Raw genomic sequence first — 72,089 nt, 5'->3', positions numbered from 1 at the left:
AGAACAGAGATGCCTCTTTTTATTCCTAAGAAAAAACACCATTTGAGAAATGTTTTGTCGATTTCCTGGTGCTGTAAAATTAACTGACAAAAAAGTATTACAATAAAAAATGTTTATCTAATTTTAAGAGATTGGGCTATTTTTGTTATTTCCATAATTATTCCCCATCTATTTTTTAAATGATGCATAATTTCTTGTGTTGTTAAGTGAAGGAAATATTTATAAGTTTAAATGTGGGAAAATGTACCATTTAAAAGTATTGATTAATTATCAGTAATGGTTTTTTAAAATGTTAAGCTGACAATGCAACTCTGTGTTGACCTCCAGTTTGTGATTGCTCCTAGGTGTTTGGATGATAATTTGTATCTAAGCCAGAGAGTATATTAGAAGTTAGACTACTTATTTAAGCTATGGTTTTAAATTCACTTTTCTCACTTTTCTGCTTCTGTGAGGGTAAGTCTAAATCTTGGGGTTAACCACACCACAGCATTAGCTTACTTAGGGCTATGTATCCGTGGATTCTTATGTGAAAGATTTATTCTTAAAAATGTAACTAGCGTGTCATTTATAAACACTTTATTATCAGTGATGGAACATTAGTTGAATGACTGAAAGAATAATTAATTAATTTGTAATTCTCAACTAGAGCTTTCTATTTTATTTTATTTTTTTTACCAGCAGGTTATTTTTGACCATTTTCTAATCCAAGATCAAAGTATCTTTTTAAAATACACATAGATACTTTACAATTCAATGAAGTGAAAGAGTGTAAATCAGTTTATGTCTTCTGGCATGAGTCAAACATTATTCACATTAATGTGTGTATTATATGTAATGTATATGTATTAATTGCATGTATTATATGTGTAATAAATAATAATTTCCCTTCCAAGCAGTGTAAAATCAAATAGGAGCATTAGCCTCCAATAAATACTTTGAATTCTCTGAGTTAATCCAGTTCATTAGCAGAAAATACTTTGAAAGAATTACATTAAAAATATAATTTTTATGGCATATAACTTGCATATTTTGCTACCCTTCAGTGTAGCAAATCTCAGGAGGGCAATTATACTCCCTCCTTCCAGGGGACATTTGGCAATGTCTGAAGACATTTTTAGTTGTCACAAGTGGAATCTAATGTGTGGAGGCCAGAGATATTGCTAAACATCTTACAGTGAATAGCATGGCCCTCTCCCACCAACAAAAAAATAGTGTCACGGTTAAGAAACCCTGCTTCAAAGAAACTCAAAATAATCAGGGCACTGACAAACAAAACCTGCTAAAATTCTGTTTATTCTGGAGTTGAAGCACTTTTAAAGGTGTTGGTGCCCTTTTTATTTCACCTTAAGTCTAGGCCACACCAATAAAATCTATTCCTAAAGACTTACTGTAATTTTGTTTCTTTTAAACATTTATAATAAATGATACTTATGGTGACTGAATACTTATAAATTTAGAAATACTTCTGGAGAAAGTGGGGTTTGGTTTCTACCATGTTGGAATCTGTGTTCTTTTAGTAATTGGTGGGACAGACAGCAATGATTAAAGCTTTTGCTCAGTCCCTCTGCATTTTACAAGTGAATAAAATATGAAGACCAAAGAGTTTAAATGATTACTTTCAATACAGCTAGACAGTGGCAGAGGTGTGTTTAAAACACAGATTTAATCCTCTATTTATCACATACTTTGCTCTCCCTACCCAAGGAAGGTGGGCTAAATCCTGTTGAGTTTGAGGATGAGGACCTGAATCATGTGAGTATTTATTGGTGGCTGCCATGTGTACAGTTCTATGCTATTTCCTGGTGCTGTGACTCTCAAAGTTTGATGCATTCTAGTTCATGGATCTCAGAGAGATTGAAACAGTTCTGGGTCTTGTCAAATAGTGTACCCTTGCAAACCCTAAAAAGGCCTTGAATCTCAAATGTGATTCTGGGATTTCAATTATCTTCCTTGTGGGACAGGAATGTTGGAGTCTGGGTTTATTGAAGACTTTTCTCTGAGTCATCACACTGTATACTAGCAGGAAAATGGAACTGAATCCTGCCTCTTGGGGAGTAGAGATTGGACTTGAGGTGCTATAAGGCTTGGTTTAAGTAACAACAACAAAAAAAAGCCCTCCAAACTCTTTTGTCAGGTCTTTCAAAAGAATAACAGTGATGCGCACTAGCATTTCTATAATTAACAAGCTGTCAACATTTCTATTACGACCACAGAAGTCTATTACAGACCACAGAATTGTGATAAATGTTTCTTTAGGTCTGAAATGTTAGCCTTCATCTTCTTTTCAGCCTAAGGCAATTTTTGAAACCAATTTTGTTTCAATCATTTTGGATCAGTTGTGTGGTAATTTTGGAAGTGCAGATGCTCTAGGCCCACCTATTGAAATAAAGATTTTTAAATGGAAACACAGAGAGGAGTCTGCTTAAGCCCCAGTGGGGACCAGCTGCAAAGCTCTGGCAGGGAATTATATAGGCAGATAGTGAGAGTAGATTTGGAAAAAATTAAGAGACAGAAAAATGTGTGCATATGTCCTTTAACAGTAGATTTAGTTCCTTCAAACTATGGAATTTTAGTCTTCTCTTTTTTTTGTTTTGTATTTTATCTGTTTTTACTTTCCCTATTATTCCTAGGTTTTCGTGAAATTAATGTAAGAGAATCTGTCTTTACAGCAATTAAAATTTGAGGCTGAACTGATTTTTTTGAATTTTAATATTTAATTTTAATCTTTGTTTAGTTAAATTTTCTTTCTACCCCCTCATCTCCTTTCTGCTTGACCATCTTTTTATCCTTGTCTGTCCTTTTATGGACTCAGAAGTTTCATATTTCCCAATATTATCATTCTCTGCATTTAATAATTCATGTTTACTTTCTCTTTTTCTGTTTGTTCTGACTCCATAACTCCTTCATTCTGCTCCCCAAGTCTCCATTGCCAAATACCTTTTCACTAAACTAAGCCTTGTTAAATTGTGAGGTTGACAAAGACAGTGTTCATTTCTAAAAGTTGATAGGGGATAGGAGTGGTTTTATAAGACAAAAAGGGCATCAGTTCAGTTCAGTTGCTCAGTCGTGTCTGACTCTTTGTGACCCCATGAATTGCAGCACGCCAGGCCTCCCTGTCCATCACCAACTCCCGGAGTTCACTCAAACTCACATCCATCGAGTTGGTGATGCCATTCAGCCATCTCATCCTCTGTCATCCCCTCTTCCTCCTGCCCCCAATCCCTCCCAGCATCAGTCTTTTCCAATGAGTCAACTCTTCGCATGAGGTGGCCAAAGTACTGGAGTTTCAGCTTTAGCACCATTCCTTCCAAAGAGTACCCAGGACTGATCTCCTTTAGAATGGACTGGTTGGGTCTCCTTGTAGTCCAAGGGACTCTCAAGAGTCTTCTCCAACACCACAGTTCAAAAGCATCAATTCTTCTGTGCTCAGCTTTCTTCACAGTCCAACTCTCACATCCATACGTGACTACTGGAAAAACCATAGCCTTGATTAGACGGACCTTTGTTGGCAAAGTAATGTCTCTGCTTTTCAATATGCTATCTAGTTTGGTCATAAATTTCCCTCCAAGGAGTAAGCGTCTTTTAATTTCATGGCTGCAATCACCATCTGCAGTGATTTTGGAGCCCCCCAAAATAAAGTCTGACACTGTTTCCACTGTTTCCCCATCTATTTCCCATGAAGTGATGGGACCAGATGCCATGATCTTCGTTTTCTGAATGTTGAAAAAAAGGGGCATAGTGTTACTATAATGATGTTTTAGGGAAGTGATGCTTCTTAAGCTAAACTTTATGAAAGATAAAATAGTAGAAACAACAAGGACTCTTGAAATTTTAAATCATTGTACTAACCACATGGTTTTAGGTCCCAGTTTCCTTATTGGATGAACTGCATAATACTTATCATATAGAATAGTTGTAGGGATTAAATGAGATTATGAATAGCCATTCCTTGCATAGTGCTTGGCTCATAGTAAATTTCTACGTGTTTCCCACTTGTGGAAAAACATCCATTTAATCTATTAGTTTGACCCTCTATATTGGTGATGTCTCACTTTCCATCTTGTCTTTGGTCTCTGCTTTGGTCATCCTTTGGTGTTCTGTTTAGGTCTCTTGAAACTTTCCAAACAATAGATTCCTTTGAAATATACCTTCCTGTAGATTACTCACTGTTTCTTGCAGTAAATTAGTCTAAAGACGTCAATAGATAGCTTACATGAAATTACCCTGATATTAACCTTAATAGTTTCCTGTGGATGCCATAAAAGTTACCACAAACTGAGTGGCTTAAAACAACAGAACTTTATTCTCTTGCAGTTCTGGAGGCCACAAGTCTAAATCAAGTACGGTGCTTATTTCAGAGATTCTAGGGGAGAATCCATGTCTTGCCTCTTTCAGTTTCTGGTGGCTTCTGGCATTCCTTGGCTTGTGGCTGCATCTCTTTGATCTCTGCCTCCTTCTGCACTTCCTCTTCTCTTCTCATCCCTTCCCTTACCTCTCCTCTTGCCCTTGCTCTCTCTGTAAAAATCCCCTCTGCTTATATTTTATATGTGCATGTGGCTGCATTTAGGGCCTACCTTATAATCCAGGATTATAAGCTCCTCTGAAGATTCTCAACTTAATCACATATTTTGCCATAAAAGGTGATATTCACATATTCTAGGCATTAGGAGATAAATATATCTTTGAGGGTTTTTTTTTTCAGCCCACCACATCCCCTTATATGACAAATATGCTAATCTCAAATGTTTCTTGAAACTAAATTAAGAGACGAGAACAAGTTTTAAGTAGTGAATCTGCAAGTAGAAAAATAACCCTTTTTGCTTTAAAAAAATTTTTTTTAGACTTTCACCTCAACATTATACAGTGTCAAGACTGACAAAATCCTAAGCAGCGAATTTTTATTAATTTCATTTTCATATTGAACTTTGCTTTTAAACCTTCCCTTAAGCCATTAATTGAAATGAACAACAAAAATAGTAGATTTATCTCATGGGATAAGATAAAAGAGAAGATTCCAACCCTCTCTGCATGTGTTTAGTATAGTGTGAAAACATGTTATGGTACTACACTGAAGTATTATTCATATTTATAAGAATAAATTTGCAGTTTATTTTTCTTCATTTCAGTGAGTTGAAATAATAATTTAGAAGTTCTACAGTATTTTCTGGTTCATCAATTGTTATCTTTCCTTTTTCTTGCTCTCTTAATTGTTACGTATGACTCTATTATTGCCTATAAACAGGACACTTAATATCTTCCGCATCAAGATGCTCTGTTCTTCCTACCATGGCATTACTTTCCCGATTGTTCTCACCATCCAGATAGGATTAGATTTTGAGAGTATTTTAACTTCCTCACTTTCTTCTTTCTCTGTTACCCCAACCTGGAAGTTTTTTTGAAATGGTGTAGTACTTAAGAGTTTTCCTTGTAGTGTGTCTGTTATATTTTAAGAATACTTATTTAGCAATTATTACACACACATACAGACACATGTATTCCTCTCCATTCTATCCCTCTGTTATGGTTCATTTGTTGATATTTAGTTGTTTTTCTCATGTATTTTCCTCATCTGATGTGCTAATTTTTTCCCCTACTAGAAGTACCCTTTGTGTTTTTTTTCTCTTCATAAATCAATATATGCTCATTGCAATAAATATCCATATACTTATACAGTAAAAAGTGAAAGATTTTTGTAATATCTTTATTCCATAGATAAATCACTATTAGTGCTCAGTGCATATCCTTATAGACTTTTTTTCCTATATACAGAGATACAGATTTTTTTTCTTTTGATAGAAATGCTGTCATATTATTCATACTGTTTTATAGCCTTCTTTTCATGATAACATTTTATGAACATTTTTCCTGATAGTAAATATATGTTATCATTTTGAATGGCTGTATTGTATTCCACAGCATACATACCGTAACTTATTTAACCAGTCCCTATTGATATTTGTTTAAATTGATTCCAGTCTTTCACCATTATAAACAGTGAAGCAATGACCATCTTTATGTATTGTCCATTTTTTTCCTTCAAATTCTTAGAAGTAAGATGAATGAATTGAAGATTTTATATATTTAAAAATTGTTGTTTCCAAATTGTCATCCAAAAGGATTTTTATCTTTTTTTTTTCTATCCATATGATGTGAGTGCCATTTTCCCCTACACTCTGGCCATTAATCTTTTAAATCTTTGGCAGATTGATAGGTGAAAAATGGTTTCTCACTTTTTCAAAATAGCTGTTTCTTTTATTATTAATACGATTATGCAGTTTTATATATTTATTGGTCATTTATATTTCTTCTTTTGAGAATTTCCCAATTATATCCTTGATTTGGGATGTTTGTTCTTTTTACTCATTTGTATATTTCTTCCAACATTAAGGATACATTTTTTCCTGTCATAAATTACATATAAATATTTCTTCCTGCTTTTTCACTTATTTTTTAACTTTATGGTGTTGTTTGCCCTATAGTTTTTATAATTTTCACATAGTCAGATCTATCAAATCTGGTTCTGTCTCGGGTGTTATACTTAGTACAGTCTCCCTTCCGAGTTATAGAAATAACCTGTATTTTCCTCTCCTATTCTTTCTAGATTAAAAAATTTAAAAAATTTAATCCATCTGGATTTGTTTTGTGGTCTCATGTCAATTTGGACTCTTACAGGGTTTTCCCTCCCCCTTTCAAATCATTTTCTAATTCTTCCTTCTTCCTCCTTCCCTCCCTTCCTTCTTCCCTCCTTTCCTCCCTTTTTTCCATCCATCCATTCTCCCTTCCTTCCCTAGACCAAAAAAAATATAAATGCAACCCCTTTTATACCTGCCCCCATTATCTTTTTAGCCTTTTCTTTCTTCAATAAGAGTATAAATTTTTCTCTGTGACTTTTCTTCCTCCTTCTCTTGCTTCTCAGCTAATTCACCTCAGGCCTCAGAATGTCCTGGTAACCTCCTTCCATTCCAGACCTGAGTTTGTCTTTTGATAGCTGGGGTTCTCTTCTTTCTCTGGCAGTCTAGCTTGGCCTGGGTGTATCTAGACTATGCTTGTTTTCAGAATATTACAGGTGGGGTTGCCTAAGGTACCAAGATTTGCAAGACTGGAAGAAGTTAGGAATGAATATATCACCATACAGGAAAGGAAGGCTCTTGACTTGGGCCTTTAAGAATGAGTAGAGATTTGAGTTGGAGATAATGAAGTGATCTGGAGACTGTCTAGAGATTAAAACCAGGGCTCTAAGAGAGTTCTTGGATTGAAAAGTGCCTCTGTTGTATATTTCCCAGAGTTTAGTTTTACCACCTCTGAATCCTGCTGTTATTCATCAATTGATAATTCTTTTCCCACAGACTTGAAATGCCACTTTTATCATGTATTAAATTTCTATATATACAGAAGTATTCTTTTAGGCTTTCTGTTCTCTTTCATTGATATGTCTATTTATTCCTGTGGTTCCACTACTATAGTTCAGATACATTTTAATATTTGATAAGGTAAGTTATTCTTCAGTATTTTTAAAGAAAAATTCTTAGGCCATTTCTGAATGTAAGATCAGTTTTGTCAAGTCTTTATCACAACCTCAGCTTCCAGTGGCGTTTTCATGGAATTGTGTTGTTTTGCTAACTGGCCCCATATTTGGAGGCAGGGAGAGACTGAAGAAAGAGGTAGACCACTGCAAACTGGTAGGTGGCAGGTTTAATAAGCAAGGGAACTTACTTATGTAAGACTTGGCTTGGTTAACCACAGGACGGGTAGATCTCTGCATCTGCCTGCCAAATCTTAAAGTTTATATAGAGGTCTTAACTGGGTTCAGTCATGTATTCGGTCCAGATGGTCTCAACACCACCTTACTCTCTTAAGGCTACATCCATGGAAACAGCTCCCACTGTGGAAATGGTGGGCAGAGCATTCATGCCAAAGACAGAAAAGAGTTGAGGAGCCTCTGATTGGGTTTAGCTCCTGGGTCAGCTGGTAGTCATGTCCTCTCAGTGACCTCCTCCAACACTCCACCCCTTGTGACTGGCTCTTATGATCTTACACAGCCACTCTTTTCCAAAGAAAGAGTTCCCTGAGTGGTCAGCAAGGGATTTCACTAGCATAGAGGTGGCTTGTTTGGTAACTATCTGGCCATCCAGGTGAGACATACCATTGCAAATTATAGTAGATGATGCTTTTCCCAGGCAAGATAGGGGCTTCAGTGTTTTCAGCAGCACAGTAGATTGATCCATGGTGAAAGTCAGGCAATGTCTGTTTCCTGCAACTTCCATATCTTTATAATATTGAGTATCTCTGCAGGAGTGCCTGGGACAACAGACCCTATTGGTTGATCATTCAAAAGTGTTAAAGTCAAGGTGGTTTTACCTGATACTGTTTTAATTTGCTTCTTTGATATCCATCTTTCCTTTCTATGAACCCAGCTGTTTGCTGATCATAGGGGAGATTAATCTTCCATTCGATGTCATGTTCTTTTACCCAGTCTTGTATATCATAACCTTTGAAATGTGACCTCCAATTACTGTGTATTTAATGAAGGTATCTGTACATGGCACTCAGCTTCTCTAATCCCCTAATGGTAGCAGCCTGATTTGAGCCATAGCAGGGGAAACTTTCAGTTAGGCCAGATGCAGTGTTCACACAAACCAAGTCATATTTAGAACCCTCACTTGGAGGGAGGGGGCAAATATAATCAATTGCCAATTCCTCACTGGTTGAGAACTTCAGTACATGGCCCTAGAGTCCTTTGGTAATTTCCTTGGGTGGTGTTTAGAACACAAAAGACATGTTACTGCATTAACCAAGTCACTGTATTTCAAGGGCTATCCAGCACACCTTGACAGTATGCCATGCCACCCATATGCTATGGAGGGTGGTCGCTTTTTCTGTGCAACCAATCTGCCATATATATTGAAGGGTCAGTTGCTAGGGCTTGTACTTGAGCTAGGGCATCATCTTCCTGGTTGCCTGGATGTGTCAGTGTCTTGTGAACCAGCATGTGGAAGACAGAAATGATTGCCTGGAGCTTTTCCAGGTTAACCCAAAAGTCTTTCCACGTATCCTGACCCTACAAGGACTTTTACACAATCATCTACTCCTTAGCTTTCCATTGTCCAAGTCATAGGGATTAATGCTTTTATAACAGCCCAACTGTCAGTGCAAAGGATTAGTGATCAGAGTTTATGAGTGATCACCAGCCAAACTGCTCTGAGTTTGTCTCACTGGCTGCTATGGTTTGTTTTTGTTTTCAGCCATCTGTATTTCAGATATCATCAGGAATTTCCTCTACTCCCTCTCTACAGACTGCAGGGGCTGCCACAGGAATAGGAATGGAGGCATTCAGAGCATCTTCATATTCTACAGGACTTAGTAGCACCTGTATTTCTAGAGATAGTGGGCTGGCAGACAGGGTGCTCTTCTGCTACATATAGACATGCCGCTTAGTCAAAGTGGGAGTCTGAGCCATAACAGAAGGTGGTTGATGGAACATACTCTCCTTCTACCCTTTGATAGGGAGGGAAGTTCTTATCATGATATGCTGTTCTTTCATGGAAGACTCTACCCTGAGGATAACTGTATACACTATCAGGAGCTGTTGCTGTATGTGTGTGTTGGGGGTGGGGTGGGTATATTGGGTTTCTGCCCACTTTCAGAGCTGGGGCCAAAATCCTAGGGATACTTTCTCATTCTGTTGTGTCTGCTGCAGCACCCAGCCCAAAGCTTCCAGGGCCGCAGATACATCTAACTCAAATGGCAACTCTGCATCGGAGATGCCCAGAGCTTTAATCTGCTTCACTAGTATTTTTGTCTTTTCAAAGGTAGATTGTTGCTCTCATTCCCAATCCCATATGTGCCCTTTCTTACCAGACAGTACAAAGGATGGAGGCACTTTGCCAGGTAAGGAATAAAACCCAGACCTCCAAATTTCTATAAAAGCTTGCACCTTTCATGTTCTTAGGGATTGGATAGGCTTTCACTTTATCAATCACAGCTACTAGGATAATGCACATCTTACCCAACCAAATTACTCCCCCAAATGTTATGGCAGTGCCTGGGCCTTGAATTTTCTATGGGTTCACCACCCATCCTGTACCTCACAGATGTTCTAGTTCTAGCAAAGTCTACAAAGTCTCCTGCAGCAGTGGCAACTCTTCACACATTAACATAATATCACCAATGTAATGGGCCCATTTTACTGTAGTGGAGAAGGAGACATATCTTGGGCTGGCATCCTGCAACATATTGTGGGGCTGAGTAGGTAGCCTTAAGGAAGCATTTAGAAGGTCTATTTTTATCCCTTCCTCTGAACACAAATTGATCTTAATTATCAGAAACCTGTACTTGTCAGTCTTTTCCTTAAAACTTTGAAGATGAAGCACTTTTGCAGGGATGAATAACATATTAAAAATATATAAAAAATACAAAAAGTTTAGCATCACTTCTTATTTGGCAGTGTTTCCCATGTAATTTGATATATCCAATAAGCCCAATTAATTTAATTCTCTTTAAGATGAGATAACATATCTTTGAGATGTTCCAGGGCCCTCTAGAAAATTCCAGTTAGTTCAAGGTCAGCAGGACTTTGTTTAGAATTTGATTTGGGTAAGTTTGTCCAGAGTATTAAAAGCTTTAAAACACTTGATTGAGTAGGACCATAAGTCACCATGAAACAGTACTTACTTATCTAGTTAACCAAATGATAATTAAAGACCTCAAAGGCAAATACATAAAGTTACATAGCTGTAAAAAAAATACAAAATAGCTCTTTTAATAGAGAAGACTAAGTTTTCCTAAGTAATTAAAGCCTGATAAAAACAATATGAAGCACAGGAAATTGTTCTGATAAAACACAGAATCTCTTTTTCCAGGCAGATTATTTAAAAGGTAAAGAAATCTTTTCATAGTCCCACTAAGAACAGACCAATAGTCCAAAACAACTTTGTCCTTTTAGCAAATGAAAAAAATTGTTTCATTTTTACATAAGTACACTATTGATAGTAAAGCTTATTTTTCTTGAGACCAATTAAATACAGCTCTTTTACAGATTTATTTTGGCAAAACACTCTAGAGGTAGAAAAATGTCACACATACATGACATATATACATAGACATACATCAACATACAGACAGACACAGAGACCCCATAACTTTCATTCCAAAACTTTAGCCAAGAATCAGGAACTACAATATAAAACTCACTAATTTATAAGCAGTCAAATCCAAATGTATTTCTGGTAGATAGAACAAGTTAAGTGTTAAAGCTTTTTATTAATATTTGTGGAGAAGACTATTATAATTTGTATTCTTATGGAAGCTGTGGGCTAGATTTTGAGCAAGGGAGCATCCATGGTCATCTGTATTTTAAATAGTCACTTGCCCTCATTTTTTTCTGTTCAGTTCAGTTCAGTTCAGTCGCTCAGTCATGTCCGACTCTTTGCAACCCCATGAATTGCAGCACGCCAGGCCTCCCTGTCCATCACCAACTCCCAGAGTTCACTCAGACTCATGTCCATCGAGTCAGTGATGCCATCCAGCCATCTCATCCTCTATCGTCCCCTTCTCCTCCTGGCCCCAATCCCTCCCAGCATCAGGGTCTTTTCCAATAAGTCAACTCTTCGCATGAGGTGGCCAAAGTATTAGAATTTCAGCCTCAGTCCTTTCAATGAACACCCAGGACTGATCTCCTTTAGGATGGACTGGTTGGATCTCCTTGCAGTCCAAGGGACTCTCAAGAGTCTTCTCCAACACCACAGTTCAAAAGCATCAATTCTTCGGCGCTCAGCTTTCTTCACAGTCCATACATGACTACTGGAAAAACCATAGCCTTGACTAGACGGACCTTTGTTGGCAAAGTAATGTCTCTGCTTTTTAATGTACTATCTAGGTTGGACATAACTTTCCTTTCAAGGAGTAAGCATCTTTTAATTTCATGGCTGCAAACACCATCTGCAGTGATTTTGGTCTCAGGCAATTATGGGCACTATTTTATTAATATTATTGTTTTCTCCTAAGGTGTTTACATTTTAGATAAAATTTACAACTTCAAGGGATAGAAAACGAATGCACATTTTCCCCTAAGAGTTTTGGGGTATATTTTTTCTGTTTTCAAAGTCTAGGGTAATTACTGTTAAAAATATTCCATTGTATTAAAGTTTGGATGCCATGGGTCTATTCTGCCCATTTCATTGTCAATTACTACAACATCCTCCTCTTTACTCTCCTCACTTTCCCAGAGATTCTACCTCATAGTGTCCTAATCAGGCTTTATCACAAGTGCATGGACCTTCATCCATGGCAGTTTGTAATCTCCTTGCTTTCCAAAATAGCGTTCTAAGGTCTCCAACTTACTATTCTGCTCTTCCAAAATTGTCTGCCACCCCTGAAACTAGCAGAGTAGTAGACAGTTATTCTAACTTCAGCTCTTCATCGAGCTTTCTAACTCAAGTTAAATCTCTAGTTGGGTATTGGTGGTCAGCTGAACTGCCCACCATAGAGGCCAGCCCTCTATGGCAACCATTTGTTTCTCTTAAGTTCTTATGTGTACTTTCTCAAACAAGCTCATTAAAGCAGCCATGTTCTGGGGGTGTTCTCATACTCATGGGGTGGTCCACATGCATCTGACATATGGGCCACCTCTTCTCACATGGAGGTCTTGGCCAACTCAGGATTTCTCTCCCAGATGATTCTTTCTCAAGGCCTGTTTATTCCATCTCCTGGCTGGCTCACCAGTTGTTGGTTTGCAAACTGCTTCTCTGAACACAGAGAGCAAAGACAGAACAAAGAAAGAGGTAGACTTCTCCAGATTGGGAGCTGGTAGGTTTAATAAGCAAGGGAACTTGGTTATAAGTCTTGTCTGGGGTGACTGCAAGTTGAGTAGGTCTCTGAACCAACTGACCAAATCTTAAGAGTTTATAATAGAGGCCTTAACTGGGTTTAGTTACATATATAGTCCAGATGATCTCAACAACACCTAACTCTCTTAAGGCTACATTCTTGAAAATGACTCCCACTCTGGGAATGGGAAGCAGAGCTTCCATTCCAAGGACATAGGAGGAGTGAGGAGCTTCATTTGCCTGGGTCTAGCTCATGGGTCAACTGGCAGTCATGTCCTCTTGATGACCTTCTCCAACAAGTTGCCTTACATGAATAGATTAATTTGGGATAAATTGCATCTTTACAGTGTTCAGTGTTCCCATTCAAGTACATAGACTGGCTCTCATTTATTCAATTGTTCTCTTGTGTCCTTCAATAAAATTTTATACTTTCCTCATGTTGGAAAAACAGACATGAGAATTGAAAGAGCATTGTGGCTTGAAGTTATTATTATAAAGGTCTTAAGTCCTATACAACTGTATATAGATTTTAAAGGCATCATTGTGCTACAGCATAGTACAATAATTAACATTTACTATTGTTTAAAATGAATGAAAAAGTTTTTCCGTTGAGTCCCTCTGCATTGGTAGATATAGATAATTGGAAGGGGAAGAGGAGCAGAAAATGAGGTTAGAGCTTGAGGAATTGTCTAGGACAGGGTCATGATAATTGGCCTTTCCTATCTTCCCCCTACTCCTGTGAATGCACCCAGACTTAAGTCTAAGAAAAAGTCTTTAATGAAATTGAGTAATTAGCCTGGGAAGGTATAGATCTTTCAAAGTGGAGAATTTATGCTTACTCAGGTCTTAGAAATTATGCTAGTACATTAAAAAAATTAGTAAGGAGCCTGAGGGATTTAGTGATATGGTAAAGAAGACATATGATTCTTCTGTGTACAGGGGATAAAAAGTACACTTAGAAACTGGGGAAAACAAAATCTATATAAGAAATCGTGAATCAAATGTGAAACAAACTAAATATGGTATGATTATAATCAATTGTTGAAGACTAAACAAAAAATTTAATTGATTTCAATGCTTGCAAATTTGATGCAAGTAAATTTTCAAATAACATGTGTAGTGACACAAAATTTCATCATCTCCACTTCTCTGCTTTCTTTAAAAAAACTGAATAGGTGCAGGTGATATAAACCCAACTTAGGCTGTCTTGAATTAAAAGAGAATTTCTTGACTTACGAACTGATTAGCTCACTCTTCTCTATCTTGTTTCTGTATTCACCTGTGTTGCCTTCATTTAGGGCAGGTTTTTCCATATGGTAAGAAAGAAAGTTATCAGCTGCTCCACCCTTAGAAGGCTTCTGGAGTTCACCAGCTGAGAGAGACAATTTCCTTCTGTTATTCTACACGTACCAGTTAAGGAATGACTGGCCTCAGAGATGGAGTGCTGCGATGGGCCAGGCAATTCCTGGCCTTGTCACATGTCCATTCCTGAGATCAGAGCCCTGTGGAAGCAAGATACATAATGTTACTGATTCCTGTTATAAATGAGGAGTTCTGTTGTCTGAGGATGGAGTCTTGGATATCCTGAGAAGCAAATCTTTCTTGCGAGCTTCTGCCCTGCTGGATACCAGGGGCAGTCAGGGGGACAACTTTAAACTTCTGACAAATATCTTAGTTACTGCCAGTTTAAAAGTTTCTCTTAGATAATTCAGTCTGTTTCAGACATATGCTAAATCTTTTAGAGTTCCTCTGTCTTCCTCTCTAAAATGACATTTTAATATATGGGTAATGGAGTATATATGACTTCATTTTGGGATAGATAGGGCTTCAGATACATGTGGTTTCCTTTGGATCCTTTCTAGTCTCTGCTTTGGAATGGATGGTTTTACAGTATGGATTGGCCCCCATATGGCTGTTGTGCAGCCACCTGTTGCCAGAATTTGGGCTTCTAGACATTTACCTTCGTAAGTGAAAGATCATACACTTTGCCCTGTGCCCATACATCTATAAGTAGTCTCTTCACTAAAGTCTTATCACATGAATCATCTGGGGTGATTTTGTTCTAACTGTATTCTGACTGGTACAGAGTTGCTGACTGAGTTTGAATTAGTTCATTGAAACCACTAATTTAATATCCTTAAATTATTATCCAATCACATATGTGTATCTCTATGATAGTAGTCATAGCCATCATTATCTGTTTCCATTGTCAAGTGGTGAGGTTTCTGAGAGCCAAGATCTTCTTCATCTTTATAAAGCCAGTGTTTAGCATGCTGTGCAACTAAGTAGTACCCAAAATGCCATATAGTTCAGAGAAAATGCCATAGACTTCAGAGAAGAGGAATATCTATAATAGTCAGGGAAGGCTTTCTTGGGACTTGAACTCTGAAGAATGGGTAGATCTTGATTGGATCATAGAGAAGAAACTTTCCAGTTGGGAGGAACATTGACTACAAACACATGGAGACTTAAATAGACATAGTGTCTTTATGTGGGCTTCCCTCATAGCTCAGCTGGTAAAGAATCTGCCTGCAATGCAGGAGACCTGGGTTCAATCCCTGGGTTGGGAAGATCCCCTGGAGAAGCCAAAGGCTGCCCACTCCAGTATTCTTGCCTGGAGAACTCCAAGGCCTGTATAGTCCATGGAGTCGCAAATAGTCGGACACAACTGAGCGACTTTCACTTCACTTCACTTCTTCATGAATCAGTGAGGGAACTACTTAAAATAGCAATTTTGTTGAGAAATAAAGTTGAGGTCAAATTATAGAAGATTTTCAAATAGTGCAAAGGCATTCCAATTTGAAGCAGAGTAATATATAGTCACTCTTTTCTTTTAAATTACATGAGAATCATGATGAAATAGATGTAAGAAAATCAATATTATTATAGGATGGAATAGGAAGAGTATGCAGTAAATCAAAGTGGAAAGGTGGTCCCCAGCCTGTTACAGTAATCCAGATGTGAAATGATGTAACCATTTTTTGAGCATTTAACATTCATTCATTTATTCATTAAGTATCTGTTGAGTTTCCATCAGGTATCATGCACTACGCCAAGTGCTGGGGATAAAATAGTGAGCAAAAAAGAAATACAATTAAAGAATTATGTGACATAAACGATAGAATATTAAAGAGTAAATTAAAATCCCACTTAATAAGATTTTAGAAGTAAGTAGACATATTTGAGGGAAATAGGCTTGCACCAAAAATAAAATCAAAGGTACATGAACAGTAAAACAAGGAATGAGTCAGATTAATATGTATTTATTTTTGGCTGCACTGGGTCTTTGTTGTGGCACAAGGGCTTTCTTTAGTTGCAGCAAGTGGGGGCTACTCTCTAGTTGGGTGCACAGGCTTCTCCTTGTAGTGACTTTTGTTGTGAAACACAGGCTGTAGGGAACGCAGGTTTCAGTAGTTGTGGCACCTAGTACGTAGTTGCGGCACATGGACTTAGTTGCCCTACAGAACGTGGGATTTAGTTTCCAGATCAGGAATTGTACCTGTGTCCCCCCGCATTGGACGGCAGATTCTTAACCCCTGGACCACCAGGGAAGTCCCTAGTCAGATTAACATTAAATGGCATCTACAAGAACAAAAAAGGCTGATTTTTTTTTTTTTTTTTTTTTGCCTAATATGGTTTGCACATATTTGGAAACCCACTAACATTAGAATAACTATCAATAAAGGTCAGCAGAGTTGTCAAACAAATACCTGCATCTTATTGACTTGATAAATCAAGGAGTTGATGAAAGTATAGATCTAACTTGGTCAGGAAAGTCAACTAATTTCAACACAGGGAATCAACCGAGAAAACAAAGAAGATATTTTTATGTATCAGAGACATTTTTATGTTACAAAGGAGATGTTTTAATATTAAAATATAAATTTAATCATACATATTTGAAAATCCTGGCACACTTTAATCCTGTTGTTTTCTCCACTGACCTGACTGCCATTCATGTAAATGAATTTGTGTTAGCAGATTCACATTGTTTCACTCCCTTTTTTATGACTATTTTCCCTATAAGAACTGTTCTTAGAATGAAGTGGCTTTATTCCCTTGGAATTGCTTGTGAATTGAATTGGGATTATAGCCATTATAACAAAACACTGCTGTAACCTATTCATTGTGGCTGCCAAGGTGTTTGTGTTGAGGGGAGGGGAAAGAGGGGGCCTATTTTCATGGAGTCTACAGTATGGTGGGTGAGATAGATAATAATTTAGAATTATAAGCATGTTAAAGGCTATTAAGGATAAATATATGAACTTTGACAGTCGATAATTGGTGTTGCTGAGGCTGTGATGCTTTAGCTAAAATTTGAAAAATGAGTAGGAGGCTAGGAGCCAGCTAGTGCATTGTCTTTGTAATGGAAAGGAGCATGTTAAGAACTGAAAAAAGGGTGTGAAGGCTGGATTTCAGGAGGAAGATAAAGTTGGTATTATATGAAGAAGCAGAGATAGGGACAGGATCATAAAGGGCCTTGTAAGCCATGAGAAGAATCATGCCCTTTATTATTGGATAGAAAGCCATTGATGTGTTTTAAGGTGTGTGTATGAGAGACAGAGACAGAGTCAGAAAGAATATAAAATTTGCAATCAAGAATTACTCTGTTGAAGGATGTATGATTAATGGACAAGAAAGCTAGAGTAGATATGCAGCAAAACCAGTTTGGAAGCTATTACAATAATCTAAATGAGAGAATGATGGTGACTTAGCCTAACATGGTAACAGTTGAGATGGAGACAAATGGATGGATTTGAAAGATATTTAAAAGGATTTGTGGTGGATTACCACTGCAGACGGTGATTGCAGCCATGAAATTAAAAGATGCTTACTCCTTGGAAGGAAAGTTATGACCAACCTAGACAGCATATTCAAAAGCAGAGACATTACTTTGCCAACAAAGGTTCGTCTAGTCAAGGCTATGGTATTTCCAGTGGTCGTGTATGGATGTGAGAGTTGGACTGTGAAGAAAGCTGAGTGCCGAAGAATTGATGCTTTTGAACTGTGGTGTTGGAGAAGACTCTTGAGAGTCTCTTGGACTGCAAGGAGATCCAACCAGACCATTTTAAAGGAGACCAGTCCTGGATGTTCATTGGAAGGACTGATGTTGAAGCTGAAACTCCAATACTTTGGCCACCTCATGCGAAAGTTGACTCATTGGAAAAGACCCTGATGCTAGGAGGGATTGGGGGCAGGAGGAGAAGAGGATGACAAAGGACGAGATGGCTGGATGGCATCACCGACTTGATGCACATGAGTTTGCGTGAACTCCGGGAGTTGGTGATGGACAGGGAGGCCTGGCGTGCCGCAATTCATGGGGTCGCAAAGAGTCGGACATGACTGAGCGACTGAACTGAACTGAACTGAGATATGGGAAATGATAGGAGAGGAAGATTATCTAGGATAATGTCTAGGTTTCTGGTATGTACTGCTGGATACTGGCCCCATTCATGAAAAGAGAGATAATTTTAAAGGTTCAGGATTAGTTGGGGGAAACATGAGTTGTGTTTTGACTTATGTAGGCAGTTAGATTGATGGATCTGGAACTCAGAGGTTAAGTATTATGGAAAGTTTCTATTATTTTTGATTCCCCAGCATTTAAATCCATTTCTTATGCTTGGAGAAGTTCTTACCTTAACAGTCTGAAAGGACAAAAAGTGAACATGAACCTAGGTTTTTTTATCAAATGTACTCATCCAAAATTCTGGATTGGGAAAAAGTGACACAAAGAATTATGCCCTAGGAAGAATCCCCTCCTGGAAATGGTGGCAGTTGAAATAAGATCAAATTTATAGGATGGCTGTGGTACTAAACCACCTTGTGCTGGTAGTAATGATGTCAGTTGCAGATCTTGATATTTGTGGTTGTGGTTTCTGGACCACTCATTCTGAAGTATGAATTTGGGCACTGTTCCTTGCTATGCTGTTTCCTTGCTAGAGCTTGGTTCTTTAGCTATTATGGGGTTCTTTAGCTATTTTGTGTTACACAATATCCTTTTTAACAAATTTGATTTTTACTTAAATCAGCCAGAATCAACTTCTGTGTTTTTGTTTTTTTTTGGCCACTAAATACTTGAATTAATACTAGAAGTCTATGCCAGAGATACTTGTTTGTGAGTCATATATATAGTGGTAAGCTATAGATGGCTTCTCTGGTGGCTCTGATGGTAAAGAATCTGCCTGTATTCAGGAGGTGTGGGTTCAATTCCTGGGTCAGGAAGATCCTCTGGAGAAGGAAATGGCAACCCACTCCAATATTCTTGCCTGGGAAGTCCCATGGACAGAGGGGCCTAGCGGGCTATATAGTACATGGGGTCACAGAAAAGTTGGACACAACTTAGTGACTAAACAACAAACTATAGACAGAGATGAGAGTACTTAAACATAAGAGAACAGGATGAGAGAAAAGGGCTAGGATTGAGCCTCAAGAATTTAGTGACTGAGTAGAAGAAGATGAATCTGAAAGAGGAGATAGAGAAATTATTAGACGTAGGAGAAAAAAGAAAGTAAATACTGTATTCTAGAAGCCAAGATGTAGAATTATTAATTCTTACTTTACATTTGAGGAAGCTGAAGCTTTGGTTAGAAACTTGCCCAAAGGTTTGACTTCACAAATGACAGAACCAGAAGTTGAATCTCTGTCTAACTACAAAGACTATTTACAGAGTTGACTGGATGTGTACAAGAAGTGGGCTAGTGATAAAGAACCTTTCTGCCAATGCAGGAGATGTAAGAGATGCAGGTTGGATCCCTGGGTTGGGAAGATCCCCCTGGAGAAGGGCATGACAACCCACTCTCAGATTCTTGCCTGGAGAATTCCATGGACAGAGGAGCCTGGTGGGCTATAGTCCATGGGATCGCAAAGAGTCAGACATGCCTGAATTGACTTCGCAGGCATGCACACATGCATAGATAATAGGATACAGCTGGAAATACAGATTTGGGTGTTTTAAGCACATTTTGAATGAATAATCCAACAAACATATAGAAGAGGGGTAGAGTTAAAGAAAAAGCAAAGATAAGAGTCTGTAGTTGGGAAGTGATGGTGAGAGGGAAAGAAGTAGAAGCCAAAATCAGAGGGGCAGCTAAGAGAAATGTGGAAGTAGTTCTTTTAAGAAAGTATAGTGTCTTAGAAGTCAGGGTTAGGGTTACAGAAAATGTTAATGGGACCAAGTACAGGAAAGAGGAAAAAAGAAGGGAAGGGTAAGACTGAGAACATACCATTATATTTGGACTAAATTTTTTTTATTATCTGAAAAAGCAGTTAAATGTGTTAGGGTATAGTGGTTGGGTTGAAAATCAATGAGGAAAGGAGTGGAAAGGAATTGTAAGCAAGAGACATGTTTTTAATTGATAAATTTAGCAAAGTAAGAGTAGTACAGTGTAATTTTAAGAGGCAGCAGTTTTAAATTAAGAATTTCTTTAGATTCTGATTTGCATATGTGGCGCAAGAGGGGAAGGTGCTAATAATAGGGAGAATTTTAATGATTTGTCAGGGAAAATGTTTACGTGCATCAACATTCTATAAATTTTCAAACAGAACATTATATTTCATTGAGATTTAGAGGGGAGAATAAAATTTATTATTTAAAACTCTTCAGTAGATGGAATATCTTCATCTTTAATGCTTTTCCAGAAGGAATTTCTGGAATGGAATAAGGGGTAGTGGAGTTGGTAGAACTCAGGTGTATTTTTATGAGAGTATATTTTATAAGGATATACATAGATGTGAGTGTAAGTAAATTGATTTCCAGATCTCAATAAGGTGGTTTTTCTAGGTCTCCACAATTTTACATAAGAAAATCTACTATTAAATTGAAGTGGATCAGCTTTTTTTATCTGTCAAGTTTTCTTAGCAGTCATAGCAATGCAGTGCCAGCAAGACTAATGATAATTTAGCCTTTATGTCCATTGTCTCATACCTTCCTAAAAAGGGATAACTAATAAATATAAACAAGTATAAGAACAAAGCTTCTAAATCTCTTATGTCATCAAATTTACATTAAATTAGCCTTGATGACTCACTATCATTGATACTAATAAGCACAGCATTATATCACATTATAATAAAACTGGTTATTGCATATATGATCTGAAGTACTTAAGAAAAATCTCTGAAAGTATCTTTTTCATTTTAATAATCTGTGAAACAATTTAGGTGTAGGGAATTGAGAAAATTATTTACATCATTTTCACCGGGAATAATCCCATTGGCTAAGGAGCCTGGCAGGCTACAGTCTATGGGATCGCAAAGGAGTACTTCGTGGCTAAACAACAATACAAATAATGAAGGCAGTTTGGGGGGACTATTTGTCTAAATCATTGTGAACAAGTTATAAACCATAAATAAGTTATAAGTTATAAAGTGAATTCTTTATTTCACCTTAGATATGCAAGGTCTAAGAGTATAAATTACAAAGACAGCATTTTGGAAAGAAAATATTAATGTACATTTTATTTGAAACTAAACAAATACCACTCTCAAAATGTTTGTTAAATGAAAGTGTATTTGAATTCTTAGACTTGCTTTTCAGCGAGTTTTGAATCCTGAATGCGAAATTGAATTTTGACGATTGATTCGAGTGGTTTTTGTTGTCATGTTAAGGTTAATGTCAATTTTATTGCTCTTCTCCGAAATGCATTTTAAACTGTTATTTCACAAAAGGAATGGCTAGTCTTAGGGAAAGAAAACAACAGCTCCCGACGGGTTTCCTAGCCTGGGTCTAGGGCTTCTGATCCCAGCAGGTCTCGGGCGGCGGGATGCTTGATTCTCGCTTCGCGGGGGAGGGAGGCGTGAACGCAGCCGCGCCGGTCTCGCGGGGAGTCGGACCTTGCTTTTCAGCGCGATCTGGAGCTCCGGCGGTGGGCTTCGCGCGGCTGGGTGGGGCCGAGCGAGGTAGAGGCGGGGCTCGGACCGGTCTGTGTGGCGATCTGCTGTCGCGTCCTCGGCTCTCGCCACCCAGAGAAGAGTGTGGGATCCGGGAAGGAAGGGTGGGCGTTCGGGTCCCAGAGGGGGTCACTGTGAGGTGCATGGGGAAGAACTATGGATGGCGGTTATTCCGAGGGCAGGCGGCCATGAAGGGTTTGTGAGGCCGGAGGGCCCTGTCCCCGGAGTGTGACTGGAGGTTGCGTTCTGGGGGCTTTCCCGGCCCGTGGCCTCGCTTTCTGCCGCACTGCAGCTCGAGGCTTCGGGGGTCGCCGGGAGGCTGGAGTGTCGGGGACAGTCTCGGGTGAAAAGAAGCGAGTAGTCTCTGAAGGGAGTCGGCGAGCAAACTCCCCGCTTAAGAACGCGCGGGAAGAGTAGTAGCTCTTCGACTCTGTGGTGAAGAGTGGTCCAAACCCCGCCTCAGGCGTTTGTTTGTTTGTTTGTTTTAACGCGACTTGGTAGTCCAGTAAATACCTCCACTTTTAGATTCTTGGTGGTAAATTCGCAAGTGTCAAATTGCACGGTTCCTGTAGGTTTTACCTAGCTGTTGGTGAAGGAATTTCAGAATTTTGCTACGCGTAGTACTCACGCCGAGAAAGGACATTCAGAGATGACCGTTTATTGTAAAGAGCATGTCCTTTGGAGAAATCTGGGTGTCTGTGGACTCCAGATTATTCAGTGACTTATGGCACTACCATGTATAAACAATTGTGAACTTTTAGTAATGCAACGACATTCAATTTACTATGTATAATTGTATATATTTATTTTAATATATATAACGACATTCATTTTTTTAAATGCCTGCCCAGTACCGAGATGAAGGTGTCTCTTCCATCCATATTTTTCTGTAATAATACTCTGTCAAAAGGTTTTTAGAAAATCCTTCCTTATTATTATTATTTTTCTTTTTAGCAAAGTGTCCAAGATGAATGACAGCCTATTTGTCAGTCTGGACAGACTTTTGCTAGAATTTGGTAGGTATAAAATGAAAATAAAGAAGTAGGTAACAATTTGTATTATTATTATTTGACATTTGAACAATGAAATGAAGTTACAAAAAAATTATTTATTTTAGTTTTCCAGTATGAACAAGATATAAGTACTAAAGAAGATATAGTTCAGCGAATTAACAGTAAGTAGTTTTGCATGACAAAGATGTTTTAATTTTTTATAGAATATAAGATGTTATGCAGTTGCTTGGTTTAGGGTAATTTATAGTTGGCATTAGAGCTCCCCCTTCTATCTAGTGAATAATAATAAGCTATTTACCCTAGCTAGTTTTTCAATAGTACATGTCGGTATTCTGTATTCAGCATTTAATTATTTTGTGTTTAGGAATTTTAAGTAGAAATCACTCATAATTACATAAAATTGAAAATATTTTTTCTTCAATACAGGTTATTTCAAACATTTGAGTAAAAAATTTTAAATATTTTTAGAAATCATCAAAAGTCAGTGGCCAGGATTAATGGATGCCACATTTTCAGGATTGCTAATTATTAAAATTAATATTATGAGTAGAATGATAAAGCAAATTATATAAATGTAGTGTTTTAAGATCCTACATAAAAACTATCAAAAGAAGCTACAATCATTATTTCTAATAGTTCTGAAAGGTTTAATAAATTTGTTTATCTTTTCTGTAACAAAAGAGAATAGGGAATTAAGAATTTGTTTTAATTTTTTAAAGAAATTACATTTTATTTTTATCTTGTGTTTACTCACTAGTGACAAAGAAATAAGTGAATTGAAGATATATTAAATAATGACTTGGAATTGATTAATAGAAATTTCACATTTGTCAAAAACAACTCTTAAGTTAGTATCATGTGAATAAATGTTTACATGAACTCATAACATCATAAGATACCATTGATCTTAGACATTTCTTAATCTAGCCCTCTTACATTAGAGATGGAACGGGGGACATTTCTCTTCAATCTCAAACACGACTTCTTAGCTTCTGGGTCTAGGACCAAGCCTGACTGGTCCTGTGCTCTTTAGGGCCCTTCCCATCTCAAGCTTCACTTCCTGTCCATTCTTTGGTTCTCCTTTTTTAGGTCAGTTGCCATATCTTTTTTCCTACTGTATTTGTTTATTTTTAATTTATAATTTCTCCTTAAGAAAATAAATATTTCTGTTTTCTAGAATGCTTTGAAGATATTAAAGAATACAAAGCTACTGTTTGTAAGATACATGAAACTATAAATACGACAGATGAGGAAATTGGTCATTACTGTAAACATAGTAAAGAGATCAAAGACAACTGTAGTAAGTGAGTATTTTAAAGAAACTTTCAATAATTGTCATTAGATTCTCTTATTCAGGAGTATTGAGTTCATAGTTGAAGACACTGTTGCTTGAAAGAGGTATTTTATATTGGACTTCCCTGGTAGCTCAGACGGTAAAGCGTCTGTCTACAATGTGGGAAACCTGGGTTCGATTTCTGGGTCCGGAAGATTCCCTGGAGAAGGAAATGGCAACTCACTCCAGTACTCTTGCCTAGAAAATCCCATGGACGGAGGAGCCTGGTGTCCATGGGGTCGCAAAGAGTCGGACACGACTGAGCGACTTCACTTCACCAATATTAGGAAAATGATGAATCAGGTCTTCAAATTTCCTTGTTACAAGACACTGTAAAAGGGATAACAGAAGGTTCAAAAGAAAGAAGTAAGTGTTGTAAGTGAGGTGAAAGTCACTCAGTCATGTCTGACTGTTTGTGACTTCATGGACTATGCAGTCCATGGAATTCTCCAGACCAGAATACTGGAGTGAGTAGCCATTCCCTTCTCCAGGGGATCTTCCCAGCCCAGAGATTGAACTCAGGTTTCCTGCATTGCAGGCAGATTCTTTACCAGCTGAGCCACAAAGGAAGCCCAAGAATACTGGAGTGGGTAGCCTATCTCTTTTCCAGAGGATCTTTCTCACCTAGCAATTGAAGTGGGGTCTCTTGCAATGCAGGTGGATTCTTTACCAACTGAGCTATCAGGAAAGCCCTAAGATCTCTCTAGTTCAAATCCAGTTAGTATAAATATAATATTTTGAATAATCTAGACTCAGTATAGAAAATTCCTATTAGATAAATGGATCTAAAATAATTTTCATCTTTGAATTTTCAAGATCTTTTTGTCTAAGGGAACTAGCCCAAAATTAGTAGCTTTTCAAAATAAAACTATTTAGTATCTTAATTCTTTCAGTATAGTCTCACATCCTATTCTAATATTTATATCTATTAATATTATTTAAGACAAACATTTTGAAGCAAAGACTTGTTGTTTTTTTTTTTTACTAAGACTTGTTAATGGAACCTAATTGTATGATCAGGTACTTACAAAAATAAAGTGTGTTAGCTTTCTGTATTTAATTTTATGTGGGCCACTGTCTTTGTATTAAGTACTAAAGAATCATACCTGTTTTAAAATGTTTTGTTATTTTAAAATTTCATAAGCTTTTTGGTTTCCCTTATTACTTTTTCATAGTCGTTTTAAATAAAAGTGACACATGCCTAGTATAAAAATTCAAAGAGTATGCAAATATATGGAGTAAAAAGTCTCTCCCTGTCTGTAGTCCCCACCCCCACCCTGTCCTCTTTCTTATAGGTAATCACTCTTAACAGGGAGCACCCTTTCAGACCTTTTAAAATATACATTCAACACCATTACTACGTATGCTTATTTATATATCTACCTGTATTTCTGACTTTGCTTGTCTCAAAAATGCAATCATACTGTTCTGATTTTTCAACTTGTTTTTAAAATTTAACAATATGTAATGTAAATGGTACTATACATGTGATGATTGTGTATAGATTTCATTCTTTTTTTAACAGCTCCGTAGTATTTTATAGTATTGATGCATCCTAAGTTACTTAATCATTCTCCTATTAATACACATTTTGGTTATTTACAGTTATTTCCTATTATAAGCAATATATACAGGTCTCCTTCCATATTTCTAGAACTGCTGCTATAGAATGAACTCCTGGAAATGGCATTGCTAGATCAGAGAGTATGCATGTTTAAATATTTGATAAATAATTCTAAACTTCTCTCCAAAAAAATTATACTAACTTATACTTTCACCAACAATATATGAGAGTTTCTAGTCCTCACAACCTTGCTAACACTGAAATTATCAATGTTTAAATTTTTTTTTTGGCAGTATCATTAACAAAACACTATGTACTGTTCAACTTTTTCTTTGAGGTATACTGCAGTAGGTTTTACCAGTTCAGTTCAGTTCAGTCGCTCAGTCGTGTCTGACTCTTTGCAACCCCATGAATTGCAGCACGCCAGGCCTCCCTGTCCATCACCAACTCCCGGAGTTCACTCAAACTCACTTCCATTGAGTCGGTGATGCCACCCAGCCATCTCAGCCTCCGTCGTCCCCTTCTCCTCCTGCCCCCAATCCCTCCCATCTGGGTATTGTTTTTGCTTTGGCTCCATCCCTTCATTCTTTCTGGAGTTACTTCTCCACTTATCTCCAGTAGCATACTGGGCACCTACTGACCTGGGGAGTTCCTCTTTCAGTATCCTATCGTTTTGCCTTTTCATACTGTTCATGGGGTTCTCAAGGCAAGAATACTGAAGTGGTTTGCCATGCCCTTCTCCAGTGGACCACATTCTGTCAGACCTCTCCACCATGACCTGCCCGTGGTTTCCCTCAATTAGCTGCAGTGGGTTCTGGAAAATTACTGGTAGTTTCTCCTTAGAACCTACTGTGTTCAAGATGTACTTTATACAAGATTATTCTCTGCTGGGTTCTGAGGACAGTTAGTAGGATCTGTTGATTTTAATGCACAAATACCTCTAGTTCATGATTTCAGCTTGTGGCTAAGTGATTTAAATGTGAAATATGAATTCATGAAAGTATGAGAAGACAATATAGGTGACTATAATCTTTGAGAGAAGATCTTTCTATGTCATCAAAGGTAGAAATCACACTGGGAAAAAATGGTAAATATACATAGAAATTAAAAAGAAAAACACTTCAAATTGATACAAAAAGCAAAAAGATAAAGTAGAAAAACATCAAAGAAGGGTTAATTTTAAAAATATAAAGTGCTTGTAGAAATTAGTAATAAAGAGCCAAAGCCCCATTAGAAAAAATGGGCAAAGACAGTAAATAAGTAAATACCAAAGTGAAGAAATGTATGTCTAATGAACATGTGAACAAATGCTCAATCTTACTAACGATCAAAGACATCCAAATTAAAGCAACAATATTATATATTATTGTACATTATTTTGCCTTTAAGTTTTACAGAAATTTAAAGAAGGTTAATACCTGGTATTGGCCAGGAAATAAGAAAATCACCTTGCTCGCACAATGTAGGAATATGTTGTTGTTGTTGTTCAGTCAGTCAGTCGTGTCTGACTCTTTGCAATCCCATGGACTGTAGCATTCCAGGCTTCCCTGTCCTTCACCATCTCCTGGAGCTTGTTCAAACTTATGTCCATTGAGTTAGTGATGCCGTCAACCATCTTGTCCTTTGTTATCCCCTTCTCCTCCTGCCTTCAGTCTTTCCCAGCTTCCCAAGAGTCAACTCTTCACATCAGGTGGCCAAAGTGTTGGAGCTTCAGCCTCAGTTCTTCCAGTGAATATTCTGGATTGATTTGTTTTTAGGATTGACTGGTTGATCTCCTTTCTGTCCAAGGGACTTTCAAGAGTCTTCTCCAACACCACAGTTGAGGCATCAATTCTTCAATGCTCAGCCTTCTTTATGGTCCAACTCTCATATCCATACATGACCACTGGAAAAATCATAGCCTTGACTAGACGGACCTTTGTTGGCAAAGTAATGTCTCTGCTTTTGAATATGCTGTCTAGGTTAGTCATAGTTTTTTTTCCAAGGAGCAAGTGTCTTTTAATTTCATGGCTGCAGTCACCATCTACAGTGATTTTGGAGCCCCCCAAAATAAAGTCTGTCACTGTTTTCATTGTTTCCCCATCTATTTGCCATGAAGTAATAGGACCAGATGCCGTGATCTTCATTTTTTGGATGTTGAGTTTTAAGCCAGCTTTTTCACTCTCCTCTTTCACTTTCAAGAGGCTCTTTAGTTCTTTGGTTTCTGTCATAAGGGTGGTGTTATCACATATCTGAGGTTATTGATATTTCTCCCTGCAATCTTGATTCCAACTTGTGTTTCATCCAGCTCGGCATTCCCAGTGAAGTAATCTGCATATAAGTTAAATAAACATGGTGATAATATACAGCCTTGATGTACTACATACCCAATTTTAAACCAGTCCATTGTTCCATGTCCAGTTCTAACTGATGCTTCTTGACTTGCATACAGGTTTTGCAGGAGGCAGGTAAGGTGATCAGATATTCCCATCTCTTTAAGAATTTTCCACAGCTTGTTGTGATCTACACAGCAAAGGATTTTAGCACAGTCAATGAAGCAGATGTTTTTCTGGAACTCTCTTGCTTTTTAGATAATCCAACGGATGTTGGCAGTTTGATCTCTGGTTCCTCTGCCTTTTCTGAATCAGAAAGTTCCCAGTTCACATACTATTGAAGCCTTGCTTGGAGAATTTTGAGCATTACTTTGCTAGTGTGTGAGATGAGTGCAATTATGCAGTAGTTTGAACATTTTTGTCATTGCCTTTCTTTGGGATTGGAATGAAAACTGATCTTTTCCAGTCCTGTGGCCACTGCTGAGTTTTCCAAGTTTGCTGGCATATTAAGTGCAACATTCACAGCATCATCTTTGAGGAATTCAACTGGAATTTCCAACACCTCCATTAGCTTTGTTTGTAGTGATGCTTCCTAAGGCCCACTTGACTTCACATTCCAGGATGTCTGGCTCTAGGTGAGTGATCACGCCATCGTGGTTATCTGGGTCATTAAGATCTTTTTTGAATAGTTCTTCTGTGTATTCTTGCCAAGTCTTCTTAATGTCTTCTGCTTCTGTTAGGTCCATACCATCTCTCTCCTTTATTGTGCCCCTCTTTGCATGAAGTATTCCCTTGGTATCTCTAATTTTCTTGAAGAGATCGCTAGTCTTTCCCATTCTATTGTTTTCCTCTTTCTTTGCATTGATCACTTAGGAAAGCTTTCTTAACTCTCCTTGCTTTTCCTCGAAACTCTGCATTCAGATGGATATATCTTTGCCTTTCTCCTTTGTCTTTCACTTCTCTTCTTTTCTCAGCTATTTGTAGGGCCTCCTCAGACAACCATTTTGCCTTTTTGCATTTCTTTTTCTTGGGGATGGTCTTGATCACCACCTCCTGTACAATGTTCTGAACCTCCATCCATAGTTCTTCAGACATTCTCTCTATCAAATCTAATCCCTTGAATCTATTTTTCACTTCCACTGTATAAGTGTAAGGGATTTGATTTAGGCCATACCTGAATTATGGCTAGTGGTTTTTCCCACTTTCTTCAATTTAAGTCTGAATTTGGCAATAAGAAGTTCATGATCTGAGCCATAGTCAACTCCTGGTCTTGTTTTTGCTAACTGTATAGAGCTTCTCCATCTTTGGCTGCAAAGAACATAATCAGTCTGATTTCAGTATCGATCATCTGGTGAAGTCCATGTGTAGTCGTCTTTTATGTTGTTGGAAGAGGGTGTTTACTATGACCAGTGCATTCTCTTGGCAAAACTCTGTTAGCCTTTGCTCTGCTTCATTTTGTACTCCAAGGCCAAACTTGCCTGTTACTTCTTGACTTCCTACTTTTGCATTCCAGTCCCCTATAATGAAAAGGACATATTTTTTTGGATGTTAATTCTAGAAGTTCTTGTAGGCCATCATAGAACTGTTCAACTTCAGCTTCTTCAGCGTTACTGGTTGGGGCATAGATTTGGATTACCATGATATTAAATGGTTTGCCTTGGAAACGAACAGAGATCATTCTGTCGTTTTTGAGATTGCACCCAAGTACTACATTGTGGACTCTCTTGTTAACTATGAGGGCTACTCCATTCTTCCTAGGGGATTCTTGCCTACAGTAGTAGATGTAATGGTCATCTGAATTAAATTCACCCATTCCAGTTCATTTTAGTTCACTGATTCCTAAAATGTTGACATTCATTCTTGCCATCTCTTGCTTGATCACTTCCAATTTAACTTGATTCATGGTCCTAACATTCCAGGTTCCTATGCAGTATTATTCTTTATAGCTTCAGACTTTATTTTCACCACCAGACACATCCACAACTGGGCATTGTTTCCACTTTGGCTCAGTCTCTTCATTCTTTTTGGAGCTATTTCTTCACTCCTCTCCAGTAGCATATTGGGCACCTACTGACCTGGGAAGTTCATCTTTCAGTGTCATATTTTATGCCTTTTCATACTGTTCATAGGGTTCTCAAGGTAAGAATGCTGAAGTGGTTTGCCATTTCCTTCTCCAGTGGACTGAACTCTCCACCATGACCAGTCTGTCTTGGGTGGCCCTACATGGCATGGCTCATAGTTTCATTGAGTTAGACAAGGCTGTGATCCATGTGATCAGTTTGATTAGTTTTCTGTGATTGTGGTTTTCATTCTATCTGCCCTCTGGTAGATAAGGATAAAAGGCTTGTGCTGCTGCTAAGTCGCTTCAGTAGTGTCTGACTGTGCGACCCCATAGACGGAAGTCCACCAGGCTCCCCTGTCCCTGAGATTCTCCAGGCAAGAACACTGGAGCGGGTTGCCATTTCCTTCTCCAGTGCATGAAAGTGAAAAGTGAAAGTGAAGTCGCTCAGTCGTGTCTGACTCTTAGCGACCCCAGGGACTGCAGCCCACCAGGTTCCTCCATCCATGGGATTTTCCAGGCAAGAGTACTGGAGTGGGGTGCCACTGTAGAAGCTCCTTGATTAGAGTTACTGGCTCTGGGGCAAACAGGTCTTGCTCTGATGGGCACGGCCATGCTCAGTAGATTTTTAATCCAATTTTCTGCTGATGGGTGGGGCTGTGTTCCCTCCCCGTAGTTTGGCCTGAGGGCAAACTATGGTAGGGGTACTGTAGCCATGAAATTAAAAGACACTTACTCCTTGGGGCTTCCCTGGTGGCTCAGATGGTAAAACGTCTGCCTGCAATGCGGGAGACCTGGGTTTGATTCCTGGGTCGGGAAGATCCCCTGGAGAAGGAAATGGCAATCCACTCCAGCACTCTTGCCTGGAAAATCCCATGGACAGAGGAGCCTGATAGGCTACAGTCCATGGGGTCACAAAGAGTCGGACACAACTGAGCAACTTCACTTTCTTTCACTTTACTCCTTGGAAGGAAAATTATGACTAACCTAGATAGCATATTCAAAAGCAGAGACATTACTTTGCCAACAAAGGCCCATCTAGTCAAGACTATGGTTTTTCCAGTAGTCATGTATGGATGTGAGAGTTGGACTGTGAAGAAAGCTGAGTGCCGAAGAATCGATACTTTTGAACTGTGGTGTTGGAGAAGACTCTTGAGAGTCCCTTGGACTGCAAGGAGATCCAACCAGTCCATTCTAAAGGAGATCAGTCCTGGGTGTTCATTGGGAGTACTGATGCTGAGGCTGAAACTCCAATACTTTGGCCACCTCATGTGAAGAACTAACTCATTGGAAAAGACTCTGATGCTGGGAGGGATTGGGGGCAGGAGGAGAAGGGGACGACAGAGGATGAGATGTCTGGATGGTATCACCGACTTGATGGACATGAGTTTGAGTGAACTCTGGGAGTTAGTGATGGACAGGGAGGCCTGGCGTACTGTGATTTATGGGGTCGCAAAGAGTTGGACATGACTGAGCGACTGAACTGAACTTAACTGAAAGAGTCTCTTGATGAGGGTGAAAGAGGAGAGTGAAAAAGTTGGCTTAAAACTCAGCATTCAAAAATCTAAGATCAGGGCACCTGGTCCCATCTCTTCATGGCAAATACAAGGGGAAAAAGTGGAAGCAGTGACAGATTTTCTTTTCTTGGGCTCCAAAGTCACTGCAGACAGTGACAGGTGCTGCCATGAAATTAAAAGACACTTGCTCATTGAAAGGCAAGCTATAACAAACAGAAACAGTATATTAAAAAACGGAGACATCACTTTATCTACAAAGATCTGTAGAGTCCGTTTTTCAGTAGTCATGTACGGATGTGAGTTGGTCTGTAAAGAAGACTGAGCACCAAAGAATTGATGCTTTCGAATTGTATTGGAGAAGACTCTTGAAAGTTGCATGGATTGCAAGGAGATCAAACCCATCAATCCCAAAGGAAATTGACCCTGAATATTCATCAGAGGGACTGATGCTGGAGCTGAAGATCCAATACTTTGACCACCTGATGCAAAGAGCCAACTCATGGAAAAGACCCTGATGCTGGGAAAGATTGAAAGCAAAAGGAGAAGGGAGTGGCATAGGATGAGATGGTTAGATAGCATCACTGACTCACTGGACATGAATTTGAGCAAACTCTGGGAGATGGTAAAATAAGGGGAGCCTGGAATGCTGCAGTTCATGGGGTCACAAAGAGTTGGTTATGATTTAGCAACTGAACAGCAACAACTCTATAAATATTTACTCCAATAGAATTTCTTAACCAAGATCTTATAAGTATGATGAGAAAGATAGCCTGATGCCAACACTCTATACAACATAGAGTGTTGCAGAGTATATTCCAGAGATGTCATTGCAATACACAACCCAGGCATGTCAAATTTGTTCCTTCCCTAGTCATGGTTCCCAAACAAACTTTATGTGAAAATTAGTGGATGTTGACATTCAAACATGTATACAATTGCATGTATGGTCATAGTGGTGATGATGGGAAATGGGAATGTTTTTCTTGATGTAAGCTTATTTTCTCCATGAAAGGAAAGATTGTTTAAGTGGTTACATTCATTTTTATCATTTCTTCAATTTATTATTCTTAGATGCTAATTACAGTATTTTTTTTTCCATAGCTGGAAGCCAACATGTGATGTATTTCATAAACATGAAGACTACATGCAGGAGCAATTTATTATTTATCAAGAAACTATTGAAAAAGACAAGTACAGTATAAATATTAATTTAAGCTTATCAATTCTATAAGTTAGTTTTAATAAGACATTATTTGTAAAAATATTAATTGAAAAATGTACACAAAATTTTTTAAAAGTAAATCCACTGTTTTGGACTCTTTGGTTGTCATTGTTGGCCTACCTATTTGTTATAAAGCTCTTTCTAACCTTGGATATATTTAAACATGTCCTTAGCATAGTAACTATCAGTAGGAATATAAAGCAGAGTGCTTCAATTAATGTTTTTAATGACTGAGTTGCTATGGTCAAACACCTTAAGGAGTAGCCTCTTATAAAGTTAGCTTATGAGAAAATTGGAATATTGGCTTTAAAAGGGTATTTTTATATAAAATTTGTGTTTTTCAGTTGGTTAGTGGGATATTATATTCTGATGGAGAAATATTAATATTTGTATGGGTTTATTATGTGTTAAATCACTTGGTTTGGGGAATTAAATGTAGTTAGTGAATATAATGAAACAAAGTGAGGAACTTGGAACACATTATATAATAATTTCACTTAATTAAAAAAAATTAAATGTTTTTATTTTTAACATAATTGGATAAGAACAGTATCAATTTTATTTTTAATTTTTATTTTATTTTTTTTACTATTTCCACCCCCCCCCCAGCTTTATTGAGGTATAATTGATGTATGACCTAGTGGTTTTCCTTATTTTCTTCAATTTAGGTCTGAATTTTTCAGTAAGGAGCTCATGATCTGAGCCACAGTCAACTCCAGGTCTTCTTTTTGCTGACTGTATAGAGTTTCTCCATCGTCGACTGCAAAGAATATAATCAGTTTTGGCATTGACCATTTGGTGATATCCATGTGAAGAATTGTCTGTTGTGTTGCTGGAAGAGAGTGTTTGCTATGACTAGTGTGTTCTCTTGACAAAACTCTGTTAGCCTTCGCCCTACTTCGTTTTGTATTGCAGGGCTAAACTTGCCTGTTACTACAGGTATCTCTTGACTTCCTAATTGTGCATTCCAATCCTCTGTGATGAAAAGGACATCTATTTTTGGTGTTAGTTCTAGAAGGTGTTGTATGTCTTTACAGAACTGGTCAACTTCAGCTTCTTCAGCCTTAGTGGTTGGGGCATAGACTTGGATTACTGTGATGTTGAATGGTTTGCCATGGAAATGAATGGAGATCATTCTGTTGTTTTTGAGATTATACCCAAGTACTGCATTTCAGTACCCAAGTACTGGCCCAAGTATTGACCCAACCACTAATGCTGAAGAAGCTGAAGTTGACTGGTTCTGTGAAGACATATAACACCTTCCAGTTTTGCCAAGAGAATACATTGGTCATAGCAAACACCCTCTCCCAAGAACACAAGAGAAGATTCTACACGTGGACATCACCAGATGGTCAATACTGAAATCAGATTGATTATATTCTTTGAAGCCAAAGATGGAGAAGCTCAATACAGTCAGCAAAAACAAGACTGGGAGCTGACTGTGGCTCAGATCATGAACTCCTTATTGCCAAATTCAGACTAAAATTGAAGAAAGGGAAAATCACTAGACCATTTAGGTATGACCTAAATCAAATCCCTTACAATTATATAGAAGTGAGAAATGGATTCAAGGGATTAGATCTGACAGAGTGCCTGAAGAACTATGGATGGAGGTTCATAACATTGTACAGGAGACAGGGATCAAGACCATTTCCGAGAAAAAGAAATGCAAAAAGCAAAATGGCTGTCTGAGGAGGCCTTACAAATAGCTGTGAAAAGCAAAGGAGAAAAGGAAAGATATACGCATTTGAATGCAGAGTTCCAAAGAATAGCAAGAAGAGATAAGAAAGCCTTCCTCAGTGATCAGTGCAAAGATATAGAGGAAAACAATAGAAATGGGAAGACTAGAGATCTCTTCAAGAAAATTAGAGATACCAAGGGAACATTTCATGCAAAGATGGGCACAATAAAGGACAGAAATGGTATGGACCTAACAGAAGCAGAAGATATTAAGAAGACTTGGCAAGAATACACAGAAGAACTATTCAAAAAAGATCTTCATGACCCAGATAATCGTGATGGTATGATCACTCACCTAGAGCCAGACATCCTGGAATGTGAAGTCAAATGGGCCTTAGGAAGCATCACTACAAACAAAGCTAGTGGAGGTGATGGAATTCCAGTTGAGCTATTTCAAATCCTGAAAGATGATGCTGTGAAAGTGCTGCACTCAATATGCCATCGAATTGGGAAAACTCAGCAGTGGCCACAGGACTGGAAAAGGTCAGTTTTCATTCCAATCCCAAAGAAAGGCAATGCCAAAGAATGCTCAAACTACCGCACAATTGCACTCATCTCACACGCTAGTAAAGTAATGCTCAAAATTCTCCAAGCGAGGCTTCAGCAACACGTGAACCATGAACTTCCAGATGCTCAAGCTGGATTTAGAAAAGGCAGAGGAACCAGAGATCAAATTGCCAACATCCGTTGGATTATTGAAAAAGCAAGAGAGTTCCAGAAAAACATCTACTTCTGCTTTATTGACTATGCCAAAGCCTTTGACTGTGTGGATCACAATAAACGGTGGAAAATTCTAAAAGAGATGGGAATACTAGACCACCTGACCTGCCTCTTGAGACATCTGTATGCAGGTCAGGAAGCAACAGTTAGAGCTGGACATGGAACAACAGACTGGTTCCAAATAGGGAAAGGAGTACATCAAGGCTGTATATTGTCACCCTGCTTATTTAACTCCTATGCAGAGTACATTATGAGAAACGATGGGCTGGATGAAGCACAAGCTGGAATCAAGATTGCTGGGAGAAATATCAATAACCTCAGATATGCAGATGCCACCACCCTTATGGCAGAAAGTGAAGAGGAACTAAAAAGCCTCTTGATGAAAGTGAAAGTGGAGAGTGAAAAAGTTGGCTTACAACTCAACATTCAGAAAACTAAGATCATGGCATCTGGTCCCATTACTTCATGGCAAATAGATGGGGAAACAGTGGAAACAGTGGCTGACTTTATTTTTGGGGGCTCCAAAATCACTGCAGATAGTGACTGCAGCCATGAAATTAAAGGACGTTTGCTCCTTGGAAGAAAATTTATGACCAATCTAGCCAGCATATTAAAAAGCAGAGACATTACTTTGCCAACAAAGGTCTATCTAGTCAAAGCTATGGTTTTTCCAGTAGTCATGTATGGATGTGAGAGTTGGACTATAAAGAGGGCTGAGCACAGAAGAACTGATGCTTTTGAACTGTGGTGTTGGAGAAGACTCTTGAGAATCCCTTGGACTGCAAGGAGATTCAACCAGTCCATCCTAAAGGAGACCATTTCATCTGAATTAAATTCACCCATTCCAGTCCTTTTTAGTTTGCTGACTCCTAAACTGTGATGTTCACGCCTGCCATCTCCTGTTTGACCACAGCCTATTTACCTTAATTTGTGGAGCTAACATTCCAGGTTCCTGTGCAGTTATTGTTCTTTACAGTGTCGAGGTTTACTTTCCCCATCAGTCACATCCACAACTGAGTGCTAATTCTGCTTTGGCCCAACCACTTCATTATTTCTGGAGCTATTAGTAATGGTTCATTGTTCTTCCCCAGTTACATATTGGACATCTTCCAACCTGGGGGACTCAGCTTCTGATGTCATATCTTTTTGTCTCTTCATACTGTTCATGGGGTTCTCGCAGGAGGAATACTGGAGTGGTTTGCCATTTCCTGTGGAACACATTTTGTCAGAAGTCGTCACTGTTATGCGTCTATCTTGGGTGGCCCTGAACAGCATGGCTGATAGCTCCATTGAGTTATGCCAGTCCTTTGCCACAACAAGGCTATGATCTATGAAGGGATGAGGCATATAAGTGTGCTCACAAATCCACCTGCATGAGAACCTGCCCAAGCCTCACCCCATGCCAAAGTGGGAGTGCAGATAATTGGCTCAGATTTCAGTCCTCCTTCAGGAGCAGTGGTTACATGGTAGTCTTCCTTGTAGCTTTAATTGAGATCTTCTGCAAGCTTTAAGTAGGTATTCTATAAGAATCATCCTACCTGTAGATGTAGTTCTGTTGTGTTTGTGGGAAGAGATGAGCTCCCTGTCCCTCTACTCTGCCATCTTTTTCTTCTCTCAAGAATATGGTTTTGCAGTGAACCTGGATTGAACATGTTCAATGTTGTGAGGACTGGCAAACTTTTTTTGGTAAAGGTCCTGATAGTAAATGTTCTAGGCCTTTTAAATGTTAAAGTCTTTGTCACAGCTACTCCAGTCTGGTATTTTGGTATAAGAGCAACTGTAGGCAATATGTAAGTATTGTGTTCTAATAAAACTTTATTTATGGACATTTGCAGCTTGATTTTCATTAATTTTGATCTGTCATGAAGTATTTTGGAGAAGGAAATGGCAGCCCACTCCAATACTATTGCCTGGAAAATCCCATGGACAGAGGAGCCTGGTAGGCTACAGTCCATGGGGTCGCAAAGAGCCGGACACAACTGAGTGACATCACTTTAACTTTCATGAAGTATTATTATTATTATTTTGATTTTTAAAAATAATTTAAAAATGTAAAAATTGTTCTTAGCTGATAAACTGTACAAAAACAGGTAGCAGGTTAGATTTGGCCCATAGATCATAGTAACTGACTTGTCTTGTAGATTAAGCAAAGTTCAGGTAAGAAGGAAGAGTTAATACCTTTTTTACAAGAATTGACCATCTCACTCAAGACTGGTTCTTGAAGAGATGATCATTCACCTCTACCTGAACTGTACTGGAGGAGTTCCTCCAAACAGTGCTGAAATTTTCTTATAAAACAGTTGTGGAATATGCAAGAATGATTGTGAACCCAAAGTTCTGCCACATAGAAAGTGATAATTTTAGCTTAGAAAACTTAAGGATATTTAAAGGCATAGTTATAAAGGTAGCTAAACTGGGAAGAATAGAGATTTAGAACTCAGGGAGAATAGAGATTCAAGAAGTAATCAAAAGAACCAGGTTCTGCATTGTCATGTAGGATGAGAAGTGAAAAGAGATCACTAAGTTGGACAAATTAGATCATTGGTAACCTTGGGAAGGGTGGATTCATTAGAATGGTGGAAGTAGAATTTTAATTGAAGAGGATTAAGGAGTGAGTAACTCAGGTAGTGAAGAAAAAGAGTAGAGAATTGGAAAGTTTAATAGAGTTAAGAAAAGTTTAAAGGGCAGACAGTATTGAGTGAAGCAAAAATAAGTAGATTTTTAACTTGTCTTTTATGCTTAATTTAGTAGTTTTTAACAAGTGATTTTAGAAAGTTTTTAGATGCACTTTTGTTATATTGATACCATTTCTTTTAACAGAAAAATGTACCATGATTATATATGTCAGTATAAAGATGTTTTAAAGCAATACCAACTAAAATACTCAGAAACACCCCTCTCACGTGAATATTATGAGAAGAAAAGAGAATATGAAGAAATTCAAAACAGAGTGTTGGCAAGTACTGAACAACTGAAAGTGAATGAAACTATTTTTATGGAATTTTTAGGTATTAATTTTTTTATACATACTGTTTGATACATACGTATTTTTGATACATACTGTTTTAATAACATTACCCTTGTAGTGAAAATAATATAATAAATCAATCTAAAATATGGTTTTGTTTTGCAGTGCCTTCTCCCTTTCCATCACTTACCAGTTGGACACTACATATGTATCCACAGTAGTATTTCTACTTAGAATTTTTATTTGATAAGTATTATTTCTGTATTCTAGCTGTTACTGTGTTTCCTTGTGACTATTACATTGATTTGGTTTTTTGTTTAATTAAAAAATTAAGAGATTACTTTAAAGGTCATCTGGAATTAGTTTTCATATATGTGCATGTCATCAGAAGCAAGAAATTTTAATGCAAATGAAGTGGTATATGTACTTGTCTTTAAGTGGCTTAACTTAGCAACCCAACCAATGAAAAAGTTATTTTGCTTTGTTTTACCAAAGAGTTTCAATTAAATCAGTTGATTATTTCTATTAGGATGGACGGTGGTAAGGAGGTGAGTCACAATTCACTGGGTATCTACTTTGTGGCAGGAAGTACTCAAGAAGATACAGAGCTTTCTTATAATGAGCTCACAGTTTGGTAAGGAAACAAACATGTAAACAAGTAATTCTAATACAGTGGCATTGTATTAGATGCTTAAGTAATTTTTAATTGGTCTAAGTCTCATCTCTTTGTCAAGGAGATCTTCTCCCATGATGAACTTGGAACTTTAATCCTCTTCCAACCTCCACAATCCTTCATATGCTTTCCTATCAGATTATAACTCCACTGTTTGCACTAAGTCTTCTTTATCCCTTCATTCTACCTTGCTTCATTCTGCTTCATCCTAAATCATCCTTTTAACTCCTTTGCTGTTTGCTGTTTGCTCTCTTCATGTTTGGGTTTTAGCTTATTCTATACTTAGTTGTTCATTTGCTGCTGATCTAATACATTGCCACTGCATTAGAATTACTTGTTTGCATGTCCATTTCCTCTGCTAAACTGTGAGTGTTTTAACTTTCAGTGGATAGAGGCAGAGGTTGGTGGTAGATGCAGAAGGCACAGCAGGGGTTTAGGGACTTGGATTGTAGAAATGACATGAAGAGGTGATGAAGGTGGGGAGAGTTGAAGATTAGGAGTTAAATGTATCTAAAAAATTTAAATTGATATTATGATAATAGCATAGTGTTATAAATAATGTTCATTTGAAATTTTATACTCTAGCATATAAATCCTAAGTTTTAGTGAAATAGGAAAGGTCTGGCAAAGATTTTCTCTGGAGTTCTTGTTCATTAGCATTAAACATTTAAAAATTTTCCTAATGGATTACAGAGTAACTTAGGAAATTGTAGAAACTACTACTCATGCAGAATGTTTGTTAGCAGTTGAGAGATTCTCTACTTCAAATTGAGTGTAAATCTAGTTCAAGCAGAAAGTTCAAACAGAAGATATAGCTCTCTTTTGAGTTCTCCTGGTGCACAGATGGACCATAAAGAGCAAGAAGAGGAAGATTGAGTGGATTTATAATGTTGATCTTGGAACAAATAAATTACAGAAACTGAAGCAGTTAAGTTTGGACTTGATTATGTTCATCATGCCAAATGACATGATAAACGGGTTAAAAATAAAAGTAAAAACTGCCCTGTGAAAAAATTTAACTGAAAGAAAAAATCCTAACATGTATTTTGATGAAATGTTATTTTTAAGCTAAGTATATAATGTAGACAAACAGTAAATTGACAGTTTGCCAGATGTTTGTACTAGTCTGTCTGCTGTTTTCAGATACTGTTATTCATATTGTGTATATGATATATATATAATTAATTTTATATAATACTAATTTTTTATATAGTACTTATATTATAAATGTGAAAGTTATTTATATTACATAGTTCCTTAACATAAAAGGGTTAATTTGAGATATAAAACACAAGATATTCTTAAACATGCTAACCAGTTTTCCAAAAGATCATGTGACTTGAAGAAAGAAGTAGATGACATGGAAATAGAAATTAATTATTTAAACCAGGTATTAATTTTGTTATATGTTTCTAATATGTGTGTTAATGTATAAGTGTAATGGTATGTTAGATGACAGCCTAAGAAGAGCTATTTCTAAAGCAACTCAATAATTTATTTGCCTCAGATTACCTTTGGAGCCAAAATGTTTTTAGGTATTGAGTATATTTGCTGGGAGGGATTGGGGGCAGGAGGAAAAGGGGACGACAGAGGATGAGATGGCTGGATGGCATCACCGACTCAGCAACTGAACTGAACTGATATTCAACTCTGAGTTTTGGGAAATAGTTTAACTTTCTTTGAGTGCTAAGAAAAGAAGATAAAGAGCAAGTTGGAGCTTAATAATAGATATTTAAAGGCATTAACAGAGCTTACAGCAGTGCTCTCATAAAGGAAAACAAGTTATTAAATGATTTAAAAAACTTAACGTAGAAAATTTATGACTAAAGTCTTTATAAAGCTAGGACAGAACTAGTTTTTAGCCTTTAAGACTGATGATACATGATATTTTCTTGAATATATTTTTAGTGTTATCTATTGAAATGTGGCTTTAATTGATGAGTATGAGAGCCACCAAAGTCACTTCCAAATTTTGAGAAAAAGTTGAATGGCTAATTTTCTAAATTTTATGAAAATTGTGTTAAAGGTGGTATATTTATCATCCGTAAGCATGAAGTTCCACATAACAGTAATATCATTTTAGTAAGAAGAAAGTGGGTGTCACTTTCTTTAAAATATATAGTAACTATTGGACATCTCTATGTAGGGAATCAACGTTTCCATTGCTTCTGATGGTCCTTTTTAAAAAGAATGAAAGTTGATTGAAATCTAGGTTTCCTAATGGAGTTGTAAGGAAAAATAAAAGGAGTATGATTTATTGTTAATTTTGACTGTTTTAGTAACTTTCACTAAAAGATTGTTAGTACTACCAAAAATATAAATCTTGTGATTATGTAGAAAAAAATCATATTCATTAGTTAAGATAACCAAATGTTTGTTAGTACTACCAAAAATATAAATCTTGTGATTATGTAGAAAAAAATCATATTCATTAGTTAAGATAACCAAATGTTTGCAGGTATTTATTTTGTTTTGCTTTGTCATTTTTCTTTTTTAGCAGATTGCAAGACATTATGAAATGAAGAATCTTCCAGAAACTCTAGAAGAAAAAAGTAAAAACGTAGAAAAGAGAAAGGAATTGAAAGAAAGGTATGGTGGGGGTTTAGCCACTAAGTTATGTCAGACTCTTTGCGACACCATGGACTGGAGCCCGCCAGGCTCTTTTGTCTATGGGATTCTCTAGGCAAGAATACTGGAGAGAGTAGCCATTCCTTTCTCCAGTGGATCTTCCCAAGCAGGGTCTCCTGTATTGCAGGCAGATTCTGTACCATTTTAGCCACCAGGGAAGCCCCGAGAGAATGGTATAGGTAAACTTTAAAATAGGACTTTCTTTCAGATCAGATCAGATCAGATCAGTCGCTCAGTCGTGTCTGACTCTTTGCAACCCCATGAATCACAGCACGCCAGGCCTCCCTGTCCATCACCAACTCCCGGAGTTCACTCAGACTCATGTCCATCGAGTCAGTGATGCCATCCAGCCATCTCATCCTCTGTCGTCCCCTTCTCTTGCCCCCAATCCCTCCCTTTCTTTATATGAACAGATATTCTACATTTAAAATTGATTACATATTGTATACAATTTGAGGAGTTTTAGCTATATAATATCAAAATAGCTCTTCTAATTTTAAAATATGCTAATTTTTCCTTAGCTAATATTTAATATTATTCACTCTTATCTTTAGAATTTTTGAAAAAGATCCACAACCTGTACTTATGTTGAACAAAACCCTTCAAAACAGTCAATTATTTCTTCCATATGAATCTCAGAAATTAATAAAACCAATAAAGATGCATTCTTCAGAACCAAGAATTATAGGTACAGTATCTGTTTATTATTCAAAAACTTAGTTTTGTTTGAGAACATATAAAAGAAGAAATAGAAAGGAGCAATTTTAGTTATCACTTAGTGTAAGCAAGAGCTAACAATACTGGAGACTTATAGACTCATAAAGTGCCACTTTGGTTCTTTCTGAGAGCAAGCAAGATGTGCCTTCTATACATAATATTTTTCTTTTTGAGAGAGAAATCACTCATGATTTATTTTAAAAAAGAGTTTTAGTCTGGTTTCCAGCTATCAGAAGAGGATGAATAATTGTATATTTTTCATTTGAGAAGTTGTATTATCAGTATGTATGATTAAAGTCACTCAGTTGTGTCTGACTCTTTGCGACCCCATGGTGGTGAGACTTGTGGTAATGATACTGTGACTTAGTCACTGAGACATTTAAATCATGTTTTATTTGATGGATAGATTAACTACATTGTGCTAGGTTAACTACACTAGCTGTTTTATTCCCCAGTCATTTACATCACCACTCTTTGTTCTTTGGTTCCACATTATAAATATGTAGTTTTGTCAGCTACTTTTTAAAATTTAATTTAAAAAATTTACTTATTTCTTTTTAATCAGCTGTTTTTCATTTTATATACATGGTTATTATAATAGCTACTATATATTGAAGAATTAAGATTATGTAATAATTTCATAATTCTTTACTTTAAATTAAATATTTTGTAACTTGATTTTTTAAATTACAAGGTGAGGTTAAATGTTGGACATGACATTTGATTCTATTTCTGGAATTGATTTGAAGTTGTACAATTTAATAATCTAGATAAAAAAGAAGAAAGTTCTGTGAGTCAGTCAAAGCTTGCCAATATTGACTTCAAGCAAAAAGAAAATGATGCACATGTAGGTATTTCTTTTTTAATAGTATAAATTAAATGCTTGCGTTAAATGGTATAGTGAATATACTGCATTTAGGCTGTGTGTGTTTGTGTGTGTGTGTGTGTGTGTGTGTGTTATAAATATATTAAACTAGCCATTAGTACAATCTCAGGATATGAAAAACTTAAAGAGTTTTGTATGGTAGCCTGAGCATATACTGTAGCCGTGTCCTTTACTTCTAAAAATAAAAGATATTTGAAAATATCAATCACTGTACCCAATAGACCAAAATCTAAAAGACATTTCTCAAGGAATTAGATTGAAGAGGGAAATTGTGGCACCATCTCCATAATGTCGTCATTTCTTGAGTTCCACTGGTGTTTTCTTTTCCTGCTATCCTTATGCTAAACTTTTACCTCAAAGTTATTTCATGGTCAGAATAACCATTACAACTTGCTATCATATCTTCCTCCTAGGGAGGAAAGAAAAAGGAGAAAAAAGTCTTGTTGAGTCAGCCTCATTTTTAAGGATATTTCATGGAAGCTCCTTAAATAATTTATGTTAATGTTTCATTGACAAGAATTTTATAACATGGTTACCTCTATCTGCAGAGAGGTTGACAAACATGATGGGCTTTTTGTTTGTTTACTTTTTAAATCAGAACATAAAGGAAATGTTGATTTTGAAGAAGATAGAAAAACTAGCAGTTTCTGCCAACAAGAATGAATCAAGTAGATGAAAAATAAGTAAGGATGTAGAGGATCTAACACAAATAGTAAGCTTTGTGCCCAACATACACATAATTCAGTTAAATTTTGTTTGCAGTATTCACCAAAATTGACTATTTTTAAAAACAAAAAGGATATGTCCTCCATTCTAAAAAGCTGCTATCTTTACTAACCACAACATCAAAAAAGTTAAACAAGTTAAACAAAAACATAGCCTTCTCCTCAAAAAACTATTTGGTTGAGTAAAAAGAAATTCAGTTCAGTCGCTCAGTCATGTCCAACTCTTTGCGACCCCATGAACTGCAGCACACCAAGCCTCCCTGTCTATCACCAACTCCCAGAGTCCACCCAGGACATCCAACCATCTCATCCTCTGTCGTCCCCTTCTCCTCCTGCCCTCAACCTTTCCCAGCATCAGGGTCTTTTCCAATGAGTCAGCTCTTTGCCTCAGGTGGCCAAAGTATTGAAGTTTCAGCTTCAGCATCATTCCTTCCAATGAACACCCAGGACTGATCTTCTTTAGGATGGACTGGTTGGATCTCCTTGCAGTCCAAGGGACTCTCAAGAGTCTTCTCCAACACCACAGTTCAAAAGCATCAATTCTTCTGCACTCAGCTTTCTTTATAGTCCAACTCTCATATCCATACATGACCACTGGAAAAACCATAGCCTTGACTAGATGGACCTTTGTTGACAAAGTAATGTCTCTGCTTTTCAATATGCTATCTAGGTTGGTCATAACTTTCCTTCCAAGGAGTAAGCATCTTTTAGTTTCATGGCTGCAATCACCATCTGCAGTGATTTTGGAGCCCCCCAAAATAAAGTCAGCCACTGTTTCCACTGTTTCCCCATCTATTTGCCATGAAGTGATGGGACGGGATGCCATGGTCTTAGTTTTCTGAATGTTGAGTTTTAAGCCAACTTTTTCACTCTCCACTTTTACTTTCATCAAGAGATTCTTTAGTTCTTCTTCACATGTGAATTATTCTGCCATAATTCACATGCTTTTGAATTACTTTTGGGTTATAGAAGAAATCAAAATAGAATTTAAAAACTATTTAAAAGCATACTATAATCCCAAACCTGTGAAATCAGAGAGAAGTTTATGTTTGAAAACAAGCATATTAGAAAATAAGGAAGATTAAAATCAGCCAAACATTAAGTATTAATCTGAAATGTTGAACTTAAAGTATGAAAAGCTTAACTTAAAATATAAAAATAAAATAATAAATGCAAAAAAGTAGGAATTAACAGAGAAAAGCAGAAATGTATGAAATTTAGAAATAAGGTTAATTAATATAGCCAAACGCTAATAAGTTTCAGCAAGTGTACAGAAAAAAGAAGTCCCCCATCATAAAAAAAAGTATAAAGTGGGGGAAAAGTGTATATCAATACATCTATGAAAGAAATCTTTTCAAAGTCCTAAGATGATACTATGTAAAATTATATACCAACAAACTTGAAAATTTAGGTGAGATGGAAAATTTTTTGGACAATATAAATTGCTAGACTGAAAAAAACATGAATAGATCAATAACTTATAAGAAACAGAAATGTAAATGAAACTGAAATGTAAATAAATGCCTATTTCCTTCTTTTCTCCTTTATTTCCCTCCCTTTTCCCTCTACCACACATGCCCTTCAGAACACTTCAGACTCAATTTTTCAGGTGAATTCTGTCAAACCTTAGATCAGAGTTTCTCAATAGTGACACTGTTGACATTTAGATCAGATAATTAGTTCTTTATTGTGGGGTTGTCCACAGGAAAAATTAATTACTCTACTGATCCACTAGAGTCCAGTAGCACCTCATCTGCAATTTATGACAATCAAAAGTATCTCCAGATATTGTCAAATGTCGTCTGAGAGGCAAACAAAGATCATGGCATCTGGTCCCATCAATTCATGGCAAATAGATGGGGAAACAGTGGAAACAGTGACAGACTTTATTTTCTTGGGCTCCAAAATCACTGCAGATGGTGACTGCATGCACAAAATTAAAAGACACTTGCTTCTTAGAATAAAAGCTATGACAAACCTAGACAGTGTATTAAAAAACAGAGACATTACTTTGCCTACAGAGGTCCGTGTAGTCAAAGCTATGGTTTTTCCAGTAGTCATTATGGATGTGAGAGTTGGACCATAAAGAAGGCTGAACGCCAAAGAATTGGTGCTTTTGAACTGTGGTGTTGGAGAAGACTCTTTGAGAGTCCCTTGGACAGTAAGGAGATCAAACCAGTCAGTCCTACAGGGTATCAACTCTGAATATTCATCAGAAGGACTGATGCTGAAGCTGAAGCTCCAATACTTTGACTACCTGATGTGAAGAGCCAACTCATTGTAAATCAGACCCTGATCCTGGGAAAGATAGAAGGCAGGAGGAGTAGGGGATGACAGAAGATGAGATGGTTGGATGGCATCACTGACTCAATGGGCACGAATCTGAGCAAGCTCTGGGAGATGGTGAAGGACAGAAAAGCATGGAGTCGCAAAGAGTTGGACACGACTGAGCAACTGAACAACAACAAAAGCAAAATAAAAATGACAGAATTAAGACCAATGGCTGTTATAACAAAAATAAATGGATAAACTTTCCTATTAAAGATATTTTAATTACAGGTAAAATAAGAAAAATCAGTAACTCTTAAAAATGAGTGACTCGGGGAGATTGAAAGACTTGAAACTAACAGTATAAACATTAGTAAAGCAGTGATTAAACATTACATAAAATTTAAAGTTAAAAACAATATATTAGTTCTGCTATATGTGTCATACATGTTTTAAAAAGAAGGTTTCAGGATTTACTCTTTTAACTTGTTTTCCTTTCCTGTATTCAATTTTAGAGGGTATAGGGGATTTAGAGACACAGACATCTGTTCAGTTCAGTTCAGTTGCTCAGTCGTGTCCGACTCTTTGCGACCCCATGAATTGCAGCACACCAGGTCTCCCTGTCCATCACCAACTCCCAGAGTTCACCCAAACTCATGTCCATCAAGTCGGTTATACCATCCAGCTATCTTATCCTCTGTCGTCCCCTTCTCCTCCTGCCCCCAATCCCTCCCAGCGTCAGAGTCTTTTCCAATGAGTCAACTCTTCGCATGAGGTGGCCAAAGTATTGGAGTTTCAGCTTTAGCATCAGTCCTTCAAAAGAACCCCAGGACTGATCTCCTTTAGAATGGACTGGTTGAATCTCCTTGTAGTCCAAGGGACTCTCAAGAGTCTTCTCCAACACCACAGTTCAAAAGCATCAATTAATTGCATCCAAATACTGCATCCAAGTACTACAACAGTACTTAGATGCAATCTAAAAAACGACAGAATGATCTCTGTTCATTTACAAGGCAAACCATTCAATATCATGGTAATCCAAGCCTAAGCCCCGACCAGTAATGCTGAAGAAGCTGAAGTTGAACAATTCTATGAAGACTTACAAGACCTTCTAGAACTATACCAGTTGAATGCAGAGTTCCAAAGAATAGCAAGGAGAGATAAGAAAGCCTTCCTCAGTGATCAGTGCAAAGATATAGAGGAAAACAATAGAATGGGAAAGACTAGAGATCTCTTCAAGAAAATTAGAGATACCAAGGGAACATTTCATGCAAAGATGGGCACAATAAAGGACAGAAATGGTATGGACCTAACAGAAGCAGAAGATATTAAGAAGACTTGGCAAGAATACACAGAAGAACTATTCAAAAAAGATCTTCATGACCCAGATAATCGTGATGGTATGATCACTCACCTAGAGCCAGACATCCTGGAATGTGAAGTCAAATGGGCCTTAGGAAGCATCACTACAAACAAAGCTAGTGGAGGTGATGGAATTCCAGTTGAGCTGTTTCAAATCCTGAAAGATGATGCTGTGAAAGTGCTGCACTCAATATGCCATCGAATTGGGAAAACTCAGCAGTGGCCACAGGACTGGAAAAGGTCAGTTTTCATTCCAATCCCAAAGAAAGGCAATGCCAAAGAATGCTCAAACTACCGCACAATTGCACTCATCTCACACGCTAGTAAAGTAATGCTCAAAATTCTCCAAGCGAGGCTTCAGCGATACGTGAACCATGAACTTCCAGATGCTCAAGCTGGATTTAGAAAAGGCAGAGGAACCAGAGATCAAATTGCCAACATCCGTTGGATTATTGAAAAAGCAAGAGAGTTCCAGAAAAACATCTGCTTTATTGACTATGCCAAAGCCTTTGACTGTGTGGATCACAATAAACGGTGGAAAATTCTAAAAGAGATGGGAATACTAGACCACCTGACCTGCCTCTTGAGACATCTGTATGCAGGTCAGGAAGCAACAGTTAGAGCTGGACATGGAACAACAGACTGGTTCCAAATAGGGAAAGGAGTACATCAAGGCTGTATATTGTCACCCTGCTTATTTAACTTCTATGCAGAATACATCATGAGAAACGATGGGCTGGATGAAGCACAAGCTGGAATCAAGATTACTGGGAAAAATATCAATAACCTCATATACAGAAGACGCCACCCTTATGACAGAAAGTGAAGAAGAACTAAAGAACTTCATGACAAAAGTGAAAGAGAAAAGTGAAAAAGTTGGCTTACAACTCAACATTCAGAAAACTAAGATCATGGCATCTGGTCCAATCACTTCATGGCAAATAGATGGGGTAACAGTGGCAACAGTGACAGACTTTATTTTGGGGGCTCCAAAATCACTGCAGATGGTGACTGCAGCCGTGAAATTAAAGGATGCTTGCTCCTTGGAAGAAAATTTATGGCCAATCTAGCCAGCATATTAAAAAGCAGAGACATTACTTTGCCAACAAAGGTCCATCTAGTCAAAGCTATGGTTTTTCCAGTAGTCATGTATGGATGTGAGAGTTGGACTATAAAGAGGGCTGAGTGCAGAAGAATTGATGCTTTTGAATTGTGGTGTTGGAGAAGACTCTTGAGAATCCCTTGGACTGCAAAGAGATCAAACCAGTCTATCCTAAAGGAGATCAGTCCTGAATATTCATTGGAAGGACTGATGCTGAAGCTGAAACTCCAATACTTTGACCACCTGATGCGAAGAACTGACTCATTGGAAAAGACTTTGATGCTGGGAAAGATTGAAGGCGGGAGTAGAAGGGGACGACAGAGGATGAGATGGTTGGATGGCATCACCGACTCAATGGACATATGAGTTTGAGTAAACTCCAGGAGTTGATTACGGACATTGAGGCCTGGTTGCTGCAGTCTGTGGTGTTGCAAGGAGTCAGACACGACTAAGCGACTGAACTGAACTGAACATAAATTAATTAGATTAAGAATTAAGATTCCCTTTATTAATCAAGAATAAGGAAGACAAAATTTTAAGTTTACCTTAAATGTATGTATACTATCAGGCATAGTAAGTATACTTTTCAAAAACATCGAATTCCTTGAGACTCTTAAGCCTTTCTGTTTCCCAGTGTTTGACTTAATGTTTTGTATGCAGTGGTTTCATTTAATGTTTGTACTCGTCAGTGTTGATAATAATAGTGATGATGAGGTGGATGACAGTGTTATTTGAGAGCCCTGAGTAGCCATGGCAAGCAAAACATTTTATTGTTTCGTATAGTCAATTCTAATGCTTAATTCTTTTGTTCAGGTATTGAATGACTCTGCTGTGAATAACCATCCAAAATGTACACATGTTACGGCTTTTAAAAATTCACAAAATGTTATGCAGTTCAGGTAACCTTTAAAAATAAGAAATTGACTTATTTTCTGAAATGCTCAACTCAGTAAATAATATAAAAATGTTGTTTATTGTATTTTAGATTAGTAACCCCACAGAAACAATCAAATTGCAATCAATGGTTGGAAAAGAGAGATACAGGTATTTGCCATTTATATTATTCCTAAGAAATGGGAGTAACAAGTTATATCAGATTTTTATACTAGTCAAATAAATTATTTGGATTATTTGCATCTCTGGCTAACTCACCGTGCATGCCTGGTTTTAAAATATGTTTTAAATATAAACCAAATACACTTATTGTAGAAAATTTGGAAAATGGAGAAAAATATAAAAGAAGCAAAAATACCAACCACCCAGATATAACTAATACTACATACACTACTGTATTTTTTTTTCTCTATGCATATGTGTTTTTTTTTCTTTTTGTTTGTTCCTTCAAATTTGAAGCATACTATGTATATTACTTTGGGTCTTTTTCTTTCCACTTGATATGCCCTTGAAGATATTTTTCCATGCCATTAAATATATTTTATTTGAGATGACTTATAATATGTCTTTGCATGGGTATGCTTTAATTTATTTAGTTTATTTAGCTCACACTGAACATTTTTGTTACTTCCAGATTTTTTTGCTGTTATAAATGATGCTACTATATTCTTTTATATAAATATTTTGCTATCTTAGATTATTTTCTTTGAATAAATCATAGAAAGGTCACAGGATATATATGTATAAACTTATTATCCTAGAATCAAGTACCTCTTAGAACTTTGATGCACCTTTGACACAGACTCATTCTCTATGTGTGTGTATCTATCTATCTATTATCTATCTGTCTATATATATATACTGTATGCATACATATATATATATATAAAATATATAATATATCATAGAGACACACACATACAAATATATATATAGTTGCCCCTGATGCGAAGAACTGACTCATTGGAAAAGACCCTGATGCTGGGAAAGATTGAAGGCAGGAGAAGAAGGAGACAACAGAGGATGAGCTGGTTGGATGGCATCACCAACTTGACGGACATGAGTCTGAGCAAGCTTCAGGAGTTGGTGATGGACAGGGAAGCCTGGCATGCTGCAGTCCATGGAGTCGTAAAGAGTCAGACACAACTTAGCGACTGAACTGACTGACTGATAGTTGCCCAGTAATAAGTAGCAATTAGGCTATATAAAAGTCTTTCTCTCTTCTTGACTTATTTTGAAATTTTAAAAAATGACTCATTCGGGTGGTAAATATATGCATATTCTGAATGGTCATATAATATACTATAAGCCTGTTCCTCACTCTCAATATAGTATTCAACCAAGACAATATACTTAATGGATATTCCTTACACTTTCTTCTGGAAAAAAGGATTATGACTTATCTATCCAGGTGATATATTTCACCTGTTTATAATCCTCTGTCAGAGAAGGCAATGGCACCCCACTCCAGTACTCTTGCCTGGAAAATCCCATGGATGGAGGAGCCTGGTGGGCTACAGTCCATGAGGTCGCTAAGAGTCAGACACGACTGAGCAACTTCACTTTTCACTTTCATGCATTGGAGAAGGAAATGGCAACCCGTTCCAGTGTTCTTGCCTGGAGAATCCCAGGGACGGGGGAGCCTGGTGGGCTGCTGTCTATGGGGTTGCACAGAGTTGGACATGACTGAAGCGACTTAGCAGCAACAGCAGCATAATCCTCTGTATGTGCTAAGCTGACAGTGTTAGACAGGGAAGAATGGATAATCTCTAGGAATAATATACCCCCTAATACAGATACATGGGGAAATGTATGTATCTGGCATAGTCCTAGCTGCCATTGAGCCTATATGGTGAGGCTCCACACTCAAGAAGGTAAGAAGAAGAAAGATTCTCTTCAACAATCTCCAAGCCTATCTTTTGAAGAAGTTAATATATGGTGAAAGTAGTAGTATGATTAATGCAAGAGGCAAACCTATAAAGCTTTCAGATGACCAAATAGGGAAACTTCTGTTCAAGATAGGAAAGAATTTCCTTTAAAAAATGAAAAAACCCAATCATAAAAGAAGTATTGATAAATTTGGTTATATTAAAATTAAGAATTTCTATTCATCAAAAAACACTGTAAAAAGAATGGGAGGCAAGAGAATATATTTTTAATAAAACTGTCAAAGGACTAGTTTCCAAAAATGTGTAAAACCTTCTACAAACCAAGAGGAAAACTACAGACAACCCAATTAGAAACGTGCAAAATAATTACGAATAGGCACTTCAAATAGAAAAACTTTTGTGGCAGACAAACATATTAAAAAAATGTTCAGCAAATCAGGAAACTGAGAAATAAACCCACAATGAGATATCATTATACCCCCATCAGATTAGCAAAATTTGGAAGATCTGACAATGTTCAGTGTTGATGAGAATGTAGGACAATTAAAACTCTCATAATTATTGGTAGAAACTTTTAATATGTCATTTATAAATAACTTATTGGCATATAACTAAGTTATAATTGGAGGTCATAATTTTTTTTTCCTGTGAAATTGAATAATTCCCTAGGGTAGCTCAGGATGGCCAGTTGCCACAACAAAAATTGGTGAATAGTTTCAAAACTAAAATTGGAGAATAGTTTAACATCTGGTAAAATGGAAGATACACATACCCTGTATTTTGTAATTCCACTCCTAGGTATGTACCTAGAGAAATACAAGTACATACATACAAGTATATATGTAGAAGAGTGTTAAAATCATTGTTTGTAATAGCCTCAAAACAGAAACGCCCCAAATGTCCATCTGTAGTTGAATGGATAGTACTGTGTTACATTGTGTTGTGTTTGTATATTAGAATACTTGACACCTATAAAAGTAAGCAAACTATGTCTATATGCAACAATATAGATGAATCTCATGAGAGTGTACTAAACCAAAAAAGCATGACAAAGAGCACATACATTATTATTTCATCATATAACATTTAAAACAGGAAAAAGTATATTGCTTAAGTGATAAACTGATAAATCAGGGTAATGATTATCACAGAAGTCAGAATAGTATTTACCATTGAGAAGGAGGCTATGGGGAATATGGGGCCTTTTGGAGAACTCATAATGTTCTATTTCTTTATCAAGGTAGCAGTTACATGGGGTGTTCTCTTTATAATTTTGTTTGTTAAACTGTTCATGTAGGTTTTATTCTATTATTTTTATGTATTAGATTGAAGTATCTAAAATTTCTATTTTTATTGACCAAGAACAGTTAAATATTGGCAGTTTCATATGGTTTAATTTATTTTATTTACAATTAAATTTCAAAAAGAAAAAGTAGTTTGTTCTCATATAACAAACAGATGCTGAGTGTGGAGATAAAGGGACAATAAGACAATTGCCAGAATCAAAATGTGCTTCACAAGTAAGTCAAATGTTTTGTTTTTAATTTCTAAGTAGAATATTCTAATTTAAATATTGTTTTCATTTTAATTTCACATTTGGGCTAACAAAGCTTATTTATGTGAGGTCTGGATGTTATTAACTTAGAAATCAAGTTGCTGTGATGTTACAGATTCTATTCCTTGGAGGAGTTATAGATTTAAAAGTGAAACCACAAAAAGTTTACATGAAATATTTAAAAAATTGTCATTAATAATTGACTATATATATTGATACCACAACAACTAAATTATAACTGAATAAGGAAATTTTGTTTGGTAAGATTGAATTATTAGTCAAGGATGCCACAAAAATATCTTCAAAGTATTTTTCAATAGTAGATAGCTTTAGTGATTGTAGGTGTAGGCAATGTACTATAGCTGCTGCTGCTGCTGCTGCTGCTGCTGCTGCTAAGTCACTTCAGTCATGTCCGACTCTGTGCAACCCCAGAGACGGCAGCCCACCAGGCTCCCCCATCCCTGGGATTCTCCAGGCAAGAACACTGGAGTGGCTTGCCATTAAGGGATAAAACAAGAGAAACAACAGTAGTATTCTACTATAAAGAAATACAGGTAAAAAGCACACTTAAATTTTTTTGCTGGAGGGACCCAAATAAATTGTTTCCAAATAGGATTTGGTAACAAACATTTGAGAAATCATATTCCTAGTTTACCAAATGATATAAAGGGGAGTTAGTATTCAAGTTCTCAATTTTGTAGGGAAACTAGTATAATGAATTTATAAGGGCAAAAAATGTAAAGAACATAACCAATGAGAAAAAAGATTGCCCTTTTCTTTCAAAAGGGTATACAAATCTTGACCCAGAGCACAATGTGGAAATTTTGAAAGGAAAATTATTTCTAACCATTTTCTTTCATCAATCTGAATATATCCTGGTTGTGAGTTAATTTTTCAGGTAGAGATAGGTGAGATAGAGCTGGGAAGAAAAAAATTAGAAAATTGAAAATAATTTTTCTCCTGTTTGCTGACAGATGTATTTTGGTATCACTTTCACGAATTATTCTTATTTCACTTATTTTGTTTATGAATTGATAACATCATATGTTAATACTGATGTTTTTAACCTCACATATTTTTACATATATGAGTTTGTTAATGCAATAATATTCCTTTTTATAGCTTACTGTTACTTTGACTTTGCAGATTACATATGCAGAACATTTTGGGAAGCCAATAGAAAGTAATAGTGATGAAGTAGAAGAAAGGGCTGGGATTTTTCCACGAACTCCTGAAATTCCTTTATTTTTAAGAACTCCTGAAGATGTGAAAGCACCTGATTCTGTGGAGAAATTACCTAAAACCCCCTCAATTGAAATGTAAGATTTTAATTAATTATTATAATGAAAGAATCTATATATTTTGAATTATGTAAATAATTGATAGGAATAGTAAAATGCTTAATACCTCTAACTTTAAAAAGTTTTCTATTATGGAATATTTCAAATATAAAAAGGAGAGAGATTAGTATAATGAACTGTCATATACCTACCACTCTGCCATCTCATTTCATAGACACTTTTCCCCATTTTTCCCTGAAATGTTTAGCTGAAGGTAACATGGATCCTGAGTACCTATCAAGTTTAATATTATAATATTTAAGATTTTCAGAAGAATAAAGATGTATGGAAAATATTAAATTGTCAAGCTAAAAAGTTACTATCACATTTGGTAGATTGTGGACACCACTGAATAATATTCCAGCAGTCATTTTGCCTTAATGTCGTAGTGTCTTAAACAAAACTGCCATTATTTAAGTAACTTTGGTTGACATAAATATCTCTAACATCATTATTTAACTTTGGAAACCACAGATTTGTAGTTTACAGCCAAAAAACTAATGCTATATTTAAGCTTTTTGTTTAGTTCAGTCTTTTCTTTGATGCTGAATCCTGGGATTCTTCTAAAATACGTGTCAAATAGATTTCACTTCATCAGGAATCTCTCTCTTGTGTTCTACTCTGTATTTTAAATTGCTAGTAAGATTTTTATGTATAAATGTCATGCTGTTGACTCAAAAACAGGATGTTCAAAATGGAATTTATCTTCAAATCTGGGAACTGTTAAAGGGTGTTGCGATCGTATACTAAAACCTCTCTTTATGGATAAGAAAACCAATCTGTAAAATGACTCATTAACAGTCATGGAGATAGTTATGGAGGTATCTTCAGACTTCTGTTATTTAACACTTAATAGCACTGTTGGGCTGCTGTCTATGGGGTCGCACCGAGTCGGACATGATTGAAGTGGCTTAGCAGAATTTGAATTTGAGTGTAAGCATTTTATAAGTATTGCTCCTTTCATATTCACAACAGCTTTGTGAGATGTAAGTACATTATTATCCTTATTTTATAGATGAAGAAACAGAATCACAGATGCTGCAACTCATCAGTGATAAGAGTTGAGATTTAAACCCAGGCAGTTCTGCCTCCAGAATTCATGGTTTTAACCACTGTGTTGTATACTGACTTGTCTAACTTTTTTTCCCAAATCATTTTATAACTTAACTCCCTTATGAAACAATCTGTCATGGCTGGCTTTTCATTAAGACTAAAATTTTGTGACTGCTTTCAAGATCTTGGAGACAGTTTAGCATCAAGTTTAAGAACTTGGACTTTGAGTCTGTGTTGCTACATTCAGATCCCAACCCTGGCACTTATATTCTTTCAAGCAAATCATTTAATCTTTCTATGCTGCAAAATCCTCTTCTGTGAAATGAGGTGATAGTAATGGTAGCTATCTCAAAGGGTTGTTTAAGGAATAAGTAAATTAATGATGATGGAAATAAATAGAATAGAGCCTGACAGTATATGCTTAGAAAGAATTCTTTATTATCATTTCATAATTGATTATTATACTTTATTTAATATTATTCTCCACCCAAACCATAGGTTTTCTTCTCCATAGGTTTGACACTTCAATAACTACTTCCTCCTTTTTCCTGCTATGCTAATTCTTACCTTTATGGCATAGTGCCTGTGGTGCTTACCAGTCTGCAATATTTGATAATATGTATTTAACAATTTGATGATTTTCTTATTTCTCTGTATCAGAAATAGAAATACGGCTACTGAGAGTCAAACACAAAAGAACTCCCCTGGATTTTCTTTTTTAATGAGTTATACTTCTCGATCCCCTGGATTGAATTTATTTGATTCTTCTGTATTTGATTCAGAAATCTCATCACATCAGGTAATATGAGAAGCTCATTTTATTTCTAAAAAATTGTTCACTAGGACCTCAAAAAGTTTAATTCTTTAATATCAAAATTTCTTGAAGCAGAGTACAAAACAGAGACAATTTATTTTTTAAAAATTTTATTGAAGTATAACTGATTTACAATGTTATATAATTTCTGCTGTTAATTTTTGCTATACAAAGTGATTCAGTTATACATATGTATTCTTTTTCATATTCTTTTCCATTATGTTTTGTCCCAGGATATTGAATATAGTTCCCTATGCTATACAGTCAGACCTTGTTTATCCATACTATATATAAAAGTTTGCCTCTGCTAATCCCAAACTCCCAATCCTTCCCTCCCCTTCCAGTCTACCCTTGGCAACTGCAAGTCTGTTCTCTGTATCTGTGTCTGTTTTAATTTTGTAGATACATTGATTTATATTGTATTTTTAGATTCCACATATAAGTGATATCATATGGTATTTGTATTTCTCTTTCTGACTTATTTCCCTTAGTATGATAATCTCTAGGTCCATCCATGTTGCTGCAAATGGCATCGTTTCATTCTTTTTAATGGCTGAGTAATATTCCATTGTATATATAACATATAACACACCTTTATCAATTCATCTGTGAATGGAAATTTAGGCTATTTTCATATCTTGACTATTGGAAGTTGTGCTACTATGAACACAGGGGTATATATATCTTTTTGAATTACAGTTTTGTCTGGGTATATGCCTAGGAGTGAGACTGCTAGATTATATGGCAACTTTATATTTGGTTTTTTGTGAAATCTTTGTACTGTTTTCCATTGTGGCTACATCAGTTTACAGTCCCACCAGCAGTGTAAGAGGTTCCCTTTTCTCCACAGCCTCTCTAGCATTTGTTATTTGTAGACTTTTTAATGATGACCATTCTGACTGGTGTGAGATAATTGCTCATTATAGTTTTGACTTGCATTTCCCTAATAATTAATGATATTAAGCATCTTTTTGCATGTGCCTGTTGGCCAACTGTGTGTATTCTTAGGAGAAATGTCTGTTTAGGTCTTCTGCCCATTTTTTTGGTTGGGTTGTTTGTTTTTTTGTTGTTGAGCTATATGAGCTGTATGTTTTAGAAGTAAAGCCTTGTTGGTTGTATCATTTGCACATATTTTCTCCCAGTATGTAGGCTGTCTTTTCATTTTGTTTATGGTTTTCTTTGCTTTGCAAAACCTTGTAATTTTGATTAGCTCCCATTTGTTTATTTTTGTTTTTATTTCCTTTGCCTTGGGAGACAAGAAGACATAGGTGCAATTTATGTCAGAGACTGTTTTGCCTGTGTTCTCTTCTGGGAGTTTTATGATGTTTTGTTTTATATTTAAGTCTTTAAGTCATTTTGAGTTTATTTTTGTGTATGGTGTGAAGATGTGTTCTAAGTTTGTTGATTTATGCAGCTGTCCAACTTTTCCACCACCACTTGCAGAGGTGGTTTTTAAAAGATTCTGAGTATTGATAGTTTAAAAAAGTTCCCCCATTGTCTTTATGCTTTTAACTTCAAGTGTCTCACATTGATTCTATTTGTAAAAACAGAATCTCAGGATTTGAAGTGCAGTTAAAGGCAGTTTAAAAATTAGTTTGGCTTTATAGTTCTAAACAAGCTTCACATATTCTCAATGTGGAAAATTTTTCAGGTAATTAGTTGGTCTTTTCTTCTCCATGTGCATGTAGAAACAAAAACTGACAGAATTAAAGAAATAGATGAAAACAAGTTTAGTTAGAGAGTTTTAACACCCCTTTCTAAGCAATTGATAGAATTAGATGACACAATCAAGAAATATCTTACATAAAATCCAAACAACCCCATCAACCCCCTTGACCTAATTGACATTTGTAGAACTCTACATCCAACAACTGCAACATATTTATTCTTTTCAAGTGGTGATGGTACATTCACCATGATAGATATATCATATTCTGGGCTATTAAATGGTTCTTAATAAATTGAAAAGGATATAAATCATGTAGAATATTTTCTCTGATCTCAGTGAAATTAAATTAGAAATCAATAAGATATTAGGAAATTCCTGAATATTATGCCATGGATCGAAGAATAAATTAGAAAAGATTTTTAAATGAATTATGAACATTCAGCATATAAAAATCTGTGGGTTCCTGCCAAAACCAGAACAAAATAACTTTAAATAATTAGTAGAAAACAAGAAAGGTCTGTCATCAATGACCTAAAGTTCTACCTTGAAAAGCTAAAAAAAGAAGGTAAACCCAAAGTAAGTACAATTAAAAATAAGAAAGATAAGAAGTCACTGAAATAGAAAACAAACAATAGAGAATGTTAGCAAAGCTAAAGTTGGTTCTTTGAAAAAAACTAATAGAATTTATAAACTTCCTAGATTGATAAAGAAGAAGATTAGACAATTTACCTATATTAGGAATAAAAGCAATGGCACCCCACTCCAGTACTCTTGCCTGGAAAATCCCATGGATGGAGGAGCCTGGTGGGCTGCAGTCCATGGGGTCGCTAAGAGTCGGACACGACTGAGCAACTTCCCTTTCACTTTTCACTTTCATGCATTGGAGAAGGAAATGGCAACCCACTCCAGTATTCTTGCCTGGAGAATCCCAGGGACGGGGGAGACTGGTGGGCTTCCATCTATGGGGTCGCACAGAGTCGGACACAACTAAAGTGACTTAGCAGCAGCAGCAGCAGCAGGAGGAATGAAAGAGAGAATATTATTATGGCTCCTACTTATTTTAATGATAAGACAGTTTTCTGAAATAGAAGACTGGTAAGGGGAAACTTCAGTTTCTACATATTAAAATATCCCATAAACCTTTGAGCAATCAAAATAGTGTGATAATGGTACAAGGATTGATTAATTGATCCATGGCATGGACAGTGTCTTGAAACAAAAGAATTTAGACTGTGGTATGAATAGGGCCACAAATTAGGAGGGATAAATTAGGTGTTTGTTGTACACGTGCGCAAGTAGATTCTATGTGCTTCGTCACTCAGTCATGTCCGACTCTTGGCAACCCCATGGACTGTAGCCCTCAAGGCTCCTCTGTCCATGGGATTCTCCAGGCAAGAATACTGGAGTGGGTTGCCATTTCCCTCTCCAAGATGCTATAGATGCATTAAATTTAAAATGTTAACTATAAAATATTTCAGAAGAAATATAGGTGAATATTTACCAGAGCTTAGGAAGAAGAAGGATTCTCTAAACATGAAACAGTAGAAGAAGAGGCAAAAGAAAATAAAAATGGTTTTGGTTTGGTTACATACAAAATTTTTATATGTCAAAAAGTTTTAAAGGCAAAGCAATAATGTGATATAAAATATTTGCAATAATATGACAAAGAATTAAGATCTTTATTATGTAAAGAGCTTATATGTACCAGCAAGAAAATTACTGCCTCAATAGAGATATGGACAAAGTCCATTTGGTGACTAAGTAATTCACTGACAAAGAAATTCAAGTGACTTAAAAAAAAAAATCTCTGGGAAAAACTGCTTTCCTTATTAATTGTCAAAGTATATAAATCTGTGCATAATAATATTTATTCAAGTGTTATTTATATTAGAAAAAAGGAACAATCTAAATGTTTAAACAGAAGAATGATTGAAACTATATGTTATGTCCATATAGAGGAATATTAAAATGACATAAGAGGAATAAAGTTTTAGAAGAATAGCTCATAATGTAATGTTAAGAGGGGAAAAAAGAGAACAGAAAACTATATTTAATGATCATAGTTTTTGAAAAGCCCATTTTATAAATAAAACAGATTCTTTTGGCACCAAAAGTTTATTTGAACTGACATGAAGCTATCAAACTGTATTATTTTATTATATAATACAACCGATTTGTAAAAGGCCTTTAGAATAAAACAAAGTTAATTAGAATTTTAGGTTATATTAACATTCCAAAGTAGGAACTATCCTTGGTACAATATGTATTGCCTGTTAATATTTTATATATTGCCAGAGTCAAATCAATAAGCCTTATTTTAATATGTCAATGATAGTTTTAAAAATAGACCTCTTTTTAATTGCAGTCATATTCTATATAGAATGTTGCCATTTTGTCTACTCTAATTATGCTTATTAGAAGAACTAGGCTTCAGAGTCTAAGATAAATGCTATGCCTACTGTTCTGCTGATTTCATGAGTAATATTTAATGGAAATTATTTTTCAGTTTGGTGAACATTATTCTTCAGGAAATTTAAATCCTCTCTCATCACAACAAGAAATTGGTAAGTGATTTGAAGTTTGCTATATATAAAACTTTAACCATTTGTGTTTAGCTTGTCTCTGATTTTCTTAGACACTTAGTTAATATTCTTTAAAAACTAATGGTACTTCTGCACCACTCACTAATTATTATTTTTAGCAATTTATCTTCTTCTCTCACTTCTCTCACTTTACCAAAACTTGCTTTTTCCAATATTTATTAATAACTTCAGTTCAGTCAGCTCAGTCGCTTAGTCATGTCCAACTCTTTGTGACCCCATGGACTGCAGCACACCAGGCTTCCCTGTCCATCACCACCTCCCAGAGCTTGCTCAAACTCATGTCCATCGAGTTGGTGATGCCATCCAACCATCTCATCCTCTGTTGCCTCCTTCTTCTCCTGCCTTCAATCTTTCCCAGCATCAGGGTCTTTTCCAGTGAGTCAGTTCTTCACATCAGGTGGCCCAAGTATTGGAGCTTCAGCTTTAGCATCAGTCCTTCCAATGAATATTCAGGACTGATTTCCTTTAGGAGTGACTGGGTTGATCTCCTTGCAGTCCAGGGGCCTCTCAAGCATCTTCTCTAACCCCACATGTAAAAGCATCAATTCTTTGGTGCTCAGCTTTCTTTATGGTCCAACTCTCACATTAATTGGTATTAATAACCTACCAATTATCAAACATTATGAGTATTTTATATTATCATTTGAGTCTCTTCACAGCATTTGATATAGTTGAATATTCTTGTCTTCCTTCTGGAGTTTCGGTATTTCTTCTTTTTAAAAACATTTTTGGCTATAGCCTGAAGCATGTGGGACCTTAGTTCCCCTAGCAGAGATCAAACCCAAGCTCCCTGCATTGGAAGACAGAGTCTTAACCACTGGATTGTCGGGGAAGTCCATGGATTTCTTCTTATCTTGCCGGAGCTTACTTTTTATTGCATTTTCTTTCTTCTTTTATCTCTTTATTAATTCATTCAACATATAAATATATATGTACATTACATATATAGTATAGTTGATATCCCTGGAAGAGGGCATGGCAACCCACTCCAGTATTCTTGCCTGGAGAGTTCCCATGGACAAAGGAGCCTGGAGGGCTGCAGTCCATACAGTCCAAGGAGTTGGACATGACTGAGTAACTAAGCATAGCACAGCATAGCAGCATACTTGATATCAGATACTGCTTCTGGTTGTATAGAATAATGGACAAAAATGCAAAGTTCTCATAGGGTTTATTTATGTTCTAGTGGGAGAAGCTGAAAATAGACAACCTTTATATGTCAGGTAATGCACTAAAAACAGTTGATATGGGTTTAAATTGGCAGCCAGACTCATGTGTCACAAATTTTAGTCTTAGGTTTAATTAGCTTTATAGAAAGATATGGGATAGATGATAATAGCATGTACAGCACCTTTGTCTCATTAAGAGACTTACTAGCTACCAAAATGATAATAAACTTTCTTTTGCTACCTCATCCACAAGGGACATGTAAAGCCACTATGAATAAGAGGAATGGCACAGGTAAGTCATCTTGACACACAAAAGCAGCAGGCTCAGTTTCCCACCGGTCTTTTAATACTATTCTAGTCATGAGGCCCAGAGAAGGCAATGGCACCCCACTCCAGTACTCTTGCCTGGAAAATCCCATGGACGAAGGAGCCTGGTAGGCTTCAGTCCACAGGGTCATTAAGAGTCAGTCACGACTGAGCGACTTCATTTTCACTTTTCCCTTTCACGCATTGGAGAAGGAAATGGCAACCCACTCCAGTGTTCTTGCCTGAAGAATCCCAGGGACGGGGGAGCCTGGTAGGCTGCCATCTGTGGGGTTGCACAGAGTTGAACGTGACTGAAGTGACTTAGCAGCAGCAGCAGCAGTCATGAGGCCCAAAGACTTTGTATAAACTCACAGCTCCTCTAATTCAGGTATCATCCCATCCAGTAGACTAGGCAGACACATCATTCTACATTTACCATAATTCTGTATTTTCTAACAAAACAGTGCTATGAGGAGTCAGACTCCAAATTCATTCTTCCAGGTGGGCCTAGATCAGCATGGGCTTGATGTTAACTCTAATCACTTGTAGGGATAAGCATTATGAAGAAAAGTTGAGCAGAGTAAGGGAAATAGGGAGTATTTGGATTGGGAAGATAGTTGCTATGTTATGAGAGAATCAGAGAAGGCATCACTAAAAGGCAACATTTGAGCAGAGACCTGAAGGAGGTGCAGGTTCTAGGCACAGGGTGCAGAGATCTTGAGATAGGACTGTGCTCAGCATGTTCATTGAACAGCAGCTAAATGTATATGATTAGGATAAAATAAGGAAAAACTGGTAGGAAATTGAATCAGAGAGGTTGGAGGGAGAACACACCATACTAGCCCCTTAGACCATTTAAGGACTTTGAGGGGTGGGGTTTCTGTTTGAGATGGGAAGCTATTAAAGAGTTCAGCAAGGACTAAAATGATCTGACAGGTTTTTTTTCTTTTAATTGGAGGCTAATTACTTTACAATATTGTGGTGGTTTTTGCCATACATTCACATGAATCAGCCATGGGTGTACAGGTGTTCCCCATCCTGACCCTCCCTCCCTCTTCCCTCCCCATCCCATCCCCCAGGGACATCCCAGTACACCAGCCCTGAGCACCCTGTCTCATGCATCAAACCTGGACTGGCGATCTATTTCACATATGGTAATATACATGTTTTAATACTATTCTCTCAAATCATCCCACCCTCTCCTTCTCCCACAGAGTCCAAAAGTCTGTTCTTTACATCTTTGTCTCTTTTGCTGTCTCGCATATAGGGTCATCGTTACCATGTTTCTAAATTCCATATATATGCGTTAATATACTGTATTGGTGTTTTTCTTTCTGACTTACTTCGCTCTGTATAATAGGCTCCAGTTTCATCCACCTCTTTAGAACTGATTCAAATGCATTCTTTTTAAGAGCTGAGTGATATTCCATTGTGTATATGTATCACAGTTTTCTTATCCATTCGTCTGCCAATGGACATCTAGGTTGCTTCCATGTCCCGGCTATTGTAAACAGTGCTGCAGTGAAATTGGGTTACTCGTGTCTCTTTCGGTGTATATGCCCAGCAGTGGGATTGCTGGGGCGTATGGCAGTTCCATTTCCAGTTTTTTAAGGAATCTCCACACTGTTCTCCATAGTGGCTGTACTAGTTTGCATTCCCACCAACAGTGTAAGAGGGTTCCTTTTTCTCCATACTCTCTCTAGCATTTATTGTTTGTAGACATTTTGACAGCAACCATTCTGACCGGCATGAGATGGTACCTCATTGTGGCTTTGGTTTGCATTTCTCTGATAATGAGTGACGTTGAGCATCTTTTCATGTGTTTGTTAGCCATCTGTATGTCTTCTTTGGAGAAATGTTGGTTTAGTTCTTTGGCCCATTTTTTGATTGGGTCGCTTATTTTTCTGGAGTTGAGCTGTAGGAGTTGCTTGTATATTTTTGAGATTAATTCTTTGTCAGTTGCTTTGTTTGCTATTATTTTCTCTCATTCTGAAGGCTGTCTCTCACCTTGCTTATAGTTTCCTTCACTGTGCAAAAGCTTTTAAGTTTAATTAGGTCTTAAATAATTGCTTGGCTGCTTTATGGAGAAACAGACCTTATGGAAGCTTGGGGGAAATCAGGGAGATTTATTAGGAAGCTATTGAAATAATACAGGTGAAAACTGATAATGGTAAGATTGAAGTCAGTGGAAATGATGAGAAGAGGACAGATTTTAGTTATTAAAATTTTATAGTTATTTAGTTTTTAGTTTAGTTTTAGTTTAGTTATATAGTTATAGAGATTTTAGTTATATAGTTTTCTGAAGATAAAAGTTGTTAAGGATTTACTTATGGACTGGATGTAAAGATTAAGAGGAAGATGGATGATGCCAAGATTTTGATATGAATAATTATAAGAATAGAATTAACATCTATTGAAATATGGAAGGCTATAAAAGTTAATTTGAGATTGCCACTGTCTTATACAGTGTTAGGTGCTCAGTCATGTCCAACTCTTTGTGACCCCATGGACTATAGCCCCCCAGGCTCCTCCATTCATGGAATTCTTCAGGTAAGAATACTGGAGTGGGTTGCCGTTTCCTTCTCCAGGGGATCTTGCCAACCGAGGGATCAAACCCGGGTCTCCCGCATTGCAGGCAGACTCTTTACTGTCTGAGCCACTAGGGAAGCCCTTGAGATTGACAGGAGTTTAATTTTAGAAGTATTATCATTGAAAAGTCTATAGTAGATATTAAGTGAAAGTAAATGGGAAATTTTGTATTTGAATCTGAAATTCAGTGAGGTGAGACGTATGTTTTGGAATTGTCATAAATAGTTATTAAATACCACAATACCAGAATGAATTTACCAATTGTAGACATGCTTTAAATGCCTACTATCTAAAATATTAAATCTATTTACATTCTCCCCTTTGACTTTTTCATTCATTTGACACTCATTCACTTTAGCATTTTCAAATATTTTAATACAGGTGATGACCAAATTCATATCTTCCCTCCTAACTTCTTCCAATTCTCTTAAACTCCCATACCTTACTTTTTTAGCCTCCCCCTAAGTTTTATTGAGATAAAATTGTCATATACCACTTAAATAAAAATTTAAGATGTGTGACATAATGATTTGATGTACGTATATTATGAAATGGTATCCCACAGTAAGTTTAGTTAGCATCCATCATCAAATTAGATACAATAAAAATAAAATTTTTTTCTTCACCATGAGAACTTTTAGGATTTAATCCCTTAAGAATTTTCATATATATAGCATGATAATGTTAACTATGGCATCACGTCATTCTATCCCTAGTACTTATTTATCTTATAACTGGAAGTTTGTACTTTTTTACATCATCACCTCTGGTAACCATTAATCTGATCTCTTTTTCTGTGAGTCTGGTTTTCTTTCTTTTCCAATTTTTTAGATTCCACTTATAAATGAAATTATATAGTGTCTAACTTATTTCACTTAGCATAATGCCCTCAAGGTCCACCCATGTTGTTATAAATGACAGGATTTTTTTCCTTTTTTTGTGGCTGAATATTTCCTTTTTTATGGCTGATATGTCTATATGCATTTTTAGATATCTGATGACTTCTTTATCCATTCATTCATCAGTGTACACTTAGGTTATTTCCATGTCCTAGCTGTTGTAAATAATGCTGCTATGAACATGGAGGTGCAGAAATTTTTCCAAGTTAGTGCTTTATTTCTTTTGGATATATTCCCAGAAGTAGAATTGCTGGATCATATAGTAGTTCTATTTTAAATTTTTTTTTAGGAACTTCTGTACTGTTTTCCATAGTAGCTTTAGCAGTATATAAACCCAACAACAGTGCACAAGGGTTCCCTTTTCTGTACATCCTCACCAACATTTGTTATTTCTTGGCCATTCTAACAGGTATGAGATGATATTTCATTGCATTTTTAACTTGCATTTCCCTAGTGACTAGTGACATTGAACATCTTTTCATGTTCTTGCTGGCCATTTGTATATCTTCTTAGGAAAAATACCCATTCAGACTGTTTGTCCATTTTTAATTGAATTACTTATTTGTTTGCTGTTGAGTTGTATGAGTTCTTTATATAGTTTGGATGTTAACCCTTTATTGGCTATATAGTTTACAAATATATTTTACAATTTTGTAAGTTGTCTCTTCACATTGTTGATTGTTTCTTTTGTTGTGCAGAAGTTTTTTCTTTTGCTTGTGTTTTTAGGTGTTATATCCAAAATATTATTGCCAAGACTCAAGTCAGGGATCTTTTTCATTTATTTTCTTCTAGGAGTTTGATAGTATCCAGTTTTAAATTTTAAGTCTTTACTATGTTTTGAGTTAATATTTGTGAGTAGTATAAGAGGTCTACTTTAATTCTTTTTCATATGAATATCCTATTTTCCCAGCACTGTTTATTGAAGAGGCTATCTTTTCTCCATTGAGTATTCCTGGCTTCTTTATCAAATATTAGTTTTATATGCTTAGGTTTATTTCTGGGCTCTCAGTTCTGTTCCATTGAGACAGTTTTGTCTCTTCATTTCCAATTTCGAGGCCTTTATTTCTTTGTCTTGCCTAAATGCTCTGACAAGGACTCTTAATACATCTTGAATGGGAGTGTTGAGAGTAAACACCCTTGTCTTGTTCCTGATTGTAGAGGAAAAGCTTTCAGTCTTTTATTATTGTGTATGATGTTAGCTGTGGATTTATTGTATAATGGCCTTTATTATGTTTATTATGTTAAGGTGCATTTGTTCTATACCTAATGTTTTAAGAATTTTATCATGAATGGGTTGAATTTGTCAAATGTTATCTGTGCAGCTACTGAGATGGTCATTTGATTTTTCCTTTCATTCTATTAATGTGATATATCACAATGATTGATTTGCATACATCAAACCATCCTTGCATCCTAGGTATAAATCCCACTTGAGCATGATGAGTGATCCTTTGTTTTGCAAGTATTTGGTTAATTTGATTTGCAAGTATTTTGGTGAGAATTTTTGCATCTGTATTCATCAGAGGTATTAGTTTGTAGTTTTTTTTTTTTTATGGTAGTATCCTTCTCTGGCTTCGGTATGAAGGTAAGCTAGCCTTGTAAAATGTGTTTGAAATGTTCCATCTTCTCTGATTTTTTTTGAAGAGCTTGATAAAGATTGATAAATACTTCTTTAAGTATTTGGTAAAATTCACAAGTGAAGTTATCTGATAGGACTTTATTTGTAATTATATAATCGATATCTCTTTATATCTAAAACTTCTGTTGACATTTAAAACTCAGCATATCTGAAATCAAACTGGTTCTCTTTCTGATGTACCTGATGGTATCTCCATTTTCTAGTTGCTAAGACTCAGAACATCAGTCATAATTGTAACTTTTTTCTGTGCCTGTGACTACATTCAAAAGGTCATCAAGTTGTGTCAGTTCTCTCTTTGAAATACTTTTATTTTCTATTTTCATTATATGGAAATAATTAAATTTAGGACTCTTATTATCATTCACTTGGGCTATTTCAGTAACATTGTAATTGGTCTTTTTATCCTTTTAAGTTACTTATAGATCATACCCCAGTTACTCTTCCTTATGCACAGTATTGACCATCTCATTGCCCTGGTTAAATACCTTTAATGTATCCCCTAGAGTAGAAAATTATGCTCCTAGTTTTCTAACCTAAGCCTTTTCTCCTATTAAAATAATTTATGCTTTGGCTATACTGAAGAACTCACTGCGTCCCTAATCTGCCCACACTTTCTTACCTACTTTTTCTTCCTGAAATCCTCAACTTCCATCTCTTTCTAACCATCTTTTCAAGACCAAGGCTCTTCCATAAAACCTTTTATTTTCCCCTTTGACATTCCATTCCAAAAAAAGTGTCTCCCTAAAAGGAACTGGATGAAGAATATTCTCTAAACTATAAAACTTGGGGCCCTGGTTGGCTGCTGCTGCTGCTGCTGCTAAGTCACTTCAGTCATGTCCAACTCTGTGCGACCCCATAGACGGCAGCCCACCAGGCTCCGCCGTCCCTGGGATTCTCCCGGCAAGAACACTGGAGTGGGTTGCCATTTCCTTCTCCAATGCATGAAAGTGAAAAGTGAAAGTGAAGTTGCTCAGTTGTGTCTTGACTCTTAGCGACCCCATGGACTGCAGCCTACCAGGCTCCTCCATCCATGGGATTTTCCAGGCAAGAGTACTGGAGTGGGTGCCCTTGCCTTCTCCCCTGATTGTCTAACAGTAAGTAAAGAAGATATTATCTGAAGACTGAGTTACTTAGTTTATGAAAACTTCCCAGATCGACAAGACGGGCAGCAGTTGGAATTGACTTTCCATTAGTCATTTTTAAAACATGGTAAAAGCAGAGTTTTGTTGTTTAGTTGCCAAGTCATGTCCAACTTTTTTGCAACCCATGGACTGTTGCCCGCCAGGTGCCTCTGCCCATGAGATTTCTCCGGCAAGAATACTGGAGTGGGTTGCCATTTCCTTCTCCAGAGAAAAGCAAAGTAGCCATATTTAATTAGATTATTTCTAGATATGAGACTGCTGTGCATCCTATCACAAATTATAAATTTTAAGACATTTTTCTGAATTTTTAGTTGTTATATAGAAATAAAAGTTATTTTCTATTTTGAAAAAGCTCTCCCCTTTACTTTTCTGATTCTCTTTTTTAAATACATTTTCGTACCTGTACTATTATTATGCTGTAATTACTTATGAATATATACAAAATCTTTTCTAATCATAGGTTCTTTGAGGGCAGGACTCTGTTTTATTCACCTTTGAATTCTCCCCAGCACCTGGACTACACAGTAATCTTGAATAGTAATCTATTATTTTATTTATAGTGATCATAGTTTTATGAATACTTCATATGAACTTCTTTTCTTCTGAAATTAAAATAATGTCAGACTCATTTTTTTAAAGGGAGATTTAAGATTTTTAGTTCTCCCTGGATCTTTAGCTATGTTATAGCTATTTTCTTTTGTTTAAGTCTTACGTATGTATACCAAAGACAGTGGAAAAATGAAGTGAGAAAGGGAAAGAGGAAGAACTCAAGATCAGTCTATCCATCTGTCCATCCCTCTGTTCATCCATCCACCCACCCAACCTATTGCTGGTTGGATCAACTTTACTTAGGGTAAAGTAACTGAGATATTTGAAAATATATGAAATTTCAAAATGACACGAAGTGAATTGTTTTGCTTAATGTATTAATTGAATTGGTTCTCTGTGGAAAAAATATAGATCCTTTAAAAGACTCATTTCAAATAAGTCTTTGGATTGCTATACATTTTCAATTGTTAAATAGTAATTAAAGTTATAATTAAGATATTGAAATTTTATTTTACAATTATAGTCTTAATATACTGAATGAAAAACAATATTTTTCTTTAATGGCAGTTCTTGGAATCATTAACTAAATAATTCTTTATGAAGTTGATTTCAAAAGTTCCTTATAAAACTATAAAACTCTTTTCATTGTTCTGTCAATTTCCTTAAACAATGTCATGAAAGTATATTGTAGTTACTCAATAAATAACAGTTGAATAAACCTGAATTATATAGTATGTTTCAGATCACTGGATCTTCCTCCATTCTTTTTCTATGATTTTAGGTAATGCCAAGCATTTATCATCTCTTTCCTGTTTAGCCCCATTTCTAAACATTTTCCTATTCCAGTCTTTCTTATTATCTCTTGAGAAATTCTTATAAAGTAGTTCAAATCGTTTCATATCTTTGCTTGAAAACTTTTAATGGTTTCATCTTATCTACCAAATAAAGTATAGATTCTGTAGTTGGATATTCATTCATTTTCAAGCTCATCTTTGTTAATTCCATTTTAATAACTCTCTGTTATTTCTCAATGCTTCTGGTAAGTTGAATTGATTTCTGTTTCCCTTATATTTCTTATGCACATCTGTTTCTGTTCCTCTGTACTATTCTCTCCATCTGAGATTTTTTATTCCTTTTTCTACCTTATACACTAGCTTTCATGGTGGCTCAGATGGGAAAGAATTCAATTCAGGAGACCCAAGTTCAATCCTTGGATTGAGAAGACTCCTAGAGAAGGAAATGGCAACCCACTCCAGTATTCTTGCCTGGAGAATCCCAGGGACAGAGGAACCTGGCGGGCTGCAGTCCATGGGGTCACAAAGAGTCAGACACAACTGAGTGACTAACACAACACTCTTTATATACTTGAATTAAAATTACATCAAAGTAGGGTTTAAGTTTGAAGCTGTTTAACCTTCCATAGTACAAAAGACAAAGCTTTGCACATAAGAGGAAAACAATTAAATATCTGATTTAATGTTACCCTATTTATTGTATGCTCTGTACTGAAATTTGGTAGGTTGTAGAGTTATGTAACATAAATTGCATGACTTTGTAATATTTATCTTCCTCAGGAAACTTATTTGGGAAACCAGAAAGAGAAGATGCCTTTACTTTTTCTTTTCCATCAGACTCTTCAACTCATACATTTGGAGCTAGAAGAGATGATTTTAGTTTTCCATTTTCACTTGAACAGGATCAAAACTCAGGACTTTCTTCTGTAAAAGGGTTTTCATCTTCCTCACAAAATACCACACAATTTACTTTTTTTTGAACTAGTTACTGATTTATTGAATTATTTTACTGCTCTGCAATTATCTAGGGCATAAATTTATGTTGTTACTTAAACTATGAAGACCACTTTCTTTTGTTGATTAAAGAAATAATGGGTTACCATAGTAACATTATTTGATTATATTGATTTAATATTGAAGGAAATTAAGCCTGGGTCATCTACATTTATTTTTATTTGCAGCATTACTATCATTATTTATTTTGGTTTTGGTTTTGCAAGCTATATTCTTTGAGAAACTATGCTTCACTGCTACAGTAAAGAGAGTGATACTTTATAATGATCTTGAAGAATTTATACTATTGATATTGAATAAAATGTTATTTTTTATAATACAACAAAAATTTAAATATTACTCATTATTTTAAGATGGTATCTTTACTAGAAGAAAGTTAAATGTGAATGGCTAGAGTAATTTATGAAAGTTGAGTGGTTGCATTAATGGTGATACTGTTAATATTTATTTTTGCTTAAACCTTTTTGAAGAACATTTAAAACTTTGATTCCTGTCTTCAAACAAAAAATTCACCTTTATGTTTTGTATTATTAATAATATTTGCTTGTCAATCATTTATATAGCTTAAGAATAAATTTTGATGAAATTGTATAAATTAATCAATATCTTTGTACCTGTGCTTTTTAAAATTAATTGTATTGAGTTATGAAGTAATAAAGAGTCTGACTTCATAATTTGATCTGTGACTGCTGAAAGATTTTGAGCCTCACCTGTTTTCTTCCCCTCCTGCCCCACATCTGGTCAAGCTGGTTAGAAAGCCCAGGAGTTTCCTCCTTTGCCATCAGTGGAATGTTCAAAACCATGTATATTATGAACTTTTGTCATGGCCTATCCCTAACTGCTGTAAAAACCCAAAGCTAGTATCTCCTTTCTCTGCCATTTTCAGACTAGGTTTTCAGATCTGGTCTGTTCTCCCCAGAAAATGTTATTCTGTAAGTAATAAGCCTTGTCATACCTTTTTGGAGTGTGTGGTGTCACCAGTCTCAATATCCAAACCAAATTTTGGGTGAAAATCAATCTCACTTCTTCAGGATGTCTATATATATCACAATTGTAGTAACTAAACCTTCCCAATCTTTTTAGAAGTCAAAAGGATGGTATTACTAAGGGTAGAAAGAATTTAAGGAAACTTTGGACTGGTTTAAAAATCTTCAACAGCTGGTTGAATGATGAAAATTTCAGTTAAAAAGCTGGAATTTTTCTTTTTATATCAACTATTAATTTTATTGTGTATGATTTAATTAATTGGTGATTTTGACATAATAAAGACACTAACTATATATGAGGAAGGATAAAAATGTTGTAACTGCCTTGTTACTTAGAGGTTCAAAACTGGTTTTAGCTTTGAGCAACACACTGATGGCATGGTTTATTTTTACTCTTAAATAGAGAAATGTCTAGCAAACAAGTATGGTTAGATTTACCATGTAAAGGTAAAATAAATGTTTTTAAAGTATCTACACTGTGTGTGACATTTTGAGGACACATAAAATTGCTAAGGATATAGTATTTAAATTTTTAAAAATATTTATTTATTTGGCTTAGTTGAGCATGTGGGATCTTTGTTACAGCTCTTGTACTTCACTCTAGTTCTGCTGCTCAGGCTCCAGAGTGCACAGGCTGTCTCCCCGCTGTATGTGGGATCATAG

The 72,089-nt window shown here is 36.4% G+C and overlaps 1 protein-coding gene across 2 annotated transcripts; it reads left to right on the top strand.

The window, feature by feature from the left end:
- The first annotated feature begins 21,637 nt into the window (after window positions 1-21,637).
- Window positions 21,638-71,075, top strand: C10H14orf39 (chromosome 10 C14orf39 homolog). Of its 2 annotated transcripts, none has more exons than XM_070797692.1 (18): window positions 21,638-21,722; window positions 22,668-22,729; window positions 22,831-22,887; window positions 23,904-24,030; window positions 32,613-32,702; window positions 38,014-38,201; window positions 38,327-38,369; window positions 40,104-40,224; window positions 41,335-41,423; window positions 42,017-42,150; window positions 42,950-43,026; window positions 49,336-49,421; window positions 49,508-49,566; window positions 52,764-52,825; window positions 54,007-54,179; window positions 55,914-56,052; window positions 60,243-60,300; window positions 70,207-71,075. In XM_070797692.1, the coding sequence occupies exons 2-18, from the start codon at window positions 22,681-22,683 to the stop codon at window positions 70,404-70,406; spliced, it is 1,752 nt and encodes a 583-aa protein (XP_070653793.1). In that variant the 5' UTR covers window positions 21,638-21,722; window positions 22,668-22,680; the 3' UTR covers window positions 70,407-71,075. The 2 variants fall into 2 exon arrangements, with proteins under 2 accessions (XP_070653793.1, XP_070653792.1); XM_070797691.1 differs by having other exon boundaries at window positions 41,332-41,423.
- Window positions 71,076-72,089: the final 1,014 nt, after the last annotated feature.

Source organism: Bos indicus, chromosome 10, assembly GCF_029378745.1.
Source record: "Bos indicus isolate NIAB-ARS_2022 breed Sahiwal x Tharparkar chromosome 10, NIAB-ARS_B.indTharparkar_mat_pri_1.0, whole genome shotgun sequence".
Lineage (NCBI taxonomy): Eukaryota > Metazoa > Chordata > Mammalia > Artiodactyla > Bovidae > Bos > Bos indicus.
The sequence above is the reverse complement of the archived record's forward strand: the minus strand, read 5'-3'. Positions and strand labels throughout refer to the sequence as shown.

Excerpts from the sequence above, each read along its gene's own strand:
- C10H14orf39 (XM_070797691.1), top strand. The coding sequence starts at position 22,681 with ATGAATGACAGCCTATTTGTCAGTCTGGACAGACTTTTGCTAGAATTT. Across the intron at positions 49,422-49,507 it reads CAAAATGTTATGCAGTTCAG|ATTAGTAACCCCACAGAAAC; the intron begins GTAACCTTTAAA and ends ATTGTATTTTAG. Across the intron at positions 52,826-54,006 it reads AATCAAAATGTGCTTCACAA|ATTACATATGCAGAACATTT; the intron begins GTAAGTCAAATG and ends TTGACTTTGCAG.